Source organism: Mesoplodon mirus (assembly GCF_964341445.2).
Source record: "Mesoplodon mirus genome assembly, chromosome: 5".
NCBI lineage: Eukaryota > Metazoa > Chordata > Mammalia > Artiodactyla > Ziphiidae > Mesoplodon > Mesoplodon mirus.
The window spans coordinates 157,629,983-157,702,071 of record NC_138980.1 but is presented as its reverse complement, the minus strand read 5'-3'; the positions used below and the strand labels follow the sequence as shown (position 1 = coordinate 157,702,071).

At 43.0% G+C, this 72,089-nt stretch overlaps 1 protein-coding gene across 1 annotated transcript; it reads left to right on the top strand.

Moving 5' to 3' along the window:
• Positions 1-50,686: 50,686 nt before the first annotated feature.
• Positions 50,687-71,354, top strand: SUB1 (SUB1 regulator of transcription). Its single transcript, XM_082622621.1, has 5 exons — positions 50,687-50,773; positions 53,266-53,338; positions 55,473-55,595; positions 65,758-65,866; positions 68,299-71,354. The coding sequence occupies exons 2-5, from the start codon at positions 53,267-53,269 to the stop codon at positions 68,376-68,378; spliced, it is 384 nt and encodes a 127-aa protein (XP_082478747.1). The 5' UTR covers positions 50,687-50,773; position 53,266; the 3' UTR covers positions 68,379-71,354.
• The last annotated feature ends 735 nt before the right edge of the window (positions 71,355-72,089 follow it).

Below are 72,089 nucleotides of genomic sequence, written 5' to 3'. Positions count from 1 at the left end.
TCAGACTGGAACCTGGCAACATTAGAGGGTCATCATCATTATACCAAAGTGTTACGGTTTTTCTTTTCTATTGTGATCAAAGGTATTTTTTAAATTGTGTAAAATAAATATGTACCTGATATAAAAAATTAAACTGGGGCTTCCCTGGTGGCACAGTGGTTAAGAATCCAGCTGCCAATGCAGGGGACACGGGTTTGAGCCCTGGTCCGGGAAGATCTCACATGCGCAGAGCAACTAAGCCCATGTGCACCACAACTACTGAGCCTGCGCTCTAGAGCCTGTGAGCCACAACTACTGAGCCCACGAGCCGCAACTACTGAAGCCCGTGCACCTAGAGCCCGTGCTCTGCAACGAGAGAAACCACCACAATGAGAAGCCGGTGCACCGCAAGGAAGACCCAACACAGCCATAAATAAATAAATAAATAAATAAATAAATAAATAAAATTATTTTAAAAAACAAACAAAAAACATTGTTTTTTTAAAAAAAATCAAACTGTAAGAGCAGCAAAAAAGAACTATTTAATATTACAAGCATTTATTATCAGTGGTGAATTATCACCCTTAAAATATAGGGCAGGGTAATAGTAATTTATTTATCCTGTATTTCCTGTAATGTTTTTGCCATCTTCTTCCACATTCAGTTCAGCTTTTGAGTTGGAGCAGTCTAGTACTGAAGGAGCAGAAAGGACTAAGAAATAATCCGATATAAAAGCAATGCTACAGCTCTCTGGACTCGATAAAGATTCCTCCCCTGGAGTAGGTGGAGTAGATGCCTTGGGTGCACGGAGGTTGATGGATTCCCAAGTAAGAGGACCTTGGGCTCCGCAGGGTTGGGGGTGGGTGGCAGGAGACACAAACTCTGGGAGCAGAGGGAACTCTGCCTTTCTTCCCAGATTCAGCCCCAGGGATGTGGCAAGGCCCAGAGAGAAAGACATGTTACAAGGTGTGCTACGCAGATAGAGGTGTACCTGAGGCAGCTGTGTTAGTTAAGAACAGGTTGAGCTGTGAGTGCCCCAAAGTACAGAAACAGTGGTTTAAATGATTTAGAATTCCTTGCCCACCTAACATCTGCCCCTGCCTCTACCTTTCATGGCTCCCTACTCTTTTGTTTTTACTTCATGATACTTACCACAGTAAATATATGTGTATAATTAATTAATCAGGCTTTTCCTAATAAAGTGTAATCTCCTTGAAGGGACTCTATTAATCTGTGAAATTCACTGTAATATCCCCAGTGCCTGGCACATGTGATGCAGTCACAGAGTACATATTGAATGAATGAATGTATGAATGAACAAATATATACATAAACAAATAAGATGGAAATTCCTTAAAAGTGTTTGATACACTGAACATCCTTAAAATCAGTGCTGTGGAACTAGAAAGAAAATTGATGAGTCTTCCCAAAAATAAAAGAAGAAGAAAAGAAGCTTAAGAAACATCTTATTCATGGAACCACAGAGGAGGAGAGGGAAGACACATATGGCCCCACTTATAGTTCTTAATCTTTTTTTTAAGTTGTATCGGGAAAAAAATACCCACCAACCGGCCCTGTTGCAAATTCAGTTGTTGTTTTTAATTGAAGTACAGTCGATTTACACTGTTGTGTTAGTTTCAGATGTACAGCACAGTGAATCAGTTATAGTTCCCTGTGCTACATAGTAGGTCCTTGTTTGTTATCTACTTTATATTATATATACTAGTGTGTAGATGTTAATCCCAACCTCCTAATTTATCCCTCCCCTCTCTTTTCCCTTTGGTAACCATAAGTTTGTTTTCTATGTCTGTGGGTCTATTTCTGTTTTGTAAATAAGTTCATTTGTATCTTATTTTTTTTTTTTTTAGATTCCACATATAAGCGATATCATATGATATTTGTCTTTGGCTTATTTCACTTAGTATGATCATCTCTAGATCCATCCATGTTCCTGCAAATGGCATTATTTCATTCTTTTTTATGGCTGAGTAATATTACATTGTATATATATATGTACCACATCTTCTTTATCCAATCCTCTATTGGTGGACATTTAGGTTGCTTCCTATCTTGGCTATTGTAAATTGTGCTGCAATGAACATTGTGGTACATGACCTTTTCAAATTATGGTTTTCTCCAGGTGTATGCCCAGGAGTGGGATTGCAGGATCATATGGTAACTCTATTTTTAGTTTTTTAATGAACCTCCATACTGTTCTCCATATGGTTGCACCAATTTACATTCCCACCAAGAATATTCTCTGCTACCCAGAGGCAGCTACTTGGTTTCCATTGTAGGTAGCTACCTCCATGTGTCTAAGTACTATGCTTACAGTGCTATTTCTTGGTTTATCAACTTTAGACATTATCTCTTGCTGTTTTAACATTAAGTAAAGGACTTAAATCTCTCTTTCTTGTTCCAATGACTTTAAGCAATACCTTTTTTTTTCTTTAATTGGGGTATAGTTACTTTACAATGTTGTGTTAGTTTCTGCTATACAATGAAGTGAATCAGCTATATGTATACATATATCCCCTCCCTCTTGGACCTCCCTGCCACCCGTCCCATCCCACCCATCTAGGTCACCCCAGAGCACTGAACTGAGCTTCCTGCCCTATACAGCAGGTTCCCACTAGCTATCTGTTTTACACATAGTAGTGTATATATGTCAATCCCAACCTCCCAGTTTATCTCCCTCCTCCCCGCCCCGTGTACACACGTCCGTTCTCTACATCTGTGTCTCTATCTCTGCCCTGTAAATAGGTTCATCTGTACCATTTTTCTAGATTCCACATATATGTGTTAATATCCGACATTTGTTTTTCTCTTTCTGACTTAACTTCACTCTGTATGACAGACTCTAGGTCCATCCACCAAATCTCTACAAATAACCCAGTTTCGTTCCTTTTTATGGCTAATATTCCATTGTATATATGCGCCACATCTTCTTTATCCATTCATTTGTCGATGGACACTTAGGTTGCGTCCATGTCCTGGCTATTGTAAATAGTAAGCAATACCTTCTTGACTACTCCCTTTATTAAAACCCCCAAACACTTGCCTTTCCCTTAAACTCTTCTCTCCATACTCTACTTCCCAATTTCTGACATCGTAATTTTACTTTCCCGTTGTCAAGGCTGGTAAGGTTTACATTCTGTGTTGTAACCATAATTTGTTCTTACATACCCCATCTAGCTTGAATCTAAAAGGTGAAAATCTCAGCGTGGGGTGGGGTGGGGGGCGGGGGGAATGGAGAGGAGTGAGGAGAGAGGTTTGGTAGTTCCCTTCAAACGGGGTCTGACCTGAAGGGGCCACCTGCACAGGAATAAGGGGTTTTCATTAAAGGGTTTTATTGGAGGACCCAGGAAGTGAGTGGGAGCTGAGTCATTACCTGCCGGGCGGTGGTCATTACCAGCACAGGGGGCTGTGCTTTAAGAACTTCTCTTCCACAGTAGGCAGCACCTTACCTGCAACCTGATGACTCTGGTCCATCCCTAAACCTTTGTGCAGCCCCTATTTGACTTATCCTATATGGCTCACCCTCATTTCATAACATCCTGGGACATCAATAAGTCCCTCAAAGGAGACTTAAAACTCATCAGGGGAAACCCCCTGCATTGGCCCTGGAATTTGAGGGAGTGCCCAGGTACCAGCTTCAGAGTCCCCGCTCCCCACCTGCTTTAGCCATTGCCCCTCCTCCCCTGGCCTGCAGCTGACTCCTTTTCCTCCTCACTTCTCCAGCTCCCTCTGTCATTCCTACAAGACGCTGGGAGGCCAATCTCCATGGCACTCCTACACATTTCATGACCGCTTTTGTCCAGACAACCCTTTCAAGATTGTTTGCAAACATCCTTGGAAGCTACAGATAATGTCTCTGTCTGGGTTGGAGGACAGTTTTGTTTCCGACCAGTGTAATGAAGGTACTGGCTTCCCCTGGGGCAGAGGCGGGGCAGGTTCACTAGTGGTTTCCTTAAAGGATTGGGAGGTTTCCTCAGCTGTGACGTGGGCAGCATTGGCGGTTTCCTCAGCTCTGTGTGGGCAGCATTCACACAGGCCGGCTCTGCATCGCGCCCTGAGGTTTGGGGGACGGGCGGATCCGATGCAAACAGGGCTGCCACCGCGCCATGAGTCATAAACCATCTATAGTGCTTTGGGCTTGTTGTCTCCTTGCTGTCTGTGAAATGAGACAAGGCAGTAGGTTAGCAGCTGTGCCGTCATTGCTGTTTAGGCTTGTCCACCTGGATACAGACCCTCTATGGAGCTACGGGCTTCCTCCTGGGAGTCAGACCCTCCCCAGTTATTCAAGGGAGAATCTTCTTCTCTTCGCACACCTCCAAAACCTCTTCACAGTGGATGCCTCCGTTCCATTCTCTTGACTGTCATTCAGATGAGGTGTCAGGTTTGGGGGGTGGTAGATTATTTATGTGTGTGCTCAGATTACCTAATTGGAATAGAAACTCTATTTGCCTTTCTATATAGACTGAAGAAAGAATATGAAGAAAGCTTTTTGAGATGTCAGTAGCTTTGTAAATATCGTACAACATTCCTTTTTTTTTTTTTTTTTTTTTTCTGGTACGCGGGCCTCTCACTGTTGTGGCCTCTCCCGTTGCAGAGCACAGGATCCGGATGCGCAGGCTCAGCGGCCATGGCTCACGGGCCCAGCCACTCCGCGGCATGTGGGATCCTCCAGGACCGGGGCACGAACCCGTGTCCCCTGCATCGGCAGGCGGACTCTCAACCACTGCGCCACCAGGGAAGCCCATCGTACAATATTCAACTTGTAAATTGCAAAGCATAATGCACCATAAAGAGGGATGTTTTTGCTGATTCCAAATCTCTCCCTCCTGCTTGACTTCTCAGATTTTCACCATAGGGATCAGCAGAACCTTTTACAGATCAGAGCCTAAGTGGTGTTTTTCAGCCACAGCAAAGACAGGAAAGCAGGGAGTGATGTGCTCCACGGTGAACCTTGGAGGTGGCCTGGTGGATTGGTTCATAGAACACCATTCCACATGTTCTTGTACACAGGAGCAGGAGAAGCCTACAATTACTAAACTCCTGTGCAGCTAAGGTTCCTCAGACAACTCACCTGGGTGACATTTCACGGTGCAAGTGAGACCCTGGCTGAGGGCGAGAGGACTGCATCTTTCGGAAAGCACCACTGTGGACATTTTCGGTTCTTCTGGAACAGCTGTGATGGGGTTTCTGTTGTTGAATATCTGATGTCATGGGCATGGTTACTGCTCACCCATATAGCATCTTGGTATTAGAAAAGGATACCTATTGCTCCTAAAGCACTTTAATTCCTTCAGTAAAAAAATTGTCATTAGTATACTGAAAAAAATTCTGTAACTATGTGTGGTGATGGATGTTAACTAGACTTATTGTGATGACCAGTTGACAGTACATGCGAACATCGGATCATTATGTTATACACCTGGAACTAACATAACGTTATACGTCAATTATACCTCAATAAGAAATGCTTGGGCTTCCCTGGTGGCGCAGTGGTTGGGAGTCCGCCTGCCGATGCAGGGGACACGGGTTCATGCCCCGGTCCGGGAAGAGCCCACATGCCGCGGAGCGGCTGGACCCGTGAGCCATGGCCGCTGAACCTGCACGTCCGTAGCCTGTGCTCCACAACGGGAGAGGCCACAAGAGGGAGAGGCCCGCGTACTGCAAAAAAAAAAAAAAAAGAAATGCTTAAAAATTGTCATTAGTATACTAATATATTAGAATCAGACACCTGCTGATTTTACCATCTGCTGAAAATTGTAGTAAACAAATCTAAGATGTCTATAATGTGTGTAGTAAGCCCTGGGGATTATAAACAGAATCCTGGTTAGAGATGCTTAGTGGCCTGTGGTGGCAATAGTGAGGTTATTTACAGGGGTGGTTCCCTAGGCCAAGGTGGCTTTTCTCCCTAGAGAGTGCGTATACGTCTAGCTAATGCCCTTTAATGAATCTCTTTCTGCATAAACTAGCTAGAGAGGGTTCTTTTCGGCCACTAACACTGATCAAGGCATACACAAAAGACAGAGAAGGTACCAGCAGTGAGGAAGGGAGGAAGACAATCAAAGGAGTCTTTGGGGTCTGTAGGGATAAGAAGGGCCCCCTAGGAAGAAAACCAAAAATGGAGAAGTCGACTTCCACTTAACTGCTAGGAAGGCAGTGAATTCCTTGAAAAGAACTCATAATATACACATATAGGAAAGGGTTATCAGTTCAATACAGGAGAAGTGGTGTATTTCTTTGAGAAATGAATTCACTAGAGATTTTAAAATCAGCAAAATATCCCTTCTTCAGATGCATCATACTTTGCAACGTACTAGTTGAATGCTTTTGACATAAATGAACATGTGATCCCATCGGTTTACCCCTGTGTTGGAAAGGAAGTAGCTGTCTGATCCACGCCACAAATGGATATGTGCTGATGAAGCACAGATGCGGAGTCTGGAAGAATGTCCGTTAGAGGGCCCCCTGGGGGTGCGGGTTGGAGATCTGGGGGTGGCTCCTTTCCTCTCTTTACCAGCTTCCCTGCTGGTTTTCCTTCCTGTTGTGAAAAACCTCAGTTTAGAAATATTTGAGCCAGATTGCCTCATCTTCCTTTGCTAGCCCCCCTCTAAGTCATCTTGTTGGTTCTCACACTTCTGGTCAAAACTAGGTGGGGAGAGGGGCTAAGTCCTTGATTTTGTCATTGATTTAAAGACTGTATCTCCACATACAACAGCATCGGCTACTTGCAGGTGGAAAACTATAGGTCCCCTAGAAGATGATAAATAAATCTTTGCCTCCACTTTCTCCCCCCTTGGATTTCTTATCTCCTCTACCTCTGCACCATGGCTCTTCCTTGCCTTCCCACCTTTGTCCTCTCCCTCAGTTTGAATTCAGTCCCTCAGCTTCCTCTGGTTCTTTCCTGGATGGATCCAGGGCTTTGGGCCAGGAGAGTGCTGGGGAAAGGAATGGAGAGGCCTCTACAAGTCCTGCCCTTGGGACTGGAGGGAGGGATCCCAACCACTGACACTTCTGAGCTTAAGGGGTCTTTAGGTTATTACATTAAGAAGCACATCTGCCTTATTTTGTTATTCTGATCTATTTTGTATTCAACCCCAGGAGGAAGAAGGGAAAAGGAGAAAAGTCTTTCCTGCTGCATAAAAAATATTGCAGATGCTAAGTGATGATTACAAAAGACAACAAAGCAGGCCAAGAAATGTTTTGGGGGGCGGGGTGCAGGCTGAGTGCATGTTCAGGGCAGGTGCTCGGGAGATAAAATTACAGAGAAGGAGGTTGTTGGTGCCATCCCCCCAGCCCTGCTCAGTAAGGCTGCGAGTTATTTCAAGCCAGTGGGAAAGAGAAAGAGTCTGCACTCTTTGTCTTTAGGAGACACTTTATTTTCTTCCTTGCTTTGGAAAATGACACCCAGCTCTGCATGACTGTGGGCGCCTTTTTCATGAAGTGTTACTGGGAGACTCAAAGTAAGGAAAAGAGGTAGATGGGGCTGGTGTAGATTTTGTCTCTCCTGCAGCCATTCCCCCTCCTCTGGTAGCAGCCCTGTGATTGTGTGTGGGAGCATCCTTCCTCATTCCCAGTCCACGCAGTCAGTGAGACTGACCCTCCCTCGCCCCAGGGCCCCTACTGTAACCAAGTGGTCACCGTGATTGTAATGGAGTGTCCACGTGACTTGTTAGGATGATGAGAGTCAACCCCAGGACTTTCGCTGTCACTTTCGTGAAAGAGGGGCTTGCTCTCTGCTGCGGGAGCTAAGCGGCTGGGATATAATTCTGAAGTGGCTCCTGGCTTGTTTGGTGAGAGCTTGCCTGAGGAAGAGGTCAAGTAGAAGACATCCAGTTGTGTGATGAAGAGAGAAAGCTCTGAGGATGTTGTCTGAGCATCTGCAGCCAGCTGCAGGTGGAAACTGATGCTACCCCAAGACTTTGTAGTTATGTGCACCTGTAGTTTCCCCCTTACCCCTCTATTTTCACCATTTTGCATTTGGGTTTCTGTCACTTGCAGCCAAAAGGGTCCTACCTAATACAAGTGGCTTCAGAAAGCTCAGGAAAGCGGCTTGTCGAGGTTACTGTAGGGCAGAAGAAAATGAGTGTTATTGCTGTGCCATCGCCTCTTGTTATGCAGCTCTTGCAGAGGATGAAGCTTGCAGGCTTATTTCCAGGTCATATTTGACTCCGAGGACACAACTGCCTCTGAGAAAGATTGCCAGTCAGGAGTCGGCCGCCAGAACTCAGCTGAACAATCGACATGTTCAATTTTGTGCCGTTGTACAGCAGTGCTCTCTGAGGACACTCCTGAACAGAAATGAACGTCCTAAAGGTCCAACATGTGTTCGGAAAGCCAGAGGCTCCACTTACACCCATGTGCAAAGCAATAATTGTTCTTGGATCCTCTGGAAGAGACTGCTCTTGGCTCACTGACATGAGCTGATGTGCAAGTGTTCCTTGAGTGGAAGGCAGCAGGAAGCAGCTGTGAAGGGGATGGGCAATTAGAAAGGAGAGGCCACTTTAATATTTATTTGTTTGCCCTGCAAACATTGATTGAGTGCCTTCTATTGTGCTAGGGATAGAAACACTAATAAAAGACAAAGTTCATACTCTCAGGAAGGTTGCAGGTGGGTCAGGGAGTCAGGAAAAAAAAATCGATGGATTAGTAATGTAGTTCATGATACTTTAAATGGAAATAATAGAAGGGTGATGCCAACTCAGCAGCATCCATCTCTTCTTCCTTAGTTCACAGAATCCTGATTTTGTTCTAGGAAGCAAGATGCTCAGGCAGGTGAACGCTTCCCCAGGCTGAGGACGAACCATGTTTTGTCCTAAGCCAGTGATTCTCAAATTTTGGTATGCATCAGAGTCACACTGAGGGCATTCAAAACTCAGAATCCTGGACCGCATCCCCAAAGTTTCTGATTCAGTAGGTCTAGGTGAGACCCTAGAATTTATATTTCTAACAAGTTCCTGGGTGATGCAGATGCTCCTGGCATGAGGGCCACTTATCTAAATCAAACATGATTACTTGGTTCATCTGTTCTGGTGTTTGGTTTACAGTTGGGCACACCACCAAATTCTGGCCAACGAAGTAAAAGAGGAAGCCTATGGAGGACTTCCAGGAAGAATTTTTGCTTCCTCGGGAAAAGGACAATGGCAGGAGCCCTGCCCTTTGATCCCACTTCGAGTGGAGTTATGTGAGGAGACGCTGTGCAGAGCTGCTGTTATCACATTGTCACTGTGTGGACATGGCGGAAGGACTTACAAAAATCCTGACCCGGAGCTGTGACATTGTTGAGGAGTTAAGCCAACCCTGTAACCACTCACCTTCAGACTCTTTGTTGTGTGAAGGGACTAAATGTTGTTATTCCTATTTGACTTAGAGCTGGAAGTATCCCAACTGATTCAGAGGCCACCAGTCTGAGCCTGCGTGGGATGGAGTATCAGGAAAGGCTTCCAAGAGGAGGTGACTCCTTCTTGCTCCCCAGCTCTTCACGGAGAATGGTTCCCATTTGTGCTTTGGCAAAATGACAGATGATGACACTTTATGGACTCACTTTATAGAGTAGCTTTTGAACTAGCTAAACTAGGAATGTTAAATTTATGAATGCCAAGAATTTATTTCATGTATAAAATACTGCATGGGAACAGAGAATGAAGAAACCATTAAATCTACCTGGGTGAAGTTAAGGAAAAATTTGTGTAGGAAGTGATGTTTGGGCCAGGCCACTTGGAGCTGATACTGGGTGGGCGGAAAGTGTTGGGTTACAGCCCGGTGTGCAGTGTGTACCTATAGGTTTGTGGGGCTTAACTGATCTTAAGAACACATCATCCAGAGGAAATGGCACAGACGGTAGTCCAAGGACATGACAGAGTTTGGTGCCTCTGGGTAAGAGCACATACTTTGGTATGATGACCTAGAGGCAGTATGGGTTAGACTGTGCCATGATATAAAAAAAGTTGAACCTGCTGTATAAAAAAATAAATAAAATAAAATAAAATAAAAAGTTGTAAAGCAATGGATTAAATTAGAAAGAAAAAAATCAACAATTAGATCAACCAAAAAAAAGAAAAGGGGTGGGGAGGGTAATATCCCAAACCTCAAAGTCTTCGGAAACCCAATACTCTGAGCCTCCCCTGCCTCAAGAGGGGTACCTGAGGCAGTTCCTCCTTTGGAGTCGGAATTGTTTCATGCCTTACTTCTCACTTTACTAGTCCAGTAACTACAATCTAAATACAGCTTGGCCTGGAGTGGAGCACGGTGGGGCAGAGAGGGTGTGAAATGAGCCAGGAAATGATAATGGAAGATGATGAGATTTAAACAGATGAGATCACTTCTAGCTGGAGGTGACCAGTGTAAGGGCTCCATTCACCCAGTCCCCACCCAAACACCGCAGCAGGGAGGGGAAGAGTAGCTCTACACATTGGGTAATCCATTGCTTATTTACATTTAAAAAAGTCCCAGTGATGTTTCTGAGAATGAATTGGAGGATGGTTATACAAGGATGATGGAATGTAGTGTTAGTTTGAGCTGCTATGAAGACATGAAGTATTTGAGGCAAATGGGAGAAAAATGATTTAAAATGGTTTAAAGATGGACAAGATTTAACAGCAGATTAGACATGGGAAGTGACAAAAAAGGAAAAGTCAAAGATGACTTCTACTTCAGGGGATTAGGTGGATGATGGTGCCAATAACTGCAGTAAGGATCACAAAAGGAGGAGCAGATTTTGGTGGGAGAGAGGAAGATAAAGGGTTTTGTTTCCTTTTCTTTGCTGTTCATTGTGGCTTGTGGCATCTCAGTTCCCCAACCAGGGATTAAACCCAGGCTGTGGCAGTGAAAGTGCATAATCCTAACCACTTGGCCACAAGGGAACTCCCTAAGGGTTTTGTTTCTGATGTGTTGAGTTTGGGATGCATGTATCATGGAAAGGTCAGAGGCCAAGAGACAGTGGAAATATAGTCTGGAGATCAGGTGACAATTCAGATGGTATAGATTTTGGAGTTTTCAGGATATGGATAGCAGGGAGAAAGAGCATAGGGTGAGAATAGGGCCTGAGATAGAAGCAACATTTAATGGTGGAAGGTAACAAAGTAACTATAAAAGAACAGGTAGATCTAAAGGAAAAGTGAACGTGGTAACCACACAGTTAGTATAGGGAGACGAGGGAGGATGTCTGAGCCACACAATCACTCCTTTCAATAGGGAAAACAAATTAAATATTGGTGATGGCTGGCCTAATGGTAATAATGTGCTATTCTTCATAACACATTAGCTAATACTCTTGACAGTGATAAGGAATGTCATTGAGCAAATGATGCATTTGCAGCATTTTACCTAATCATTTGCCTGATGATTCCTTAAAATCAGTGACTTGAACTTGCAAGATAATTGGATAGGTTGGGTTTGGGACCAAGGTCCAGAATGAAGTCACCTGTTGACTTCTGGATCCTTCTCTCTAGCTTCAGTTGCATGAAACTTCCCCTTCTTTGCCTAAATGTCACAAAATCCCTCTTCCCCTGAGTATCACAGGAAAATTTGCCACCAGGTTCTTAAGTTGTATCTATGTTAAAAGAAATCGTGTCACCTCATCTCTGTTGTTTTCTTTTCCCAGACCCGTAACCTCAGTCTAATCCTGAGAAGACATCAGACAGACCCAAATTCAGAAACATTCTACCAAATACTTAGGACTCTTGACCACTGTCAAAATCAAGAGAAAAAAGAAAAGAAACAAAGAAAGACTGAGAAACTGTTACAGACTGGAGGAGACTAAGGGGACATAGATGATGCAAAATGGGATCCTGGATTGGATCCTGGAGCAGAAGAAATGATTTAGTAGGAAACCATGAACATCCAAATAAACAGTACTTGAGTTGATAGTACTGTCCCAATGTTAATTTCTTATTTTTGAGACCTGTACCACAGTGTGTAAGATGTTAACACGGAGAAAGTGAAAAGAAAACCCATAATTTGATATATTAAAATAACTAAGATATGGGGGTCACCCAGGTTCTGGTACTAGTCCTTTGATCTTATCTCGCACCATCTTTCCTTTGGTGCACTCTACCGCAGCCACCATGGCCTTCTTCCAGTTCTCAGGACATGCTGACCTGGCCCTACAGCAGGGTCCTTGTGCTTGTCATTTCCTTTGTCTTGGAACGCTTCCTCTGCTTCTTTGCACAGCTGGATCCTCTCCTCCAAGTCCCAGCTTAATGTCACCTTCAGCTTAATGTCCTCAAGGAAGGAGAGGTCTCCTTTGACCGCCTGTTCCATTAATCTCTGTCACAGCACCTTATGCATTTTTCTTCATTGCCCTAATCACAATCTATAAGGTATTGATTTGTTACTGGTTTACTCACCTCCAGAATGTTTGCTTCATGAGGGCAGAGACCTTGTCTGTCTTGCTGTCTGTTACATTCCCTGCCCCTAGCATGGTGCCTTTCCTGTAATAGTTGTTCAACAAATACTTGTTAAATGAATGCCGAAGGATAATTTTCCAAGAGTTAAAAACCTGACTCTCATTAAACATATACTGAGCTTGTGTCAAGTATTTATTTAACTCACTCAGTGAAGGAAGCAGCAAAATTACAAAACTGGTCCAAGGAATACTCTAAGAACAGAGGTTTTTATGGAGTCAGGAGGTGTGCTGAGATAAATTAGCTTGGTTAGAGGTAAATCTGGTTAATATCCTATGGGGCAATAAACTGTCATCTTTGGGGTTGTCTTTTCTACTGAATAGGAATCATTTGTATCTCTAACAGAAGAAAACCTATAAATTAACAGGTAACTTCACGGAATCTGGACCTTAATAATAATAATTAACAAGTCAAACAAAAGTACATTCTTTTTCTTTTTCTTTTACACTATTTTTTTTTTTTTTTTTTGGCCTCGTAGCAGGCGGGATCTTAATTCCTTGATCAGGGATGAAACCTGTGTCCCTGCAGAGGAAGCGCCGAGTCTTAACCATTGGACCTCCAGGAAAGTCCCAAAGGTACATTCTTTAGAGAAATACTGCTTAGGTAGGTCAGTTAGGCAACACTCCAGCATGACATTGAAAAAGATATGCAATTATCTTTTTTCCTTAATTCTAAGTTTTGGACAATGTAAAAAAGACCCCACCAGGGCTTCCCTGGTGGCACAGTGGTTGAGAGTACGCCTGCCGATGCAGGGGACACGGGTTCGTGCCCCGGACCGGGAAGATCCCACATGCCGCGGAGCGGCTGGGCCGGTGAGCCATGGCCGCTGAGCCTGCGCGTCCAGAGCCTGTGCTCCGCAACGGGAGAGGCCACAACAGTGAGAGGCCCACGTACCACAAAAAAAAAACCCCACCAAATGAATGAACAAATGTTGCAATTGAAAGGCTCAGTCAGTTGGGGAGCAAGGCACTAAACATTTGTTTCATCATATCCTCCTGAAAGCCATCATCATTTGATCTAGCATCCATTTTAAGAGTTAGCCAGGGTTTCACATTCTCTGTGAAGTCTGCCTAAAGTTTTCTCTCATCCCCTGTCAGGCAAACTAAGGTACTCAATCCTTGCTATTAAGATGGTGGTTGTTATCAAGGCCCTAGATTTTTTTCCTATGATGTGTTTAGCCCTGGTTTATGCCAAGACACCCTGCTCCCGTTGTAATCCTGGTTTCCCAGCTCGTATTTTTGTTTTGTGGATATACATGAGACACTCTCTGGGGAGTCCCAAAAATAATTGAGGTCGGGTAGGGAGGAGACTTTGAAGATGGGAGCCCCGTCCCTGCCATCAACAGGTGAGGGCTGGGCAGGGGTCAGGACAATGTAAGCAGACATGTAAAGATGACCTCATTCATATCTCACCCAATGCAACAAGCTGCACGCTGGTTAGACAAGTATCAGAGCTGTTTCCTCACAGCTCTCTCGGTCCCATGAGATGCTACTGTGTGAAACAGATCTAGAGGCTAGCCTCACACGTGTATCTTTCTCTGGTTTTAGAATTGACTTTATTGGGGGGGGGGTCTAACAATTTTAGGGACCAAGGTCCTGAGCATTGAACCAGGGATTATCCTGAGAAGAAATCAACTCCAAGGCAAATAAAGACTCAACCTAAGCTGAAAACAGTCCCCTTAGGACCTCAGAAGGGACCTTTTGGCAAGTGGCATCTTGCCAGGAAATTGACTCAAAACAAATCTCTAGCAGCCCAGAGGTGCTGGAGGAGAGTTTCAGAAACAGTCAGCGCGGAGAGGACTGTGCAACAGCTTACAGCAATTGCCTCACTCACGCTTTGATGTTCATCCTCTGCAGAGCTCTGCTCATCTCTGTGGCTTCAAAACAGCACACAGGAAGCAGAGCCAGTTACATCAGGAGGAGACCTTGGAGACCTGCTATTGCATCTCTTTCATTGTACAGGTAAGGAAACCAAGGCACAGAGAGAGTAAAGGATTTGCCCAAAGCTACACAGCAGAGAACTGTGAACAGAACCTGGATCTTTTGTTTCATAAAATATTTCCAATCCATGGTATCTTATATATTATTTAGGTAGAAGGTGTGGCGACCACATGCATTTGCTTTCTTGCTCATATATCTCTATTCCTGGTGCAGAGCTCAAGCATCAAGCAACAAACAGTGGGAAGAGATAGACGTGGCCCCCGTGTATGGGAACAGCAAGTGACAGTGTGTCAGCACAGACATAATTTAAAGCAGTGCTATGGCAACCAGCATTCACTCTGGCCCCAGACAGCACTGTGCGCTCCGGAGTGTAATTGAAAATGGCTTCTCACGTGCTGAGAGGAGTGCTCCAGGTTCTGTTTCCCCTGCAGTGAGTGACTCTAAAATAGACCAAGTGCTGAGTTCAGAAACAGGACCCGTCCAGCTTCTTTACCAAGGGTTGGGGGGTTTCTCACAGAAGAAATAAACTCAGCAGCCTTGGGAATCCCCAAGAATCACTGTGTCTGGCTGTATGGTTTTGTTTCCTTTTAGTGACAATTTCCAAGTGTGTTCCTGGAACAACAATGTTCCAAAGACATGCCCTAGATGATGAGGGACAGGTAAGGGGGAGGGACACCACCGCTGGTATCTTCCTTACACACTGAAAGTTCTGCTGCTCCACCCCCCCCCCCAAAAAAAAAAGAATCATAAACCAGAGCAGCAGACCAGGAGAGGTCTGGACTGAGTTAAACTTCACCAGTAGGATTGACTATATAGGCCATAGTACTGAGATGCTGACACTTCCTTCTTGATTTTAACTTGAATGCTCATGTAATCTGTCAGTGGAACTCCTGAAACAGGTCATTTGGCATCCCCCAATATATGATCTCCCTTCTTTTTCTGAGTTTCTAATTGGGCGCATTGGAATAAAGACTTCCAGCTTCCCTGACACGTAAGCTTGGCCCTGTGACCAGTTCTGACTATTGCTCTGCGAGTGGAAGTGTGGCTTTCCAGGTCCCTCATCTTGGGACCTGCCCCTCTTCTCTTTGGCTGGTTTTCCATTGCAGTGGTGACAAGCCACACGGGCCATGAGGATGAGGGCAACACCGCAAGAATGGCGGAGCAATCAGACATACTTTAATGATAATTCAAAAATATTGCTACTTATTTGATCACTACTAAAAAAAAAAAAAAATTAAGTGGGAGGCACCCAATGTGCTAGGTAAGTGAAGCTTGGTTCTGGGCAAAGCTCTTGAACCTGAACTGCCCTACCAGCCCTCTCTCTCTATATGTACTTAAATTCTTTCTGTGTTAGCAGCGGAACCAATATCCTATAACGCCCTTACCAAAACTGCCAGTGCTCATGCTAAAAGTATTATTTAGGATGCTTTGGGCTATAAGTATCGATAACATCCAGTCTTGCTGAAAAGTAGCTTAAGAACATAGGAATTTAAGAAATGATGTCATTTCACAAGAAATCCAGAGGTAGGGAGTTCCCAGGGTTGGTTCATTGTTAGGTTGCTGTTGACAAACTGCTGCTATGACAAATTATCACACACTTGGTGGCTTAAAACAACCAAATGTATTCTCTTACAGCTCTGGAGGCCAAAAGTCTGAAATCAGTTTCACTGGATTAAGGTCAGTTGGCAGGGCTGGTCTTTTTCTGGAGGCTTTAGGGGAGTATCTGTTTCCTTGCCTTCTTTAGCTCCTGGAGGCCTTCTGCTTTCCTCAGCTTATGGCCCCTTCCTTGAATCACTCCACCTCTTGCTTTCTATTTCTGTACTCAAATCTCCCTCTGCCTTCCTATTTTATGGACCCTTGTGATTGCCTTTAGGACCCGCCCAGATAATACAGGATAACCTCTTCATCTCAAGATCCGTAACTTAATCACACTTGCAAAGTCCTTTTCCTTACATAAGGTAAGATTTACAAGTTCTAGGGATCAGATCATGGATATCTTCAAGGTATCCTACTTGAACACTCAGTGTGCCACAGTTGTTAAGCAGCCAGGCTCTTTTCATTTTCCTGCTCTGCCATTCTCAGTGTTTTGGTGTTATCTCCCTTCATGGTTTTAAAATCACTTTGGGTTCCAAGCATCACATCCTCACCAGGCCTTGTCTCCAGCAGCAAGGCAGGGGTCTTCCCATCCTGCCTCTTCCGTTATTAAGGAGGACCTGCTTTCTCAGAGCTTCTCAGCAGAAGCCACAGCAGGTCCCAAGACTAGGTCACCTGCCTGTGATCTAGCTGCAAATGAGCCTGATAATTTGCTGGCCTGGCATGTTTAACATCTACAGCAGGACGTGGATGCTGCTTCCAAGAGGGAGAATAACAGCTAGGGAGGCAACTACTCACTCCTGAAGGTCCTGCACGAGATTCCACAAGCATGAGCATCACCAGAGGGCCCTTGTCTCTGGACAGCCATGAAAAGCACATGTGCTGAGAAGATAATCATGTTTACTGTATTTACAAAAGAATATTCTATTTAACCGTCAACCATGAATGGAAGAAAAGATGTTTAATTTTTTTTTTTTTTTTTTGCGGTACGTGGGCCTCTCACCGTTGTGGCCTCTCCCGTTGTGGAGCACAGGCTCCGGATGCACAGGCTCAGCGGCCATGGCTCACGGGCCCAGCCGCTCCGCGGCATGTGGGGCCTTCCCGGACTGGGGCACGAACCTGTGTCCTCTGCATCGGCAGACGGACTCTCAACCACTGCGCCACCAGGGAAGCCCAAGATGTTTAATATTCGTGTGTGTGTGTGTGTGTGTGTGTGCATATATGCAAAGCACAAACATAATGTCTAACAATTTTGGTCACTAAACACAAGGATAATGTGTGACAATCAAGTCCTTTTATTGATTCAAACAACATTTGAATCACCTTCTCTGTGCCAGACTTCTCCATCAAGGGCTGAAGTTACAAATATGAATAAGAAAAGATCCCTGGTGTCAAGGAGGCCGTGGATCATTGTGAGAGAGACAGACAATCTAAGTGAAAGGATAGCATAGCTCTGATGGAGACAGAAGGTGCTGGGGTGATGCACAATGGTGCTTTGTGGAACCCAAGTGTTGTCAGACTACAAGAAGTATGGAAGCAGGAAATGCAGTATCAGGACTGCCAGATCATTTCTCACTTTCCCATTTCATGGTTTCTTCCCTCCATGCCTTCTTTCCCTTTCTCTTTCTCTGTCCAGCCCCCTTACAACTAATGGGCCCCCCTACAGTGGGCTGTCCCACTATAGTGTGGTGAGGTCATACTATACTATAGATGCTACAGCCGGAGCAGGAGGCTTTGAAAGGCACCCACAGGTACCTCTCAGAGATGATGAAAGGGAAGAGGAAGTGGAGGGCAGGCAGACGCAGGGGTTGTAATCTGAGTCACTTAAGTTAGCTGTCTGTACCCAGTTTCAGGCAGCTCGCTCCACTTCTTTGAGCCTGGAAAAGAGTGAACAAAGACCTTGCTGGGTTTGGAGGAGGAAGGAGCCGCCCACTGCTCTCTCTAGGGGGCGCCAGCAGGGGCTGCCATGTAGAGGCTCAGGGCCAGTGTAGAGATGGGGGCTGGCACAAAGCCAGAGCCTGTGGTTGTTTTGGATCCAGTAGGAAAAGTTCCTGCCCAGAAATAACAGAGACTGGAGAGTGTGTGTGGGATTTTCTCTTACCCTCAGCATGTCTCTACCTCCATCCTGGCCTCACTTCAGGAAGGAGGAGGCTGGAGTACTCTTGCTGCTAGCAGGCCACTGTTATTTCTGGAGCTTGTGTACAAGTTTCACTTCCAGGACCAATTACAAGGCAAATGCTTTTAGTAGGAATTAGTCTTTTGTGGGTAGACATTTCAGGTTGCAAAGGCCCTGAATCTTTAGGAAAGCTGACCTTTGTCATTGGAGAAGGTGAGAGGGGTAGAAATGGGGACACCATCTTAGCTGTGATTAGCTGGCATTTCTCCCAAAAGCTAACATGTATTTCACCTCAACTTCATTAAAAATGATGTTGGTGGGCTTCCCTGGTGGCGCAGTGGTTGAGAGTCGGCCTGCCGATGCAGGGGACGCGGGTTCGTGCCCCGGTCCGGGAAGATCCCACATGCCGCGGAGCGGCTGGGCCCGTGAGCCATGGCCGCTGAGCCTGCGCGTCCGGAGCCTGTGCTCCGCAATGGGAGAGGCCACAACAGTGAGAGGCCCGCGTACCGCAAAAAAAAAAAAAAAAAAAAATGATGTTGGTAAGAATACTTGGGTAGGGTAGATGAGAAAACTTGTTTTGTTTTAACGCGGAAACATTGCCCCTTTCTCTGCCGTCAGGAGCACCTCAGGCCGCCTTACCTGGGAGGGAATTCACAGGGTCTCCTTTCCCTACAGGGAGGGAAGGTGAAGCCCTGTGTTTTTAAAAACTGGCTTCTCCCTGCCCTGGGGGGAGAAGCGCTGTTTCTTGCTGTTGTTTAGGATCTTTATTTGAAAGGGTTATGGAGGTCGTTCCTGCTGGGGTGTTAAAGGCAATTTTAAGGAGAATGAAAGAAAGTAAGAAGGAAAGAAAGAAAGAAGGAAGGAAGGAAAGAAAGAAAGGAAGAAAGGGAGAGAGAGAGGGAGGAAGGAAGGAAGGAAATATAAAGAAAGAATGTCTCTATGTGTATAACTGAGTCACTTTGCTGTACAGCAGCCCAACATCGTAAATCAACTATACTTCAATTTAAAAAAATTTTTTTTAAAAAAGAAGGAAAGAAAGGAAGAGAGAAAGAAAAAAGAAAATAAGATGTTCGGGGGCAGAGCTGGGGATTCTGAGGAGAAAATTTGGAGGTAGTGGTGAGAGGAGTGGCTGCCCAAGAGGTGCCACGTGAGGGGCCCCCAGAAAAGGGCCATTTGGAGGCTGTTCTTGAGTTCAAGTCTTGCCAGCCTTCCATGTAGCTCATACAGTTTTCACCGCACATTCTGGCTTCCTTTATTTTCTATAACAACTTAATTCTAAGTGCCTAATCCTCTGGGGCTTCACACTTAATACCCCGCCGCTTCTACTGGCGCCCGCCATTGATTTGATTATTTATTTAAATCTGCATCTACAGGACTTTATTATTATTATTTTCTTTTCCTGTACACGGGCCTCTCACCGTTGTGGCCTCTCCCGTTGCAGAGCACAGGCTCTGGACGCGCAGGCTCAGCGGCCATGGCTCACGGGCCCAGCCGCTCCGCGGCATGTGGGATCTTCCCGGACCGGGGCACGAACCCATGTACCCTGCATCGGCAGGTGGACTCTCAACCACTGCGCCACCAGGGAAGCCCCTGCAGGACTTTTGATGGTGGCAGCGAAGGCCTGTGTGATCTTCAAGGCCTCTGTCCGGTAGGTGTCTGCCAGGACTGTCCCTCCAACATGCAGGTTCATGCAGGTTGCTCCTGGGATGCTCCTCGTTTCTGTCCACTTGGTTCCTTCAAGTCCCAGGGCCTTTCCTATGCTATTCTGTGAAGGAATAGGAATCCCCCGACACAGGAGCTTCCTCTCTGCAGCAGTCAGGGCACAGAGCCTCAGTCTCTGGGCCTCAGGGACATCTGTCCAGTGACGTCTGCTTGTCCCTCCTTTCCCCCAGCATGAAGCAAATTTCTTCTGGTGTGGAGCGTCCCCTTCTCCCCCAGAGCCACTTCCAAGCATTCAGTGCCACCATGGGCTTTAGGCTTTCAGAAGCCACTGTCGGGAAGAAGTCTGTCTGTCTGCGTCTCATTCTCTATAGCTTTCCATCCTCTCATATCCCTGCCATGGCCATGGGCATGAAATAGATTATCTGCTGGAAATGGGGAATGGGCAAAAGAGAAAAATATGTGGAAAAATTAGTTAAGGCTTCAAAGTATTATTCTGTACACACGGCAGTGGGAACCTCATGTCCTCATCCCAGGACTAAACCAGCTGGAACCTCTGGAATCCGAATCACCTTATCCTGAGTTGTACTTGTTCTCAAGCTGGTTCTGAGCACCATTTAATATGTGTTCAAATCACGCGGGCGTCTTGTTCAGTTGGGGGGTGGGACCTGAGATTCTGCATTTTTAACAAATACTGCCGGTGGTCGGAGGACCACACACTGAGTGGCAAAGTGCTGGAGTGGAATGCTAGTGTGTGAGTCTGTGTGGATCCTCTGTGACACTCCTCAAGTCCCGGGCGGCGGTAGTTTGCTTGCACTGGGATTGGACATTGCTACACCCTCATGGATACTGTGCTCTGTGGACTGGGCTTTACTGACTGGTCATCTAGACCCACTCTGCCTCCTTGCTTCACCCTCCCCTCCCCTCACCCACGCCCTACTCCCACCCTCACTGCTACCCCTGCGCTGCCTTTAAGGCCAACTCTACTGCTACGCCCTGGTCTTCCTCACTCTGTGGGCTTCCTCTGACTGTACCTAAATAACTGAACAGCTCCAGAGAATCTTTAAATGTGCTAACACGATAAAGTCCTTCTTCCTTCTGGGAGAAAAGGGGAAGTGAAACTTGAGCAAGCAAGTAAAAGTGAGTCAGGAGTTCTTTTTTCCTCTCTAGGTCCACTGTCAGTGGAAAAAAAATTACAACTTTCTACACTAGCCTTGGCTTTGAAAGAAGCACTGAGCCTGTGGGAACTCCTGCCCCTTTCTGATAGGTGGAGGGAAAAGAGAACTGACCCCATACATGTTTTTTTTTTTTTTTTTAATAAATTTATTTATTTTATTTATTTATTTTTGGCTGTGTTTGGTGTTCGTTGCTGCGCGCGGGCTTTCTCTAGTTGTGGAGAGCGGGGGTTACTCTTCGTTGCAGTGTGCGGGCTTCTCATTGCAGTGGCTTCTCTCGTTGTGGAGCACGGGCTCTAGGCATGTGGGCTTCCGTAGGTGCGGCACATGGGCTCAGTAGTTGTGTCTCACGGGCTCTAGAGCACAGGCTCAGTAGTTGTGGCGCATGGGCTTAGTTGCTCCGTGGCATGTGGGCTCTTCCCAGACCAGGGCTCGAACCCGTGTCCCCTGCATTGGCAGGCGGATTCTCAACCACTGCGCCACTAGGGAAGCCCCCTATACATGCTTGCATGACCTGTGTTTGTCCCTCATGTCTTTGGGGAGTGGTTGGGAGAGTTATAGAATATAAGTTGTGAGATTCTTTTCTGCAGCCATGGGGAACTTCTGGTGTTCAAACTAGCATGGCTTTAATCTCTGTTACTTAATAATAAGAAAGCAGGTCTAAAGTAGAGGGATAGGAAAAGACCGACTTGTGCGGCTCTCCAGACGCAGAGAACCATCAAATGCATTGAAAGATCTAATGATTGGAGTGAAGCCAGCAGTGGCAGTGGACTGTAATGCCAGTGGATCCAGAAAGACACCCCTGACGATATGGTTGCTGAACTGTGGTGCTGGACCAGAGTGAGACCCCCTAAGGCCTGAGGGGCGGGGTAACCATTAAAGTTACCAGCTCTGTGGCCAGACAAACAGAGCATTTCTCAGAGCCGCGGCACCCAGACTAGGGTCTTCAGAAAGCTCCATCAGCATCACCAGGGGAAATTTGATAACAGTGACCTCAGTGCCTACCTTAGAGAGGCTGATTCAGCAGGGCCCAGTAAAGAATATTTTTAAAAATACTGTTTGGGCAGGCTTCCCTGGTGGCGCAGTGGTTGAGAGTCCGCCTGCCGATGCAGGGGACACGGGTTCGTGCCCCGGTCCGGGAAGTTCCCACATGCTGCGGAGCGGCTGGGCCCGTGAAGCATGGCCGCTGAGCCTGCGCGTCCGGAGCCTGTGCTCCGCAACGGGAGAGGCCACAACAGTGAGAGGCCCGCGTACCGCAAAAAAAAGAAAAAAAAAATACTGTTTGGGCAATTTTTGACACGCAGTCAGTCAATGCCTTAGCACACGATTTGCCAAATTCTTAGCAGAAAAATTCATTTACTAGATAAGTACTTATTGAACAACTACCATAAGTCATGTATTGTTCTAAGTCCTGGGCAAGCTGTGGATAAGACAGATTCCTGGAGCTTCGAAATATGAAACAAATAAAAATGAGGAGTGGATTTTTCAGGAATTTGAAATATTCATTGTTTGGCAGAAAATGCTGTTTTTTTGCTGAGCCTCTGAAGCACCACCAGATTCTGTGGCACATAGTCTGAGTAACGTTGCCACGGAGGCCCGGGAAGCAGATTGGAGCAATAAAACTAGCCCAGGTGTCAGTTTCTTGGCCGATTAGGTGGGGACACTTTATGGTCTTATTCTGTGCACATAAAGCGTGGGATACAGTACACAGCCTCCAGAGGGCCCTCGTGGCGTTTTTGTTCTCTTTCCCTTCTATTTGCATGGGGGCAGTTTAGCTGATCTACAGGGAAACTAGGAGGAGGAAACAAGAGCATAGGACCTGGAAGTGTGTTGCAAGAGAGATCTGCAGATCAAGTGGGATGATGAGGGGCACAAAATGCAGAGGCCAAGAAAGGGCCCAAGTGCTGCCATAGCAAGGAGCACCCAGAGAGCCAAAGGGCGCAGCTGCTGTGGGGAACAGTCTGGGAGCTCCTCAGAAAAGTGAAACATAGTGTCACCAAATGATGCATCAAATCCATTCCTAGTTATATATCCAAGAGAAAGGAAGACACACATCCACACAAAAACCCGTACATCAAAGTTCACAGCAGCAGTATTCACAATAGCCCCAAAGTAGAAACAACCTAAATGTCTATCAAGTGATGAATGGATGAGAAATATAATATATCCTATAGTGGAATATTATTCAGCCATAAAAGGAATGAAATACTCATATATGCAACAGCATGAATGAACCTTGAAAACATTACAGGAAGTGAAAGAAGCTGGTCACTAAAGACCACATGTTGTATGATTCCATTTATATGAAATGTTCAGAATAAGAAAATCGAAAGAAACAGAAAGTAGATGAGTGGAGTCCAGGGACTGGGGGATGGAAGGGATGTGGAATGACTGCTGTTGGGCATGGGGTTTCTTTTGGGTGATGAAAATATTCTGAAATTAGTAGTGGTGATGGCTGCACTCTCTTGTGCATATACTCAACCCCCCTGAACTGTACACTTTAAAAGGGTGAATTTTATGGTGTGTAAATTATATCTCAATTTAAAAACAGAGAAGAGCAACTAGAGAGAATAAAGACAGCCCGTGTTCTGTGTCTAAGAACTAAGAAGATGCTCAGAGCCTTTTGCACCGCTGGCAGAACCCACAAGAGGCTGTAGAAAGGGACCCAGGGTTCAGATGACAAAACTGGTGATTGCCTTTTTTTGCTGGAGCTTGAAGAATTTATCAGTCTCTCAGAAAAGAGGGATCAGTGATTCACAAAACTATGCCTGTTATAATAATCATTTTTTTCTGGGCCTACATTGTTTCCATATGTTTACATTCCAGTCTTTGGAATGGTTTGTTAATTTTCAAGCACTCGATTTTTCAAAGACCCAGTTCTAGAAGCCCATTCCGTTTGTTAGAGGAGTTGAATGCTGGGTCTGGTGCAGTACAGGTTGGTGGTCTTGGGGCCTAGACCTAACCTTTAATGCTGGCCCACCAGACACCAGGATACAGGCCTTGATGGTAGAGAGCGCTCCTAGAACAAGTCTCATAGGCTCCTGTTGGGTGGATGAGGAAAGTATCTTCGGGAGAAGCAACTTCAAATTTACATGCTGTATGAAAATGCGTTAGGGGGACAGAAGTTGTTTTTAAGCATGAAACGTTTGGCTCATCGATGGGAATAAAGGCCTGCCGGTGTGTCGTAATTCCACTTTCTGGCTCCTGATTGCCTTGGGGTTTTCTCCCGTGGATGGTTCTGACAATGTGCCATTTTACTGAATGTGTCACTGTCACTTCCAAGCTGCTACATGTGCTCTGCTACACATCTGGGATTAGTGCACAGGTTTGCAAAACCGATTAAACAAAAAAATCTTTTGAAGTTTGCCTTTGGCGTTTTGCAAGGAGGCTGCTCACCATCTGCTTGTTATACTCTCTAGTGATTGTTTTGCACATTATCAATGAGTAGCATGCAATTACATCATTATAATGACAAGTAGTAAACTGAATACCCAGCAGGGTGTTTGTGGGGGAAGAGATGTACTGAGGAGACTCAGTGCCCTGAAGAGACTCAGTGCCCTGAGGAGACTCCACAGTTAGACAAGCCAGTGGCTTCAGGGAGATGAGGGCTCTGTGGTCAATTGCTAAAGCCTGGGGATTCTAGAAACCCTCACCAGGCCAGTAGGCAGCAAATCTCAAAGGTTGATGGGACTGCCAGACTGAGGTTTTCCAAGAGGACCCATCTGAATGTCTTGCTACCCATATTTCTGACCCAAATTATTCAAGATAAACCTCCTTTCTGGAATTGACACTGAATTAAAATGATCCCAATGATCTGGATATAATTAGAATCTGATTTGTTCATTCATTTTTTAAAAACAGCTTTTTTAAGATATAATTCATATACCATAAAAGTCACCCTTTTAAAGAGTACAATTCAGTAGTTTTTAGTAGTTGTATTTTTTAGTTTTAGTCGTTTTCCTAACCCCTGGAAACCACAAATCTACTTTTTGTCTCTATGGATTTGCCTCTCTGGACGTTTTAGAAACAGAATCATACAGTAAGTAGTCTTTTGTTACTGGCTTCTTTCACTTGGTCTAATGTTTTCAGGTTCATTCATGCTGAAGCATGTATCAATACATTTATTCATTAAACATTTAAAAAAATTGTGGTAAAATACATTTAACATAAAATTTACTATCTTAACCATTTTAAAAAAATGATTGCATGTTTTTTTAGATTTATTTATTATTTATATATTTTATTTATTCTTGGCTGTGTTGGGTCTTTGTTGAGATGTATAGGATCTTCGCTGAGGCATGCGGGATCATTCGTTGCAGTGTGCAGGCTCTTTGTTGTGGTGCACGGGCTTCCCTCTAGTTGTGGCGTGCGGGCTCCAGAGCGCGTGGGCTCTGTAGTTTGCGGCACGTGGGCTCTCTAGTTGAGGCACGCGAGCTCAGTAGTTGTGGCACACGGGCTTAGTTGCCCCACGCCATGTGGGATCTCAGTTGCCTGACCAGGGATTGAACTTGCGTCCCCTGCATTGGAAGGTGGATTCTTTACCACTGGACCTCCAGGGAAGCCCCCTATCTTAACCATTTTTAAGTGTGTTGTTCAGTGCTGTTAAGTACATTCACATTGTTGTGCAACCAACCTCCAGAGCCCTTTTCATCTTGCAAAATTGAAAATCTACACCCATTAAAAAGCAGCTCTTCATTCTTCCCTCCTCCCAGGTCCTGGCAACCACCAGAAGAAACCGACTACCAGAAACCATTCTGCTTTCTGTCTCTATGAAAATGACTACTCTAGGTACCTCATATGAGTGGAATCATCCAGTATGTATCTTATTGTGACTAGCTTATTTCACTTAGCATAGGGTCCTCCAGGTTCATCCATGTTGTAGCATGTGTCAGAATTTCATTCCTTTTTAGGGCTGGATAATATACCATTGTATGCACATACCACATTTTGTTTATACATTCATCCATGTTGATGGACACTAGGGTTGCTTCCATCTTTTGGCTATTGTGAATAATGTTGCTATGAATATGGGTGTACAAATATCTGTTTGAGCTCCTGCTTTCAATTAATTTGAGTATATACTCAGAAATGGAATTGCTGAATCAGATTTTTAATTTTCTGAGGAGCCACCATACTGTTTTCTATATTGGCTGCACCATTTTACTTTTCTGCTCATAGTGCACAAGGGTTCCAGTTTCTCTTTATATGTCTCCAGCACTTATTATTTTTTTGGTAGTAGCCATCCTAATGGGTGTCAGGTGGCATTCATTCACTCTTAATGAACATCTGACATATCATGCAAGGTGGGTGGGAAGGGGGCTGTCAGTAAAGAAAACATGTGAACAAGATAGTAAACATAGTCCTTGCTTCAATCTTAGAATCCATTTAGGGAAGGAAGATCATAATTTTAACTTCAACAATTTTCAATTAATTGCTATGTGCCAGACACTGTGCTAAGTTCTTAATGTATTTTCTCTCATTTAGTCCTTTCAACAGCCCTGTGAGGTAGATAATGATTGCTGCCGTCTAAGAGGGCAGGAAACTGGGACACCCCAGTGATTTGACAGATGTTTCCAGGCCAGAGTTCAAAGCCTAGGTGAGCTACCTCTCACTCTCGAGCCTCTTTGTTAACCAGAGGATGAGGTTAGCCTGATCTTGCAGGGCTGGAGGGACTGGCCTGGCCTTCAGAGGTGAAGGACAGACAGTGCCAGGGCCCACATCTGACACATTAATTATCTGCTCTAATACACTTTTATCCCACTATCTAGAACTAGAGCAGAATTTATTTGTAAGTAGGTAGGGATGGAGAATTCACCTAGATGCCCTCCATTCTCTCCATTGTTATTTTTGCAGAGGAGGGAGAAGGACCCCAGGCCTCTAGCTTGTGTCTTAACCAATGTCATATAGATACACACAAGGAGAGGTGGGGGACCAGGACCCAAACTTTGGCCTATTGACAAGGCTGATTCTTGCTTAATCTAGGATTGTATTGTTGATTCACGCTTCTACTGATATATATGTATTTACCCTGTGAGCCATTTCCTTCCTTCTTTGGTCAGCTATCACAGAGGTACCCAGAGGTGAATCATGATGGAACCCATTTCCCTTTCTCAGGATTAGACTAGGGTTGGGAATGTGACCCAATTCCAGCTGAGAAGATAAAGAGGAAGTCCGTTGATGGGCACCTGGCAAAAATAGTTTTTCCTTTAAGAAAAAAATTGGAGCCTATCTTGCAAAACTCTTTTTTTCCCTTATGCCTCTACCTTCCTTCTCAGAGCACTAGTGTGAAGATGTAGAGCTTGGAGTTGTAGCAGCCACTACATGACAATGAGGTCACAAACCTAAGGACAAGAAGCCGAAAGGATGTTAGAAAGAGGATGTGTCTTGATGACAGCAGATATCACTGAGCCCCAAAACCAGCTCCAGGACTGCGGACTTCCAGACTTCTTGTTATTGCAGATAAACCAAGGTCTACAAGGCTTAAGCCATCGTTGCTCAGGAATTCTGCTACTTGCAGCCAAATATATCCTAACTGAATTATTCCCCAGCTGGGTTTTAAGTTCCTTGAAGCAGGGATACTGTTTTAAATTTCTTTGTATCTGTCATAATACTATGGAAGGTTTTCATCCATAGGGTAGGCACAAATGTATTGAATTAATACATGAATAGACAGAAGAATAAATAGCAGCTATCCAAAATGCTTCCTCCTAAAATATGGGTCAGGTTGGGCGTGGATTGGGTGGGGCATCCTGCAGTCAGAGGCCATGTGCCAACACGCTAATGGAATCAAAGAATCTTAGAGCTACAGATCACTGGGCCTACCCCTATCATTTTACAAACAAGGAAACTGAGGTCTAAAGATGTAAAATGCTTAACTGACATTTGTCAGTGACAAATATGGGGCTAGGTTGCCCTTCTCCCAGAATAGCAGTCTTTCTGTTACATTGCATTTCTTTTTTTTTTTTGCGGTACGCGGGCCTCTCACTGTTGTGGCCTCTCCCACTGTGTAGCACAGACTCCGGACGCGCAGGCTCAGCGGCCACGGCTCACGGGCCCAGCCGCTCCACGGCATGTGGGATCTTCCTGGACCGGGGCACGAACCCGTGTCCCCTGCATCGTCAGGTGGACTCTCAACCACTGCGCCACCAGGGAAGCCCACGCTGTATTTCTTATCTTGGCTGGTGAGCCCAACCCAGGCCCCTTCACCCCAGAATAACTCCAGGCTCCTCACAGTGGCACTGCAGTAATTTTTGGCCTAGAATCACTCGAAGGCTGTAGCTGACCCTCCTGACTTTGAACAAGTGACAAAGGCTAGCAAGCCCACATGCAGGAGGGGTTTGTGCAGGCTTTGTGAGCACTTGGGAAGGAAATGGGAGCTCCAGTAGGACTTGTAGTTGTAGAACAGGCTTGAACAAAATGGCAGTGGAGGGACTTCCCTGGTGGCACAGTGGTTAAGAATCCGCCTGCCAATGTAGGGGACACGGGTTCAAGCCCTGGTCTGGGAAGATCCCACATGCCGTGCAGCAACTAAGCCCATGTGCCACAACTACTGAGCCTGTGCTCTAGAGCCTGCGAGCCACAACTACTGAGCCCACGTGTTGCAACTACGGAAGCCCGCATGCCTAGAGCCTGTGCTCCACAACAAGAGAAGCCACCGCAATGAGAAGCTCGCGCACTGCAACGAAGAGTAGACCTGCTCGGGGCAACTAGAGAAAACCCATGTGCAGCAACAAAAACCCAACGCAGTCCAAAATAAACAAATAAATAAATAAATTTATAAAAAGAAATTAAAAAGATAGCAGTGGAGAAGGCATGTGGAAGGCAGAGCCTCCCATTTACCCATGGGTTCCCCAAACCCAGACCATTACAGAGAGGCTCCCTAGAGGCAGTTGCCTGTACCTCAGCTCTGATTCAAGTCCTATTGAATCTAGTCCCATTCCATTAGGTAGGATTGTAGGACTGCCGTGATGGTCAGTTTTATGTGTCAACCTGACTAGGCCATGTCCAGGTCAAACACCAGTCTAGATGTTACTGTAAAGGCTTTTTTAAAATGAATGAATGAATGAATTAATTTATTTTGGGCTGCATTGGGTCTTCGTTGTTGGGTCTTCATTGATGCACACAGGCTTTCTCTAGTTGTGGCGAGCCGGGTCTACTCCTCGTTGTGGTGCGCAGGCTTCTCATTGCGGTGGCTTCTCTTGTTGCAGAGCTCAGGCTCTAGGTGCGCAGGCTTCAGTAGTTGTGGCACTCAGGCTCAGTAGTTGTGGCTCATGGGCTCTAGAGCGCAGGCTCAGTAGTTGTGGCCCACGGGCTTAGTTGCTCCGCGGCATGTGGGATCTTCCTGGACCAGGGCTTGAACCCGTGTCCCCTGCATTAGCAGGTGGATTCTCAACCACTGCGCCACCAGGGAAGTCCCAAGACTTTTTTAAGATGAGATTAACATTTAAATCAGTAGACTTTGAGTACAGCAGATTACCCTCCATAATGTGGGTGGGCCTCACCCAATCAACTGAAGGCCTTAAGGGTAAAGACAGAAATTCCCCAAGGAAGAGGAGATTCTGCCTGCAATCTGCCTTTGTACTCAAGACTGCAGCATCGGCTCTTCCCTGGGTCTCCAGCCTGCCTTGCATTTCAGACTTGCCAGCCCCCAGAATCACATTCACCAACTCCTTAAAATAAATCAATCTCTCTCTGTCTCTCTCTCACTACTCTTTCCCTCCCACCCTCTCTATCTCTCTCTCTACACACACACACACACACACACACACACACTATTGATTCTGTTTCCTTTGGAGAACACTGACTAACACAACTACCCTAAAGTCCAAGGATATATGGCTTTTGTGCTCCCTATAGCACGGTGTTAGGGAGGATATTTACAGCTGGTGGGAGTGGCTTAGCTCTCAGGCCTGGTCTCACTGGGGACAAGCCTGCAGGAAAAACCAACAGGAGGCATGGAAAGAAATACAATGCACATTGACAGCCCAATTTAAACAGTACCAGGAATCTTTACAGCAGCCTGCTTTGAAAGAACCTTTTTTTAAAAAATCATGTTCTTTTTCCCCATTATAGCTTTCTGTCTATTCATCCTTCTGATGCTGTTTTTCCCACTCTTGTGGGGAATCTGCCATAAAACAGCCCCCCTCCCAGGCTTATTCATGGGGTAAAGTGTCAAGGCAACAACGGTCCATCTCTGTTCTATACTAGAGCTCATCACCAGGCCAGCTGTATAGGAGGCAACAGGGGAAGTGCTTTAAGGATGCTCGGATGCCTGGCTTAAAGCAATTTAAATGGATGTTCCTGAGAGAGAGAGCTGCAGAGTGGCAGCTGCAGGCGGAATCAGGGAGGGAGGAGGCTGGGCTGGCACAGGGGGCGGGAGGGAGAAGGTGGGCCTGGCAGGCCTGGGCCTCTTTTTGAGCGATGTGATTACCTTGAAAGCCGCGAGACAGGACACAGGGGCTGCAGAGGGCGCAAGTCTGACAGGCAATCTCTCCCCCTGCACATCCCTTCTGGTGATAGAGGCGGTTAAGGATCCATTATCCCTGTACCATCAGGGATGCCAGATGCACAAGAAGTGACATTAATCACTTTCCTGCCTTACTGTGAGCATCTAGTGAAATGACTGTGTCGAAGCACCCGAAGCTATACCAACGCCATCCATTTTACTATTACCTTTGGTACCCCGAGGAAAACTAACTCCAGTGGCCGGATTGCTCTAGCAACATGCAAACAATACTATCTATCTATCTAATACTATAAATATAGATAGGTACTAATGTATCTATAAATTACCAGCTAGCTGATGATTTCCACTGAAATTCTCGGATTTATAAATTTTGGAAGATGATTAGTTGTAGCTGTTGACATCATTTTTCAGACGAGAAGTGTAGGACGAGGGAACGTTTGTGGTGCGTTTTTGTGCGTGGAGCAGTACGTGGTGTTTGGAGGTCTCTCTGAGGGGATAACAGGACCCCTTCCTCCTTCCTCCTCCACTCAGTCAAAGATCCCATATAATACGTAAAATAAACACTTGTAATATTCTTTTGGATATCATTTTAGGATGACTAGAATGATGAGTTACTGTTCAGTGATATGTCATCATAAAGAATGCTATCTCCTTGGGCTTCCCTGGTGGCGCAGTGGTTAAGAATCTGCCTGCCAATGAAGGGGACACAGGTTTGAGCCCTGGTCTGGGAAGATCCCACATGCCACGGAGCAACTAAGCCTGTGAGCCACAACTACTGAGGCTGCACGTCTAGAGCCCGCAAGCCACAACAAGAGAAACCACGACAATGAGAAGCCCGAGCACCGCGATGAAGAGTAGCCCCTGCTCGCCGCAACTAGAGAAAGCCTGCGCACAGAAACGAAGACCCAACGCAGCCAAAAATAAATAAATAAATTTATTTAAAACAAAAAAAATTAAAAAAAGAAAAAGAATGCTATCTCCTTTCTTCGCATTCAGAATTCACAGGAACGTCCTATAATGGGAAAGTCACTTTGGTTAAGTCAGCTGAAGCCCTGACAACCCCCTAAAACTGGAATTCTCAAGCAGGGACTATTTTGCCCTACCACTCCTAGCGGAGGGATACTTGGCAATGTTTGGAGACTTTGGTTGTCGTGACTGGGAAGGGAAGCCGTCAGCATCCAGTGAGCAGAGACCCGGGATGTTGCTGAACATGCTGCAGTGCACAGGACAGCCTCCATAGCAAAGATTCATCCAGCTCCAAATGCAGCACTGCCGGGGCTGAGAAAAGCTTCCCAAGAACAAATCATCAGTCCTTCACAGTGGCCCCTCTTCCCAGTCCTTGTGGGAAACATGAACTTAAAGTGTAATTACAAACTTCCCTGACTTCTCTCTTTCTCCTGCATTTTTGGCGTCTCTTCTGCTTTCTCCAGGACAGCCTCCTCAGCAGAAACTGCCAGTTTTTAAAAGGAATAAAAACAAATACTCCTATTTAGACTTTGATACCTTTAACCCTTATGTCTTTTTCAACTTGCTTTGTTTTGCCACTGAATCAACAAATGAGCCGCGCACAGGCAGTCCGCGAGATCAAGGTCACGTGGGGGTGTGAGCAGCCAGGCTTCCTACGTGCCTCTCTGGGTCCTCAAAGAGAAGTGTGCAAGGGTCCTGCAGGCCCCAGTGCAGGGAGGAATCCATCAGGCTGGGGCTTCCTTTTACGTTTTTTTGGGCTGCGTTGGGTCTTCGTTGCTGCACGCGGGCTTTCTCAAGTTGCGGTGAGTGGGGGCTACTCTTCGTTGCGGTGTTCGGGCTTCTCATCGCGGTGGTTTCTCTTGTTGCGGAGCAGGGGCTCTAGGTGCATGGACTTCAGTAGTTGCAGCACGCGGGCTCGGTAGTTGTGGCTCGTGGTATCTAGAGCGCAGGCTCAGTAGCTGTGGTCCATGGGCTCTGTTGCTCCGCGGTATGTGGGATCTTCCCGGACCAGGGCTCGAACCCATGTACCCTGCATTGGCAGGCGGATTCTCAACCACTGCGCCACTAGGGAAGTCCCCCTTTTAGGTTTTATGAAGGCATTTGAACTTTGAGGAAAGTTAACTTAAAGCAAATGGCAGGAGACATCCAGCTTTTGTTTGAGGGCTCCCCTGGGTGAGGGGATGCCTTGCCTCATCAAATTGTCTAGACTCAGAAATAAAGGTGTCTGTCAGGAGTCATGATGGGGGGGGGCGTTGATAAAGTATACAGCTTAAAATATCTTTCTTGACATTGCTCAGGCCTGGGTATACTCCTCAAAGCCCAAGCAAGCCTTGCTTATCTAGAAGTTCCCAGGGCTGGGACCAGGGTAAGAGAAAGTGAGGTGTCTAGGGCACAAAATTAATGGAGACACTCAGTCTCAGGGTCCTGCAAGTTCAGGTTCAGGGCAGCACCAATCTGATAGTGCCCCAGGCACCTCTCTTGTTTCATTCTAGTCCTGACCCTGAGGTTCCTCAACCTTCACAAGGAGCTGGAGCTACCTTATGCCATTGGCAGAACATCAGAGGATGCTTATGAGCAGACTTCCCCAGGACTGTGAGTGATCTCAAAACTCCTTTTGTCCAGCTTTGGAGATAAACCCTAACAAGGCTCTCAAATTCTTCCTTCCAGCTCTGACACATCCTATTCTTTGTCCAGGATTATTTTACTTGGTTCCCTAAGATGTCTGTATTATCTTTCCATTTCCAAATTGTTTATACTCCTCTTTCTGACTATCCAAGCAGTATTTCTCTTTTGATCTTCTGAATCCCTGTGGTTCTCAGTTTGTTCCTTATTCAAGGCATTTGCCAATGTTGTCATCCTTTTTTTCTTGCACTTATTAATTTCTAACTTACTATTTTTAGTAGGCTAAATAATGGCCACCAAAAAAATCTGTGTCCTAATCCCTTGAACCTGCACATTTTACCTTACGTAGCAAAGGAAGGGACTTTGTGGGTGTGATTTATGGATCTTGAGATGGGAGGTTATCCTGGATTATCCGGATGGGCTCTAAATATAATCACAGGTGTCCATATAAAAGGAAGGCACAGGGAGATTTGACTACAGAAGTAGGAGATGTGATGGTAGAAGCCAGAGGTTGGAGTGACTTGAAGAAGGGGTTTGAGCCAAGGAATGTGGGCAGCCTCCAGAAGATAGAAGTGAGGAAAACAAGGAAACAGATTCTCTCCTCAGAGCCTCCAGAAGGAAACTGCCCTGCCAACACCTTGACTTTAGCTCAGTGAGAATGATTTCAGACTTCTGGACTGCAGAGCTCGAAGACAATAAATCTGCATTGTTTTAAGCCACCAAGTTTACGGTAATTTGTTATAGCAGCAACAGGAAACTAATACACTATCCTTGTATTTTAGTAAATAGTTTACTAGACCATGCATTCCGTGAAGGAATCAGCATAGTCCAGGGTTAAAAGTACTGGTTTGGAGGCAATCAAACCTGGGTTTTAATTCTGGCTGATCCCTGTAGTAGACTTTTGCTAATGTTTGGTCTACCAGGCTTTTGAACTTTCTTCCTAAATAAGACAGACAGTGTTAGTTGTTCATTTTCCTTCCGCTTTTCATTACAAACAGAGCTCTAATTTTGTATATGGTGGTAAATGTGACTCTCTTAAAAATAATCACGTTTCACAGTCTCCCCTGAGGCTACAAGTAGCCTCTTGCCAACGGTCTTCTCTGGGAGGGATTTCAGAGAAAGCTCTTTAAAAAGGGGTTGGGGGTTGATTTATCTGGCATGCTCCTTTGTCCTTGGACTTATCCTTCTTAGAATGTCACATGCTAAAGATGGTGGAGTGGAAAGGTAGATATATCTTGGGTCCCGAATGGAATCATGGAGACAGTGTTCCAGTCCTGGTCTTCTTACCTCCAGGCGTCTTGGTTCGTGAGAAGAATAAGCTCCTTCTTTGGTTAAGCCCCTGTTTCCGTGTTCTCTGTTTCATTAACTCTATGATTCATTATTTCTTCCACTCTTGTGGAACTTATTCATTTCTATCTCTGACTCTAGTATTCTAGTACATTGTGCATGGGTCTCTCACCAGGTTCTAAACAACTTGAAGGAGGCAAATTACCAGTGGGTAGGAGCACAGGCTCTGGGGTCCTGTAGACCTGTTGTATCGGTTAGGATGAGTGGTGCTAGGTGCCACAACAGATGAAACTCAAAGTCTTTGTGGCCTCAACAATAGAAGCTTACTTCTTGGTCCTATGAAGCCCTTTGTGGTACACACTGTCACTCAGGAAACTAGGCCCTTACTGTTTACAAATGACTAATCTTGTTAGAGTGGTTTTCTGATGTGTGTGATTAAGAACTTGGATAGATAGAGCTACTTATTAGATTGAGTTGTAAGAAACTGACATTTGAACACAAAAGTAGCCTACAAATGGCAGTTTCATATGATTCTACCTAATTTTATATGTATGATTTTAAGCAAAAGACTCTCTACATCCATTTCTTTAGCTGTAAAATGAGGCACTAATACTCCCTTCCTCTAGGGAGGTTATAAAGATTAAATAAGAGGGTGAATGCAAAGGACACACAGTAGGAGGCTCAAAGGATTAATTATTTGTTACCCAGGGCCTAGCACAGGATCTCTGGCACATACTAGCTACTCCTTAATTACCTTTTTAAAAATTGAGATATAACTCACATACCATAAAATTCACCCTTTCAAAGTATACAGTTCCGTGGTTTTTAATATATTCATAAAGTTATACAGAAATCATCACTAACTCCAGGACATTTTCATCATCCCCCAAAGAAACATTTTACCCAGTTAGCAGTCACTTTAATTATCTCTTGAACGAATAATGCTTGTCTCAAAATGGCTGAGAATATCTGGCTCATAAGACTCACTCAATATTTATTGATTTTATTGGCACCTACTATAGAGTTGAAGAACAATCCTTGTTTATTCAACAATTCGATAACCTAATTTAGTGTGTGTGTGTGTGTCTGTGTGTGTGTGTGTAGTCACAAGCATCCCACATTTAAGCTCAGGAAATCAGATTCTCCCACACCAGAATAATAAAAAGACAAAATAGTAACAGCAGCCATAATATTATCGATAGTAATCCTGGCTGTGTATTGAAGACTACATGAGGAAGCTGTTGTGATGCTGTGAGGCTTCGGGGCTCTCCTCCTCCACGTCGGGGAGACAATTCCCCAGGGAGGCTGGAAGGAAGAGCTCCAGTTTCTAGATTCTTCTCACCTGCGCTGACCTCCTTCTTATTCTCCCGCTGGCAGTCACTGAAGCTCTTGTGGCTGCAAGAGAAGAAACGGAACCAGTATTCAGGAGGGTACCTCGAAAGCTCCTCAACTGTATTAATCTTTCACTTCAGAACATTTTATAAATAGCTCTGTTTTGGGCACACACAAAGAAGGGCAAGTCAAAGTGAAAATAGCCTACTTCTTCTTAGCTAAGAATGCTTACTTTCCACACCTGTCCGACTGGACAGGATGTGTCCCTGGGGGAGTTTGCCTGATTCTGTTCAGAGTGACAGCTGCAGAAGCAGATACATTTTTGCCTACTTTACATTCTTAAAGAAAGGTCATCCTGGAAAACAGCCCGATTTAGTATTTATGTTACTCTGCTCTGGTGATGGTTCCAAAAGATTAATCGCTGTACTATACTTATTTTGGAGACGGTTCATTGCTCTTATTTCGAAACAGCCCAGTTCTCTTTTGCACCTGCTGTGGCTACCAGGGCATCGTTCCGGCTTGGGTCCTTCCTTAAAAGTGTGAGCTGCTATCGCCTTAGAAGGAGCAAGAAATACTGTGCACTGCATGAAAATTGAAATATAAGCATACCTCAGAGAGATTTCGGGTTCAGTTCCAGACCATAGCAATAAAGCGAGTCATGTGAATATTTTGGTTTCCCAGTGCATATAAAAGTTATGTTTACACTATACTGTAGTCTATTAAGTGTGCAGTAGCATTATGTCTAAAAAAACTATGTACATACCTTAATTAAAATACTTTATTGCTAAAAAATGCTAACCATCTGAACCGTCAACAAGTTGTAATTTTTTTGCTGCTGGAGGGTTTGAAATATGGTGAGAATTACCAAAATGTGACACAGAGACATAAAGTGAGCAAATGTTGCTAGAAAATGGCACCAATAGACTTGCTCAGTGCAGGGTTACCACAAACCTTCAATTTGTAAGAAATGCAATATATGCAAAGCACAGTAAAGCAAAGTACAATTAAACTGGTTACGCCCGTAGTTCCATTATCTTAACACCTGATGCCTGAGAATGAACAGATACAACAAAGAAAATTTTAATTGTGGATGTGACCAATCTAATGGAAAAACATTAAAAAAAAGGTACAATCAAAATAAAACTTACACACCAAACAAAGAAGCAAAAGTGAAAATAAAAACAGCCCATGGTGGATACAGCCAACTGGTTACACAGTTGTCTGGAATCACACGTAATATTTCGTCTGACCGTTGACAGAGCAGGAAATTGAGGCTCAAAGGGGTGAAATGACTTGCCCTATCCCTTTTCTGGTCAATATCGCATTTGGCCTCTGGACTCGGCTCTTTAGCATTTTTCTATCACTCTATACAGCTCCCCATGTATCAATTCTAAGTGACAATAACACAGAGTTTGGGTACCTGTAACCCTTCTTACCTTGAATTCAGCTAGCTTAGTACTTATATTCAGCTGATGAAGTCTGGAGCAGCCCTGAGTAGGTTTGGGAATCAGGTGGCAATAAAAACCCGCCTTGGTATCATGGACTATGGGTTATGCTTCATATTTGGGTAGAAGAAATTGAGATCTAACTCCAGCACCTTTGTTCACCAGCTGCGTGATGCTGATGTTTACGTGTCCCGGAGTTGCCAAAAACAAATTACACAGACTGCATGTCTTAAAATAACAAGTATTTATTCTCTCACAGTTCTGGAGGCTAGAAGGCTGAAAGCCAAAATCAAGGTGTCGGTAGAGCCATGCTACCTCTGAAGCCTTCAGGGAAGAATCATTCCTTGCCTCTTCCAGCTTCTGGTTACTTCTAGCAATCCTTGGTGTTCCTTGACTTGTAGATGTTTTATTCCAATCTCTGCCTCGGTTGTCACAAGGCTTTCTTCTCCATGTCTCTATATACAAATTTCCTTCTCCTTTTTCTTATAAAGGCCCCAGTCATTGGACTTACCTAATTTAGGATGATTTAATCTTAACTTGGTTACATGTGCACAGACCCTATTTCCAGATGAGGGCACATTAACAGGTACTGGGAGTTAGGACTTGAACATGTGCTTTTTGGGGACACAGCTCAACCCACAAACTTGGGTAACTCCTTTTGCCAACCTGGCTGCCTTTTCTTTCTTTGTATAAGGGGATAAAATACCATCCTTCCCGGGGCTGATGTGAACACTCAATGAGATAACATGTGTAATGTGCCTGGCACATAGTAGGTGCTTTATCAATGACACCAACTTCCCATCAGGCCTCTTTGTTCCTAGAGTCAAGCTCCATGACTAACACAGAGAAGGTACTCAGTAAATTTACTAGTGTTTGGTTTTTCAGATCAGAGCGGTTAATTCCTGGTAGACTTGGCACCAGAGGGCCTGAAGAAAGACCAGCCATTCATTCTCTAAGTGTCTCTTCACAAAGCATGACTCTCCGAGTCCCTCTTGGAGAATTGCTGTTGAGACACATTTTCTGGTTCTATATTCTTTCTACATCAGATCACAATGGAATATGATCCTTTTTGCAAATCTAAGGTTCTGCTTGGATTTGGCAGCAACACTTTGATATTATACTATGAGGAAGAAATCTCCACTTTCTGTGTAGAGTTGACACAAAGACATTTGCACTATTGAGTTAGGGCTCCTAATTTGGCTTTATAGGTGAGTCTAGGTTCAGAATACTAAAGAATTAATTCAAATTGCATAAATTTTAAAATTGCATAAATGACCTAAAGAAATGTGAATTAGTGTAGTGTTTAAAACGGGCAAATTTTATTAGAGGACTGTCCCGGAGAAGAACTGTTCAAATTCATAGATGAAATATCTCATTAAAAAAAATGATCTAGATCTTCAGAGCAAAGAAATTAGTAGTCTGAGTAATGAGTAATCTGCTAATATTTTAGCAGAATCTAATATGGTAAGATGTCTCTAGAATTTCGTTTGGAGGCAAATTTTAAGCAGCAACTAAAAACAAGGAAAAGCAGAAAGGTAAACAGTGGAGCAATAGAAAGGAGAATTGTTGAGGAATTTGTTTCATAATTATGACAGTTGATTTTCTTTTAGAGAATACATTAAAAAAATTATCTGGGGAGAAATTATTTACCAATTTTTTTTTTTTTTTTTTTTGCCGTATGCGGGCCTCTCACTGTTGTGGCCTCTCCCGTTGCGGAACACAGGCTCCAAACGCGCATGCTCAGCTACCATGGCGCAGGCTCAGTGGCCATGGCTCTCAGGCCCAGCCGCTCTGCAGCATGTGGGATCCTCCCGGACCGGGGCACGAACCCGTGTGCCCTGCATTGGCAGGCAGACTCTCAACCACTGCACCACCAGGGAAGCCCTACCAATGTTTTTTAAACCAGTTAAAATAGCTTTTTATTTATTATTATTTATCTAAAATTTTAAAAAATTTAAAATTTATTTTATTGAAGTATGGTTGAATTAGTGTTGTGTTCATTTCTACTGCACAGTAAACTGATTCAGTTATACATATGTACATTCTTTTTCATATCATTTTCCATTATGGTTCATCCGAGGATATCGAATATAGTTCCTTGTGCTATACAGTAGGACCTTGTTGTTTATCCATCCTATATATAATAGTTTGCACCTGCTAACCCCAAACCCCCAATACATCCCTCCCCCACCCCTCCTCCCCCTTGGCAACCACAAAAGTCTGTTCTCTATGCCTGTGAGTCTGTTTCTGTTTTGTAGATAAGTTCATTTGTGTCATATTTTAGATTCCACATATAAGTGATATCTTATGGTCTTTGTCTTTCTCTTTCTGACTTACTTCACTTAGTATGATAATCTCTAGGTCCATCCGTGTTGCTGCAAATGGCATTATTTCTAAAATAGCCTTTTAAATAGGGTGAGAAAAATCATTCATGTCTTTCATCAAAAATAATTAAAACAGAGATGATGGTGTTGATTTCTTCACCTTGCTATGTCCCTCTGTGTGTAGGTCCATGTTTTCCTAATTGGTTCTATATCCCAGTCTGACTTAGACATACTTATACTTGACTTTCCAAATTCAGCATCATTGGGGATATAAAGCCTAGATCCTACTGTGGAAGAACAAAACTATTTAGGTCTTGCAGTCTAGGCCTGGTAATCTAGCAGAAGTCTCTGAGGATTAAGGATGTCCCTGTAAGGTGTCACTAAAAAGTAGGCCTTTTAAAAAACAGAGACACAAGAAGTTATACACTTGTCTTGCTTGATTAAACATAGCTAAATTTTTGAAACTGAAAGTAATAAGCTGATGTTTTTGAACAACACATGTTTACTAAAGAGACAGTGATGTGAAAAGACCACAGTTCTGAATGAGATAAAGTGGCATTGTCATCTTGACCCTGGGTTTCTGTGATGGTCCAGAGTCAGATATCCTATGTAGCTATCCTGAACTCCAGTATTCTGAGGTGTGGTCAGATTGGGTTTTTTTGTTTTCTCAGCACAGGCATCATTCAGCCCTGAGGTCTCGGGTTACGTGGCTTTGCAGGGCTGTTGGTGGATTGAGCTCTTGTTTCAGCAGAGACCACGACAGTATTTGATTGTCTTTTTAATCACTATGCCTAACTTGTTGGCTGATATAGTTCATGCTGTGCTTCTGGACAGTCTCCCTAGGGATGTGATGGTTACCCAGCCAGGTAAATCCTAGCATTGGGCCCCAGCTAAAGAGGAGAATGCTTGGATTAGATTTTCATATTGGTTTCATTGACTGTCACAGGCATAGCAACATAGGATGTATGTTAAGTTTTGAGCACTCCAAAAAGTTTACCTAAGCAAGATGACATCTAAATGGACTGTCCTCCACGGTAAACTCTTGGGAGCTTGTTGAAACACTGATAACACATTTACAATCACCTTTTTTTTTTTTTTTTTGAATTGCCAGCAGGGCCATTAATGATCCATATAAAAATATCATTTTATGAATGTCTTAATTACTTGTATTACTGATCATGGATCTGAGAATTTTTTTTCCTTTTTACAAATATAAATTGACCTCAAAAGCTAAAGAATTCCTGTCACAAGTGACATATAAAAAACCATGTGGGGGGCTTCCCTGGTGGCACAGTGGTTGAGAGTCCACCTGCCGATGCAAGGGACACAGGTTCGTGCCCCGGTCTGGGAAGACCCCACATGCTGCGGAGCGGCTGGGCCTGTGAGCCATGGCCGCTGAGCCTGCGCATCCGGAGCCTGTGCTCTGCAGCGGGAGAGACCACAACAGTGAGAGGCCTGAGTACGGCAACAAAACAAAACAAAACAAAACAAACCATATGGGAACATATGTACATGTATAACTGATTCACTTTGTTATAAAGCAGAAACTAACACACCATTGTAAAGCAATTATACTCCAATAAAGATGTTACAAAAAACAATAAAACAAACAAACAAACAAAAAACAAAACCATGCCTCAAGCTCGGACAGCTATTCTTAAAACAGAGTTCTAAAAATAACTTTGACCAATGTCGGAGTCATTGCGATGATAATATAGCTTCCAAGAAGATGACTTTTGAAGGGGAAAACACTCAGTTGGATGTAAGTTATGGCATATTTTCTAGAAACTAATTATATTGTTTTATTGAACATTAAAGAAGTCAGGTATAGATAGTAAGATGAGTTATGCTATTCACCTAGTAAAACTGGTATGTTTATTTTTGCCAGTATACAATGCATTCTTCTATAAAAGGTGACAATGAAAGTTGGATCTAAGGATAGCTCTACTACCAAGTTCAGAAAAGTCACCCTAGGGGAAAAATGCTTAGCAGTTTGTATTTAAATAGCTTTTTAAAACATATTCCTGTTACTCATTGCATATGACCTTACATATAATTCATGTTTATTTATAATTACTTGAGTGAGAAGGAGTATTAAACTTTTGGAATTACAAATTATTAACTTTAATAGTGTATTATGAAAGTTAATTTCAGCAGATACATAGAAGGCCTGCAGCAGCTTGTTTGATAAGAAGGGAATTTTAGTGAGTAGGTCTTAGCCCTGCCCATTCAGGAGCAAATACAGCCCTTCCTTCTCCTGCCTCATTCATATCATCTTGTTCATTTTGGTCTTCAGATGACCAGCATTACCTATAGCTGCTGACAGAGGAATTTTGCTCTCTTTGCTTTTTTTTTTTTTTTTTTTTTCGATATGCAGGCCTCTCACTGTTGTGGCCTCTCCCGTTGCAGAGCACAGGCTCCGGACGCGCAGGCTCAGCGGCCATGGCTCACAGGCCCAGCCGCTCCACGGCATGTGGGATCTTCCCGGACCAGGGCACAAACCCGTGTCCCCTGCATCGGCAGGCGGACTCTCAACCACTGCGCCACCAGGGAAGCCCTCTCTTTGCTTTTGATTGCTATGGCCCATTGAGTTGCATTGTTATGTCCCATTGAAGCCAAGCCCACATAACACCAGGTAAATATTGTTGCTGGTTCCTCCTTCCCATTCTGTCTCTAGGCCTAACTCTCCAGACTTTTAGCAGGATAGGAAAGGGAGATCTCCCATCTCCTTTAAAGCCTGTGAAACATGACTTTTTCCCCTTAGCTTTTGCTCACTTCACTGTGTCTGAGCAATGTAAATCATACCCTACAAAGATAGATGCTTCCTTTTTACCACCCTCTTTACCTTGTACCTCTCCCTCCCCAACTCTTGAGAATCACTGCACTGGAGGGATGCCCAGGGCTCCCTGTCATTTGTTTTCCCATTTGCATGTAAGATCCAGTTGGCCCCATCCTAGGTGTTCCCAAGACCTCTAGACTTCCAGAGCCACCAATCCTTTAATATTCAAATGGAATGATTGTTGTTTCCACCTCATGTGCCATGGGACCTCCAGCATTCGCCCTTAGTTTTCCAAAAATTTTTTGGAGAGAGTTAAGATCTGGTCATTTGGTGCTGTGGTCTGCTTCCCTCTTTTAGCCTAAGTGAGGGGCTACTGGCCTCCCCCTGTGCCCACACCATCCCTCGCACACCACACTGCCCCTCTTCCTTTATTTCTTGTTCTCTCCTCTTTGTATGTTTCAGATGTGGCTCTCATGTTACAAACTCAGGCTGAAGAGAAAGGTGACTTTCTTAATTTTTCTACGATTGTATCTCGTGATCACCATTCTATCTAGTCAGAAGCTTCATCTTAGCCCATTTCAGGTTAAACTCATGATTTATCCCCTTCTGTCTTTCTCCCCTTTAAATTCTGGGCAGGGGTGGGTGGGCTTAGATGGTGTCAGAGCTTCGAGGGTGGTGGTGGGGTGTGGCCTTTCTTCCCTCATCTGTTCACATTGGTCTTCACTTGAGTTTATCTTGTCTGGTTTTGTCCTTCTTACTTCTTCACCCTGGCATTTGTTGAGATGTTCTTTGTTCTGTTCACTCTCTGCAGATCAAGGCTGGTGAGATCTCCTTGCCCTGACTGCAAAGCCTCCAGGTCTGCTGCTTGTCGGGGCCACATTTTGCTACTCTTGGCCAGTGAGGAAGATATTTTGCTGAGTCCTGCAGTGAGGAGTCCCAGGATTCAGTGAGGCTGCCTTAGGCTTGCCATCCTTGACGTGTCACATAGACATCTCTACCCACACCCTGGGGATGCAGAGGACCTCTAACAGGGTGCCCATCTGGAAAGCAAGGCACTGGTTCGCTTTGCGGGGATCTTCCCCAGGGCTGGTCTGGAGACAGGGAGCAGAGATGTTTTTCTTTTCTTTCCTTTTTTTAAATATTTATTTATTTTTGGCTGCATCATGTCTTCATTGCTGCACGTGGGCTTTCTCTAGTTGCGGCAAGCGGGGGGCTACTCTTCGTTGTGGTGCGCGGGCTTCTCATTGCGGTGGCTTCTCTTGTTGCGGAGCACGGGCTCTAGGCACGAGGGCTCAGTAGTTGTGGCTCACGGGCCTAGTTGCTCAGTAGTTGTGGCTCACGGGCCTAGTTGCTCCGTGGCATATGGGATCCTCCCGGACCAGGGCTCGAACCCGTGTCCCCTGCATTAGCAGGCAGATTCTCAACCACTGCGCCACCAGGGAAGCCCCTGGCAGGAGGATTCTTAACCACTGCATCACCAGGGAAGTCCAGAGGTGCTTTTCAAAGGCACTAATGAAAAGTTTCATTTCTCTTCTCTCTGACTTTCCCTTTCCCTAGTCCAGAGAATAGGGAAAATCTCGAAGTGGGAGTAGGGGGAGAAGGAATAGAATTTGACTAATTACATGTTATTTCAAATCTATAATTTATGCCTGGAATCCTAAGATTTTAAACGCCAAAAAGCCAAGAATCTGACCCCTTTGCTCCGCTCCGACATCCTGCTCTTTGTGTAATGCTGGAGCTGAGAATGTGGGGATGTGGGAGGAGGAAGGTCAGAAAGGAGGAAGTGCTGGAAATGGAGCCACAATGGGTAAGGTTTCAAAACAATATCCTGCTGCTTGTACAAATCGTTTTCTGAACTTTTGGGAGAAATGAGTAATGGAGGGTGTGAGCGGTGCAGTGAAGGGCGGGGAACCACTTAAAAGTCCCCCCAACCTCTCCAGGTGTCCAGGAATTTCTCGCTAGCTGTCTCTTCCTCAAGATCTGCTCTTTCACAGTTGCTGAGCTGTTTCCCTCACTCTTTTTCTTCTCCTCCCATCTCCCCAAGCCGCCTCCCTTTCTGGTCTACCTACAGATACTCCAAGTTCAATTCATTTACTTAGCCTCCTTTTTGGAGCCTCCATTGCTTCCAGACCCAGGCCTGGACAGGGTGGGGATGGAGGGGAGTCCTTTCACTTCCAAAGATTCCCTCTCGGAATTTTCTGTAAAAGGAGCAACTCCCCACCCTCATCCTCTGCAAATGCACGTGAATTACACCTCGCTCTAATTTGAAAGCAACTGCAGTCCTATTTTGCTGTAAATAAAATTTCCCTTTTCTCTTTCACTCAAATGTAAACATTTATTTTTGTTTATTTTTTGAATGATATTTACTTAAAAGTAATGCAAATCACTTCTGAGCAAAGATTTGCTAATAGTTTCACCAGGAACCACAACGCAGGAAAACGGAGCCAACTAAATTTGCATGCAAAGCATCACATCTCCCTGCTTCTAAAAATTCATACTTCCTTAACCGTTCTCCACCTCCTGGGGCTCAGAGAATTGAAACCCAAACCTACCACAGGCACTCCGCCCAGTTCCCTCAGTGACACAGAAACTGAATGAAAACGGCTGTTAAAGGGGCAAGAGATGGAGGTGCCAAGGGCGCTATATTCATTTACGTGTTCTTGGTTTACCTCGAATGTTCAGCATGATTTTGAAGTGGGCCAGATATGTCACCCTAAAATATGCCTTAAAATTGATATCAACGTTATTTTGAGCTAAGGGCACTTTAAAAACCAGCAGGTACAAGAAGGATACTCGGATCCTCCCTCCCCTTTTTCTTTCTAAAAGCAGGGAATAAAACCCTCATATGGAAGATGTCTTTCCCATACCAGAAGGAAAGTAGCCTACCTGTCATCAAGCCTGGAAATTGAGACTGAGAAAATTCGTACAAATAGACCTTGTTCAAAGAATTCTTACCTTCCTTTTAGCCTCTCCGCGTAATTTAGTTATTTTGCCACAATTACCCCTAATTCAACCTAGTAAAAAAGCATCTAGATTTTGCCACTTCCTTGGGTCTTCATTTCCTTTTGAGGGTTTCTGTGTCATGTAAATCGTATGCTAAATAAATGTGTATGCTTCCCTCCAGTTTATTTATCTTTATTTAATTCTCAGGCCCAGTGAAGACCCTAAGAGGGTGGAGGTAAACTTTTGCCTCTCCTACAATTTCTTTAGGTAGGTGAGAGGGGTGAAGGTGTGCAGGGGCCCGAGCCAGTAGACCAGCTCAATGTTTATTTTCATGGCCTTTTTCTTCCTTCTTTCTTTCCTTCATTTTTTTAATTGCAGTATAGTTGATTTACGATGTTGGGCCAGTCTCTGCTCTACAGCAGCAAATGACTCAGTTATACACATATAGACATTCTTTTTTTTCATATGCTTTTCCATTATGGTTTATCACAGGATATTGAATATAGTTCCCTGTGCTATACAGTAGGACCTCGCTGTTTATCCATCCTATATATAATAGTTTACATCTGCTTATGGTTACTTTATTTCATTATGATTCAGAGTTTCACAAAATATGTTTTTTAAGGAATTAATTTGTATTTTTGTCTGCATTTATTCTTTTAAAAGTCAAAGAGCACTAGAAGAGGAAAGAGTCTGGGGAGGAATGTTTTCACATTAATGTTCAGACTTGGACTCAGTCTCCTGCAAGTCTATTTGCCTCTCTGTCTCTTCACACATACCATCCCCTCTCCGACTTTTCCAGAAAAGATACAACTCTCTTTCTCTTACGAGGATGGGGTGGATGGGCACCATGGATTTAATTGCTCCATATGTAGACTCAGTTGTTCACCTCTCTATTCACCCACATCCCCTGCACCTCCCAGACTTCCATGGCATCTCGTGTTTGTATTCTGAGCTTCTCAGGATTCTGCTTCTACTTTGCCAAATCCCTAACCATCTCTCTACCTGCTGTTTCTCTTCATACTTTGGGCTTCTGCACCACGTACATTTACTGCTATAGTGGCCACGAGAAGGCTTTTCTTGTATCTCCCGCTGCTGGGAGTGAGATTGATCCAGGGCGTGGTGGTCACCACTGAACACTGTTTTTACCAAGTGTTGTCCTGCTGGGGTCCACGGCCTCCTCTCTCTCCTGGGTACGGAGTCCTCTCTTGTTGCACACTGGGGCCTAGGAATTTATTTTTGGTGGCCGCCTTGAGCCCACACAATTCCACAGCTGTGCAATAATCAGTGGCAAAGAAGGAAGGTTGCCTCGCTCCTCTCTGCATTCAGGCCAATGGGTTTCAAAGCAGAGTTACTTGGACCTAGTGGTTTAAGTTTAGAAGAACAGATCTTTCTTTGCCTTATTACTCCCAGTGCTCCCTCTGTTGGACCCACACATGTGCACAGACATCTCAGCCGGGGCCAAGTCCAAATGAAAGTCACTTTGATATTGTAGGAATTCATCACGTCTTACAGGGCAGTTAGAGCAAGCTCCTCTACAGTGTTCTAGCTTCCAGCGCTTCCTTCTTTTTTTTTTTTTTTTTGCGGTACGCGGCCCTCTCACTGTTGTGGCCTCTCCCGTTGCGGAGCACAGGCTCCGGACGCACAGGCTCAGCGGCCATGGCTTACAGGGCCCAGCCGCTCCACAGCATGTGGGATCTTCCCAGACCAGGGCACGAACCCGTGTCCCCTGCATCGGGAGGCGGACTCAACCACTGCGCCATCAGGGAAGCCCCAGCGCTTCCTTCTTTTTTCAACCTGTCAGGGAGGGGAAATGTTCCCCCTGCCCCTCTTCGTTCTTCTGGCTGGTCTAATAATTAAATTGACACAAGACGGATTAATAGGAGAAAAATTTAATTTGTATATATGGGAGCTCATGGAACATGAGACTCAAATAAGTGACAAAAGCAGGAAAATTTTTATACTTTTTAGACAAAGGAAAAATAAATTTGTGAAGAATTGACAAGACAAAAAAGTTTGTGCTTGGGGTAGTAAATTAGTAAAGAAGAAACAAGGTTTGTTTATACAGCCTTCTTGGCCTTGAAGTCCCTGTCTCTGGTGATAAGGATGTTTCTCTATTTCCTGGTACAGGGAGGGTACCTTTCACATGGGAGGTTTACTTCCTGATTTCAAAGGGACAAAGAGGGTCAGAATGTCCTTCTTTTTTTTTTTTTATAGATTTATTTATTCATTTATTTTTTGGCTGTGCGGGGTCTTCGTTGCTACGCGTGGGCTTTCTCTAGTTGTGGCGAGCGGGGGCTACTCTTCTTTGCGGTGCGCGGGCTTCTCATTGCGGTGGCTTCTCTTGTTGCGGAGCACGGGCTCTAGGCGCACGGGCTTCAGTAGTTGTGGCACACGGGCTCAGTAGTTGTGGCATGCGGGTTCAGTGGTTATGGTTCGTGGGCTCTAGAGTACAGGCTCAGTAGTTGTGGTGCACGGGCTTAGTTGCTCTGCGGCATGTGGGAGCTTCCCGGACCGGGGCTCGAACCCGTGTCCCCTGCATTGTCAGGTGGATTCCTAACCACTGTGCCACCAGGGAAGTCCCTGAATGTCCTTCTTATATCTGCTGTTTCTTAAGTAATTTTAATTCAAAATAATCGATGGGCCAAAGTGGCATATTTGGGGGCTGCCTGCAATCTTTAGATCACCCAAGACATTCCACACTCACTCTCTTCTTTTTCACATGGGATAAAATCCAAACTCCTTGGACTTCATTTAGGGCCCTTCGCCATCTGGCTTCACCCCACTTTTCCAGATGAATCTCCTAGTCTTCCTCTATGCGAACTCTACACTGACAGAATTGACTGCTCATAGCCTCTCAATGTGCCTTACTCATTTTGTGGTCATACCTAGCTCAGAGTTTTCCTCTTTTCCCACTCCAAATGTTCTCTCTCATCTCCCTAGGTCAAGCTTAAGGCTGTTCTCTTCAAAGCATCCTCAGTCTATTCCAATTCAGAGGTCCAGCTCTCTGTGAAGCATTTGATAGTGTTTACGGTTGTAGCTTTCAGTTGACAATTATATGGAGTCTTGCACTATTTCATGTATAGTGATACCTCAAAAAACAAATTCTTGGCTGACATAGATCTATTCTTCTGAGCACAGACCCAGCTGGAGGGAAGCTGTGGGATTCCTTGGTGCTAATTAGTAGTAGTAATAGGTGAGGAGGAAGAGGTAGTGATAGGTGAGGAGGTGCTGTCTTGGATCTTGGAGAAAGGCCAGAACTGGGCTCCTGTAACTCTGCAGAGCCAGCGCTTCCTGGGGCCTGGGCAGCCCTGGCACTGAGCCTAGGGAGCTGCTGTGTGGGCTCCACCTCTGTACAGCCCATGGTCTCCAGTGGAGTTCTACATCAAGATAATGTTCCGTTCTTTATACTCACCTTAACCCTAGGATCTTTGCACAGCTGCGTTCTCTGTTTGGAACCCCCAGCACCTAAATTTTACCCTGGCTGCTCTTTTCATTAGGGTTCCTGCCCGAACACTCCCACTTCATCCCTCTCAGATCTCAATTAACCTCATCCCAACACTCTTTACTGCATCATCCTGTTTTTCTTTTATTTCTTATAGCACTTATCTGAAGTTACCAACTCTATTTGATTCTTTACTTGCTTATTGTCTGTTCCATGAGTTTACAGTGACCCTGTCAGCCTTGTTCATTCCTGAATTCCCAGCACTTAGAGCAGCACTGGCGTATAGTAGGTGCTGAATACACTGTTTGTGAAATGAGTGAAGAAACTGGGGAAGGACCTTTGGGGCAGTTTCCTACACTTGAGTGAAGAGAGTTGTAGCTCTTTCTTGGAAGGTAGGGAGAGGAGGTTGTGAGTCACATGACTCCAAGCAGCGCCCTGAACTCTGTCTTTTCTCATCCAGCATCCAGATTTCGAGAGAGAACCATATCCATGGCTACCAGGGCCCAGGCCACCTGCTGATCTTCTAGTTACCCCACTGTATGAACTCATCCAATCCGACACCCCCTACAAAGTCCAAGGGAACTTACGTCAGCTGGCCATAGTCATTGAAGGTGCTTCCTTAACTGCATTTGGGTGTGTAAACTCCAGGCTGGCAAGCTACCATGCTGGAACAGTGGTTCCTGAGTGAGTTTCATCTTTTTACAGTCTAATTTTCATATTTTTATTTTTGACTTTTTCATCTTTCTCATTGAAGTGTATCTTTTTTTTTTTTTTTTTTTTTTTTTGCGGTACGCGGGCCTCTCACTGTTGTGGCCTCTCCTGTTGCGGAGCACAGGCTCTGGACGCGCAGGCTCAGTGGCCATGGCTCACGGGCCCAGCCGCTCTGCAGCATGTGGGATCTTCCCTGACCGGGGCACGAACCCGCGTCCCCTGCATCGGCAGGCGGACTCTCAACCACTGCGCCACCAGGGAAGCCCTGAAGTGTATCTTGTATAATGTAAAACGCATGAATATTAAGTGAAATTTTTACATCCGTACATGCCTGTCTAACCACCACCCAGACCAAGATGTATTCAGCATCCCCACAGGTTCTGTCATCTCACTCCAAGTGATATCCCCCAAGGGTAACCTGACCTAGATCCCCATGGATTATTTTTGCCTTTTTTTGGAATGTTGTAAAAAGGAATTATACAGCAAGTGTTTCATTTTTAAAAAGTGGTCATCTAACCTGACACTGAATGAATAGAAGTGGCCTAGAGCATTTGCAATCTGCCTCAGTCTGCAGCACTGTGACTCAGGCAGTGCAGGGTTTGAATCATGATTCACTCCCTGTATAACCTAGAGCAGAGCTTATTTAAACTTTTTGACCCTGGGTTTCTTCATCTAGAAAATGGAGAGAATCACCATTCCGACTTTGGAAAGTGCTTGTTAGGATGATAATGATATGTAAAGTGCCTCACTGCAGTACCTGGAACATAGTGAGTGTCTGATAAATGTGTGTTGAATATATATTCTTGGCTATAGTCGGCATTCATTAAATATAGATTCAAAGACTCATATTAGCCATATTCCTGCTTGTAGTATGGAGTTCTCTTGCCTTCTGTGAACTACCTTACACCTCCAGGACTTCAGTTTAGGTACTTTTTTTTTTTTTTTGCCCAGCGGCTTTCCGGATCTTTGTTCCCTGACCAGGGATTGAACCCAGCCCTGGCAGAGAAAGTGCCGAGTCTTAACCACTGGACCGCCAGGGAATTTCCCAGGACTTCAGTTTAGGAATGCGTGTGGGTGTGTGGCCAAGGACTTCTGCAAAGACTTTTCTTCGCACTTTCTGGCATTAAACGTTATGACTTTGGCTTCCTTCCTTCGGATTTTACTAGCCAGGGTCAAATACCAGAGTAGGGGGTGGCGGGCAAGGATCATTTCTCGGAAAATGGGCCAGAAGTGTTGATCTTTTTCAGACATTTCACTTTAGTACAAGAAACATTTATGGAACAAGTGCAAAGCTCGGTGTTTGTCATTCATGTTTTATTCGCTCCCTCACTCACTCACAAGTCAAATCCAATCTTCGCTGCATCCCACTTTCGTGAAATCGGTTCAGGATGAGGGGCGGTCCCTTTAAGGCCCTGGAAAGGGTCTCGGTGTTGGTTTCGGCGGGGAGGCCACGCCCCATCACGCGCGCGTGGTCTCAGAGGGGCGGGGCGGGCGTCTCTTTGCTGCCGTCACTTCCGTTTCTCTGTCAGTAGCGAGCGGGCGAGCTGGAGGCAGTTCGGCTACCGGAGCGGAGCGTGAGTGCTCGGACCCCGCCCCCACCCCCTCGTAACCGCCCTCGTTCGGCCCTCACCTTGCCAGCCCGGCCGCTGCGCGCTCGCAGACCCGGTCCCTCTCGTCGACGACGGCCGCGGGAAATGGCGGCGCTGCCTGATTTCCCCCATGCTTCCTCGGCCTTCCCGGACCCCTCCTCGTCCCTGACTCCGCGCCCCACGCGCTTCAGGCCTCTCGGCCCGCGAAACTGGCCCCCGGGAGCTGCCCAGGGGCGGCGGGGGAGGAGGTGCCCGGCGGGGGCGAGGAGCCGCGGGAAGGGGGCCGGGGCGCCCCCGGGACAATGCAGTGGCGGCCCGGGCGGGGGCGCGTGCGGGGCCTGCATCTACCCAAGGTCTCTCCGGGGTCCTCATCCCTGCCCCCAGGAGGGGGGACCCGGTCGGAGGAAGGCAGGCGGTGCGGCGGGGGAGACTGGCGCTGGGGGAGTGAACGGCTGGTTTGCTGGGGGGTGGTGAGCTCTTCGAGGCAAGAAAATGGCGCTTGGTGCAAGTCCCTCCTCTCCCACGCCGTCTCCTCCGCATTTCGCCGCCTCCCACGCCCCCTCCGACCGACCTGTCTCCCACCGCCCAAGGCGTTGTCAGCCCCGGGGTTCTGGCGGCTGCCTGGCGTCGCGCGGCCCCCTTCCTCCGTTTTGGTGCTTATCACCCTCGTGTTGAACCGAATTCGCGTGCCTTTTAGTCCTAGTTTATTTTCACCTCTTGTTTTCTAATCCCTCCTTCCCCATGCCTTCATCAGAGATCGGAGATTTCATTTTTTAAGTTGTGTTTTGTATATATTCCACACCAGCGCTGTTAGTAGCGCCTCGCCAGAATTGCGAGCCTGCCGCCCTCCCCCGCCCCCCGCATTTTTCCCCTTGAACGGTAAAGGCTCATTAAGTAAAAGTGAAAATGTATTTTGATAGAAGTTCAAACAGGCTGGCTTTAGTTACCGTTACCTTGTTTTCGTGTCGGATGGACTTATTTGTGTTAAACACGAGTTGGTTCTTTGAAATGATCTTAGGCCCCCAGGAACCTTTCATGAACAGATGGTATAGTTATGCCTGACCGTTTCAAAGTGAAAAACAGGGTACGTTCAGTTGGATTACTTTAAAAAAAAAAAGCTTCTTGGCATTATTAGCTAGCATGAAAAACAACTAAATTGATTTTGGAGATTAGGTTGGAAAGCGGAACAGTAACAGGATTAATGTATAAAACGTGGCTATAAAATGTTGCTTGCTCCCCTCTGAATTTACTACTCTTGGCATCAAGAAATTGCCAGATAAAACAACATGGCTGGCTTGGGCATGGTTTGAGCTTTTTGAATTTAGTGGCTAGGCTAGGGATGGCCCATTTCTTTTACCTTGACTTCCTGTTTTGGGATACATTAAGTGCCCTTGCTAGTGGCAAGTTTAGTCGAGATCTGGATTATTTATGGTTTTTTTTGAAGTCTTTTCCACTTTTTTCAGCAAACATTATAGTGTATGTTGTGTATATTGGACCCTTTAGGGCATATAGAAGTTAATAGGACTCAAGTCTCTTCTGAGATGGAGGTGGAGAGAGCAAAAGATACTTGTTTTGAAAATAAGCATTTTACCATTTGGTATTATAAGTGCTTTGAAAAGAGGTACAGCGTGAAATTCCTTGAATTTTGGGAAACATAGAAGCACAAGACTCTGCCCTCAGGCACTCTGTAAACATCCACAGGGAAAGCAAGGTACTGGCCTATGTACCGTCTGGGGGGACCTGGGGAACTAGGGTCATAGTAGGAATTGGAGGAAAGGTTTTGCCCCTCCCATAAGCAGATTCTTCAAATTTTAGTTGTATTCCAGAGTAGAAAATCAGTGTAAAATGTAAATGAACTGTGAATTATGTATAACTTTGATTCCGTACTTGCTCCTTTGATTGGCATGGTCAAAAAGCCAAAAAAATTAAGAACATATACAAAATATGAAAAATAGGATTTTAATGGTAAAATTAATTAAATATCGACATCTGTATAGTACAGTTGTTCACCACGCTGTGTGTAAGTTGATATCAGTTCCGGCAGTGAATAATTGTACATAAGTCTCCTCAGTGGCAAGTATAAAGCAGTACTGAGAATTACTCATATTTCTTATTGGTTTTCACAGTGATTGCTGTCAGCTGCCTTTTTGCAGTTTACCCTAAACATAAACATCTAACCCTGCTAAAATGAAGTATAAAAAGCCCCACTGACTTTGAGAGAGAGAGAGGTGTAAGAGTATGAGATGCGTATGACATTTAGTTCTTCTTGCTGGGTTCAGAACTCTTCACTTTGCATGTTATTTTCAACTTGGAAGAGCATAGATTAAGAGCATAACTTGTGTGCTCAGTGTAACAGCTCCAGTACCAAAAATGGTAGAAAGAACTGTGGAACTTCTTGAATCTGTGATTGGGGGAGAGTTAAGTTGAAGGTAATAGAGCGAATTATGAATTATTGACATAATGTATTTTTCTTTCAGAATGCCGAAGTCAAAGGAACTTGTTTCTTCAAGCTCTTCTGGCAGTGATTCTGACAGTGAAGTAGACAAAAAGGTGACTATACACCATGTGATTTTTGTGATACTTAATTCAGCAGTATTGCCCACATCCAGTTGTGAAGGACTGCACAGCATATCAGAATCTTAAAATGAGAGGCTGGATGGATGTTTCTGAAAGTGCAGATGGCCCCTGAACCACTTGACTAAAGTGCCTAGGGTGCTTGTTGTACACGCACACGCCAAGCCCCGACGTCAGACTTGAGCAAGTCTTCTGACATTAACAAGCTTCCTGTTGTGGCTTTTTAGGACTCGTAAGGCTCCCTAGGGGAATAGCACTAGATTTAGGCCAAAGCCACTATTTGCCATTATTTAGTAATCTTCCTAATCTGTAGGTATTCTTTGTAGTTGTTGAGCCAAATTATCTGAACTCCTTGAAAGCAGATGTTAGTTTGACACTCTTCTCAGCCTTGATGTTTATCCAGCCTTCAAGGATTACATAAAATTTGGCTTGGTACATTTTAAATTAGAATGTTACTTACTCTGGTCCCCTCCTTTTAATTAAATCAGCACCCAGCAAAGCTAACATGAAATTACCCATTTTGATAGAAGAGGCTTTTTCTGCATTAGGTGATAATTGTGCTGTAAGCTTAACTGTGCATTCTGCTTAACTGAGCATCTCACACTGTAGTCAGGGCTTCTTCCACACAGTATTGTCCTTTATCTCCTAGAACCTTACATAGTTGTGTCTCTGAGCTCAGTTAGCAGTGTTAAAAGAAAAGAGAGCTTATATGAGAATCTTGGAGGAGATGGACTTTTATAGGGAAGTACATAGTATAATATCACCTGGAAGGTTGAAAAAAAACTTCAAAGAGCATGCATGGCTGTATCGAGAAGGGAATGTCTCTTAGTCTTTTAACTTGCACACAGTATAGCATTTGAATACATTGATTTAACAAGTTGTTTATTGAGCTTTTATGTGCCAGGTATGTGCCATTCCACAGGGACTGTATAGACCCTGATAAAAAGAATAATTGCTTTCTGCTTATTGAGCTGAGGTAATTTTTGCTATTTATCCCAAATAATACTGTTAATCCTGTGAGGACTTACATTAAATGGATCCAGTCTTTCAGTTTGTGTACATAAATACATAGATTATATCAGTATTTTACCTAGCATCACATAATTTGGTAAAACATTGTTTATATACCTTCCACTAAGGAACATGACTGCCCTCTACTGTTTGGATTGGGAACTCTACTGGATTTCATGGACTGTTGGCTAATTTTTAAATAAATAAATAAATAAAATAAATAAATTAATTAATTTGGTTGCACCGGGTCTTAGTTGTGGCAGGTGGGCTCCTTAGTTGTGGTTCCAGGGTTTCTTAGTTGCAGCATGCATGCGGGATCTCGTTCCCTGACCAGGGATGAAACCCAGGTCCCCTGCATTGGGAGCGCGGAGTCTTATCCACTGTGCCACCAGAGAAGTCCCTGTTAGCTCATTTTGAGAATGAAGCTATATGAAAAACTTTTAGAGTAATGCTGCTTTTAAAACATTGTTTTGATTTTGAATGCTAGTGTAACACATTACTGTTTATCTTAAGTTGTTTTTTTGTGATGAGGAAGTTTTGTGATGAGTTGTTGACCGCTGGTGCCCAGTACGAAATACCTTTCTTAGCTTTGCCTACTCATAAACTTGCTAAGCCAATTTAAGTCCTTTCTGGAATAGGCAGGCATAAATAATCATAAGTTGGTTGTATTCTTCCTAATTAGTACATTTTCTTTGTAAAAATAAGTAACTGACTAGTTGACTAGAGTGGTTTCCGAAAGTTTAAGTTTATTCAGAAGCAGCAGCCCCCATACCTCCATCTTTTTTCTCTCCCAAAGAAATTTCATGAGGGATCCCAGTCTATAAAATAACTGTTTCTCTGGTGAATACCACTCTAATGCCTGAAATATCTTCTGGGTTTCTGAGAGCAGTTTGAAAACACTGTACTAGATAGCAGTGCTAGGCTAGTTTCATAGTTCTGTTGTCAAGTGAAACTTGCTTGTGTATATATTTATGATTTTTTTTATTAATAAATGGAGTGTTCTGATCCTTTAAGCCTTGAAAAGTAATGGAATCTTTTGAACCTGAGATGTGTTTTGTTCTCATGCAGATTTTAACCATATTCTTGTTTTTCTTTCAAGTTAAAGAGGAAAAAGCAAGTTGCTCCAGAAAAACCTGTAAAAAAACAAAAGACTGGTGAAACTTCAAGAGCCCTGTCATCTTCTAAGCAGAGCAGCAGCAGCAGAGACGATAACATGTTTCAGGTAAAGTGGGTTATTTCCTTAGTTCCAGAGGAATTATTACCTGGCTTGATCTAAAGAATGTTAAAAGTACCTTAATCTGATAATGCATAATAATCTTTTATGTATGTTACAATTCTCTTGACTAAGGATATTCCTTGAAATATAAGAACAAGTTAGTAGAAATGAAAGCAATTTATATGATGCTAGATGATTGTTAAAATCTAGAATTCTGTAGTTTTGCTGTATTTAAAACAATGGGAATTTAAAAGTTAGAGAAATGCAAAAAAAAGATTGAGAACTGCACGTTTAGAGAGCAGCTTGGAGGAGGTAGGTCTAGTATTGGGCTGTGAAGTATGGATAGGATGTTACTGGAGGGGAAACAGCAATAAGACCTGCCTAGTTTTGGCTTGCTAACAGAAAGGGTGAATGGGTTTACTAAAGTGGGCCCTCAGTTTATCTGTTGTGGGGATTAAGGTTGAGTAGTGAGGTAAAGTGAGGGAAGTTCATTAGAGGGCTTTGATGAAATTACTCAGGACTGGCATAGCTTCTTTCCTTGGGTTTCTTACCTTGTTTTAGGGAGACTTGTTATTGGCATCATGGTACAAGAAGGATTTATGGGAGAGGCAGTGGGGATAAATTATGTGAGGTGATAAGGGCTTAGATGGTTTTTCCAGAAGATGAAATAGTGATGATTAAGATCGCTGGTGAGGAAGAATGCAATAGGTGAGGAATGAAGCAATCAGTGAAGACTGGTTTTAAATTTGAGAGACAATAGAGATGAAGGTTTCATTGATAGATATGAGGAAAATAAATTAGTTTTAATGGCAGAGGTGGTTAAGTTTGGCCTTTTGGATCTGATTGTAAGTGTGATAAAGTGTCTCTGCTCTAGAACCTAGAAGGCTTAGTTGGGAACTGTTCATGTGGGTCCTTAGTATGGTTGACGGAAACCTTCCACTGCAGTAAGCATAAACCAGAGGGAGAAGAGGAGGTGACTGAGGACATGTCTTGTGATATTCAGGGTGGAAGGAAAAGGACATGGGTTAGAGAAGGTGGAGGAGAACAGGAAGAGATCAGTAATGGGAGCAAGGAAAAAATAAGTGCTTTGTGGGAGCATAAACAAGATAAGCGTCTCAAGGAGACATTAGTATTAGTCGAAGTCAGAAGGTTGGACAAAATGAGACTGCAAACATTTACTTGACTAGAAAGTAAGGCTTGTGTGTGTGTGCACTTACTCTTTTTTTTTTTTTTTTTTTTAACTTACTGATGTCCTTGAAAGACAGTACCAGGATTAATGTGAGAATGGGAAAATAGAAGTTGGCTATTTTTACTCAGTTTTGTCTTGTTATAACTCTAGATAAAGAAATAGACACGTGCTAGCTATGCATAATACTGTATTGAACATTGGAGACATACTAAGTAGATTTTCAGGCGCACTGATCGTACAAAAAATGGTAAGTATAAGGAGATGATATGTTAGCTTGAGTGTAGTAGTCTTTCACTCGGAATATGTACATTGAATCATGTTATAAATCTTAAATACATACATTTTTAAATTAAAAATTATGTAAAAAAAAGTGACAAAATGCAGATCGATTTTTATGGGTTTTAGTCTTCTGACTTTTGTATATTTTAGAGGAACTAGGAGCAGATTAGATTAATTTGACAGAGAATGTGCAGATGCCTTGAAGTGGGAAAGAGCTTGGATTGTGCGGGAATTATGAAGCCCTTGTGTCTGGAGCCTGGAAAGTTGGCTGAGAGTGTAGGTAGGAGGTCTAGTTGATAAGGAAGGTGAAGGCCAGATCTTCCAGGACTTTCCTGTTGGGAGACCAGTTTTAGGAGTTCTAGTTTCATTCTAAGTGCAGTGGGAGGCTATTTTAAGGGGCAGAATGAAATGTAAAATCTGCAAGAAAGTATCCCTTCCTTTCATAGACTTTCCTCCTATATAGAATGAAGGACTGCTTTGGAATAGTTCAACTTAATGTTTGTACTAAAGGTAAAAACTTTCAAGTATTTGCCTGGCAGTTATCTTGGGCTTTTCTCTGATCAATTCTGTTCACCGTATGCCTGCTTGTACTTGGATAATAGAGCATCTGTGGCCTATTAATGGATTTCATCTTGTCTCCCTTACTCCTGATTGTACAGATAAAGAAACTAGGGCCCACATTTAGAGATTTTATTCTATTAGAGCAGTTTTGGGAAACCAGTTCTTTTTTTATAGGGAGGTTATCTCACCAAAAGAAGTGAGTTCAGTTCTTAAGCCCTCATTTGGAAGGTTCCCAAGCCTCAAAGGCTGTTAGGCTCCTCACCCTTTTGAAAGTGCCTTTAGGAGGATCATGTAGGCCTGATTTTCAGAGTGACTTTTCACAGACCTAGTGACTACATTGGTTATGTAATTTAAAATGAGGACTTTTTTTTTTTTTTTTTTTTTTTTTGTGCTGTACGCGGGCCTCTCACTGTTGTGGCCTCTCCCGTTGCGAAGCACAGGCTCCGGACGCGCAGGCTCAGCGGCCACGGCTCACGGGCCCAGCCGCTCCGCGGCATGTGGGATCTTCCCGGACCGGGGCACGAACCCGTGTCCCCTGCATCGGCAGGCGGACTCTCAACCACTCGCCACCAGGGAAGCCCGAGGACTTCATTTTTATTAGTAATAATGGTTTGATAAATTTATTAGGAAAGACGGGTGAAGGATGGGGTTTTTGGAAGGAAAATCAGTTATGCTCATTGTGTTTTGTAAAGTTTAAAAAAATTCTATTTATTTAATTAAAAAATAGAGATATATATTTCCTGTATTTTTCATTTACCAAGAAAATGCCTTGAAGACAGCTCCCAGAGTGGAACTTTTTTAGACATTGCTAGTATCTTTAAGGACCTGGGTTATCAGGTATACTTTACCAAAGACAAATCTAAAATCTAAATTAAAGTTGTTTGAGTATTGCTTAGTAACCATAAGACAGGGTGTTTCTTTTTTTTCCTTAAACCTAAATACCCATCTCTTGAGAATAGAACTGGAGGAAATGATCTTAAATTTTGGTAAAGCAATGTGCATCAAACATAAGCAGCTCTCTAAATGTAATATTTGAAGAGAATTGTGCCCAAGGAAAGTCACTCTGCTGATCTTTTAAGCTGTGGAATGATTTGGGCAGATTCCTGAGTAGAGAGGAGATACTACTAGGTGCTTGCTTTTGTCTGGTTTCTTCAGCTCTGAATTTTGAGAATTTGATGCCGAAGGGATATAATTTACCTGAGATGACGTATGTGATGTGGATTGCAGAACTATCTTGTAATTATTTAGTACCTGTGTCTTAAAAGGTCAGAATGATTGAGGCAGGGGACATTGATCCCTATTCTTCTTCAGAGGGATCCCTATTCGTCTTCAAAGTTCAGCACAAAGGGTCAGTAATACTGCTTTAGTTGATTTGATGATTTTAAGGATAAACCTGTTACTTTTAAATTATGTCATTACAGAGTCAGGTGTTCTTAACCTGGGGGTTTATTTTGGGAGTTCATGAAATTAATATTTTTTTTTGGATTTTTTTGTATTGAAGGGATTATTTATAACCATCAGTACCCCAAAGGGGACAGGAAATCAAAAAAATTTAAGAATCACTGTTCGGTATGACGTACATATTATTTTTTTCTTGTTAACCTCCAGATTATGTGTGTGTGAAAATACGTGCGTTCTGTTGTGTGCCTGTTTTCTCCTATGACATGTGAGTGCAGTGATCTTTATTCTACTTTTAATTATATCTAGACTACTACCCCCTCATTTTTCTGTGGTTAGTTTTTTTTTTTTTTGGTAAGAATTTGTCAGCTTTATTTCTCCTCAAGGAAGAGGTGACTATTGGGCAAGTTCTTTTCTTTTTTTAAAAAACTTTATTGAGATATAATCCATAGACAATAAAATGCACACATTTAAAGCATAATTTGGTGAGCTGTAAAAAACGTACATGCTTTTTAAAATTTTATTTTATTTTTGTTTTAATTTTTATTGGAATATGGTTGATTTACAATGTTGTGTTAGTTTCTGCTGTACAGCAAAGTGGATTAGTTGTACATATACGTATATCCCCTCTTTTTATTGGGTTGGCCAAAAAGTTCTTTCGGGGTTTTCCTAACATCTTACAGAAAGACCCAAATGAACTTTTTGGCCAGCCCAAGTAGATTCTGTTCCCCTATAGGTCATTACAGAGTACTGAGTAGAGTTCCCTGTGCTATACAGTAGGGTCTTATTAGTTATCTATTTTATATATAGTAGTGTGTATATGTCAATCCCAATCTCCCAATTTATCCCTTCCCTCCCTCCCCCCACTTGGTAACCATAAGTTTGGTTTCTACATCTGTGACTATTTCTGTTTTGTAAATAGGTTCATTCGTATCATTTTTTTAGATTTCCACATATAAGCAGTATCATATGATATTTGTCTTTCTCTAAACGTACGTGCTTTTGTAGCCAGGCCGTTTCCATCACCCTGGAAAGTTCCCTCTAGACCTCCCTTTATAGTCCATTCCCTTTCCCCAGGTAAGCACTGATGTAATTTCTGTCCCTAGAGATTTATTTTGCCTGTTCTAGAGCCTCATATAAATGGAATCATACAGTCTGTGTTGTTTTGTGTCTGGCATCCTTTGCTCACCATAGTGTTTTGAGATCATTCCTTGTTTGAAGTATCAGTGGTTGGTTCTTTTTTATTGCTGGTTGGTATTCCATTGTATGATTGTACTACAGTTCGTTTATCTGTTCATTTTGGGTGGACATTTGGGTTGTTTCTCGTTTGGGGATATTAGGAATAAAGCTGCTGTGAATATTCTTGTACAAGTCTTTTTGTGGACATTTTCGCCTTTTAGGTAAACACCAGATGTATTTGCTGGGTCATAGGCTAAGTGTATCTTTAACTTTAAGAAACTGTCAAGCTGTTTTCCAAAGTAGCTGTACCATTTTACAGACCCACCAGCAGTGTCTGAGATTCCAGTTGCTGCACATCTTCACTGGGTATTACCAGTCTTAAACATGTTATTCACTTTAATTAATGGATGTGTAGTTTTACTTTGTATTTCCTTAATGTCTTATATTTTTGTTTGAAGATTCTGTTCAGATCTTTTGCCTATTAAAAGGTCATTTGATTTATTGAATTTGAGGGATTTTTAAAAAATATTTTAAATACAAAGCCTTTGTCAGATACAAGTATTGGGAATATTTTCTGAGTCTGTGGTTTACTTTTTTAATTTAAGTATCTTTAAATTTGAAAATGTCCATTTTCATCGATTTTTCGCTTTTTTGGTTAATGCTTTTTGTTTCCTGTTTAAGATATAGTTCTTTCCCCCAATGCCACAAAAATTTTGCCAGTGTTTTTTTTTGCTACACTTCTTATAGTTTTAACTTTCATGTTTAGGTCTCTAATCCATGTAGAATTAGTTTCTTCTGTGTATAGTGTGAGATAGGGGTTGAGACTCATTTTTCACCCCTGTACACATAATCGAGTTGTTCCAGTACCATTTGTTCAAAAGACTATTCTTTTCCTGTTGAATCACCTTGGATCTTTAAAGAAAACCAGTAAATATACAAAATGTTTATCTATTTCTAAACTCGGCTGTAGTCCATTGATCTCTGTGTCTGTCTTTAGTACCACACTGTCTTAATTACTATACTTTTATGGTGAGTCTTGAAATCAGGTAGTGTAAGCCCTTTAACACTGTTCTTCACTTTCAGAATTATTTTTGCTATTCTATGTATTTTGTATTTTCATACACATTTTATAATCAGCTTGTCAATTTTTATCAAAAAGTCTACTGGGATTTTGATTGGGATTAGGTAGATCTGAAGATAATTTGGGGAGAGTCAGAACTTGACAATATTGAAGTTCCTGTTCATGAATATGGTATCTCTGTCCATTTATTTAGATCTTTTTTGATTTCTCTGTTTTGTGATTTTTCTAGTATGTGTTTTGCTAAATTTATTCCTAAGTATTTTGTGTTTTGATTCTATCGCAAATGTATTGTTTCTTTTGTTTTTGATTTATTTAAAAAAATTTTTTTAACATCTTTATTGGAGTATAGTTGCTTTACAATGGTGTGTGAGTTTCTGCTGTATAATTAAGTCAGCCAGCTATACATATACGTATATCCCCATATCTCCTCCCCCTTGCGTCTCCCTCCCAATCCCACCCCTCTAGGTGGTTACAGAGCACCGAGCTGCTTCCCACTAGCTATCTGTTTTACATTTGGTAGTATATAGAAGTCCATGCCACTCTCTCACTTCGTCCCAGCTTACCCTTCCCCCGCCCCGTGTCCTCAAGTCCATTCTCTATGTCTGCGTCTTTATTCCTGTCCTGCCCCTAGGTTCTTCAGAAGCACTTTTTAAAAATGTGTTGTTTCTTAAGTTCATTTTCCAGTTGTTCATTGCTAAACAATATGTACGATATTACATAATATAGGTAAGTATACATATAATATTCTATATTTTATAAATTTATATGTTACATATGTATTTTTTAGGACTTCTTAGATTTCTCTGTTGATGATGATTTTTGTTTTTACATCATCCTTTTCGTTCTTTTTCTTGCTTTATTGCTAGTATTTCCAGTATAATATTGAAAAGAAGTGGTGAGAGCAGACATCCTTGCTTTTTTCCTGATGTTAGGGGCAAAGTATCCTTCTGACTCTTCTTTTTCTCCTAATGCCTCTATTGCTTAAACTCTGGAATGAATGTGCATACTGTGGATTTGGTGCTTTGGGCTGGGAGAATGCAAAGTCATGGGATAAACGTGGTGCAGTTTTCTATAGGGCCCATCTTTATTTGAAAATTCACATTAAAGCTTTTTATGCTAAAATGAACACTGGAGAAAAAAATTAAAAAAAAAATAAAGTGAACACTGAATATATTAAAGGGCAGTATACAAAGGAAAACGCATAGTAAGTTTTTGGTTACAATAAGGGGTTCAGATGTTGGTAGGGCAGCGTCTGTCTGCGTCCCCAGGCTTCCCCTCCTTTCACCCCCACAGTTCTTTGGTGCTGGTGTTCCCTGAATCATTATTGCCAGATTTTAAGAGAGTCAGTTTATTGACCTCTACCTTTTCCCTACTTTGTATAATTTCTTATTTAGAATAGTCAAACACAAGTTATTTGAAGGGTGATTAGGGACTTCAAATTGTAAATTCACAAAGTTTTAAGTACGTGGATGGTCAGTCACATTTGAGAGAAAGAAAATGCCTCTTTTTAAGTTCATCTGTAGCAAACAAACATTTATACACACCTCATTGAAACTGTGGGTGACGAAGCTTGTTAGAAGTTTCTAGGGATCGAGGGTAGAAGTGAAGCTAGCTAACAATGTGTTGTGTTAACTGTATTGTCCCATGCTTTTTACATAAAATAACTGAGTACTTGTTATTACTAATTTAAGACTGGTAAAATGCCATTCATGTACTGTTTTTTAAAAAAAGGTTGCTTTCAGTCTTGATCTTTAACTTTTTTTCTAGTGAAATTTTAAAGTTGTAACCCTGTTTTTCTGCTTCTGCTTTTCTTTTTTTCTTTCTTTTTTGTCCTTAGTTCAGGGACCTATAAAGGCTTCGGAATTCTCTTCCTGGCTTTTCGGGTCCTTTTCAGTATGGCTCCATCCATTCAGCCTTTTGAATCTCATCAGTATCGTATCTTTCTGCTTTCCTTGGTCTCTGTCCTCATCACTTTTTTCTCCCTTTTGCTTAATTGACGGCCTGTCATTTTTCACGGTCAAATTCCACCCCTTGCAGTCTCTTGCACTACTCGAGCCCACACTGAATGCTTCCTTGACCTACCTAATCAATATGACTCTGGTAGGTTCTCAGTGTACTTTAATTTTATCTAGTCATCTGTCACATGGGCTCACCTGAAAAACCGACATGAAACAGTGTTCAGTGCGGTAGGTGCCTAAGATACTGAAAACTTCGTTAGGTAGTGAATCAGTGTTATAAATCACTGTTAGGAGTTCCACTGTGATACTTATTGTGGTCTTATTTAGTTAGTTCATCCATTACAACAGTTTGCTGGGAACCCGATACGACAGGCACTAGGGGACCCAAAGAGGACTGTAAAAAATAAGCCGTTGAAAATGACAGTAAGATCACTGGTGACTTTAGCATAGGCATTGGGAGTTTAATCAATGGAAACAGCAATTCTTGCCTTTCAAAGATTAGCAATAAAGGGAGGAAGGAAACATGAGGAAAGTTATACAATGCAGATTAGGGAAAATGCCTTATAGAAAGAGGAGAATGAGCATGTTTGGAAATGGTAGATAAGAAACCAACGGAAAGGGAAAGAATGTACAGTTGACCCTCAAATAATGCAGGTTTGAACTGCCTGGGTCCACTTATACACAGATATTTTTCAATACTAAATACTGCATGGTTTGTGGTTGGTTTAATCCTCGGATGTGGAGGGCCGAGGTATAAATTATACTTGAATTAACCTCTGAGTGGTTCAGGGGTCAGCTGTATATGCAAGAAATGGGATACAGAAGGTAAAGAACTTAAGAATTGATGAAGATGTGGGTAGGTACTGAGAAGAGAGATTTGAAGGCACTTAACCATACCTCATGGACTGTATTTCCTCCATAAAGCATGAGGCATACCCTGCAAATAGGGGGCACACCAGTGGGATGAGAAATTTGAGAACGAAAATGAACAAGCCCTGAGACAAGAAAAAGCAGCCTGAGGAGACATAGGCAGGATGGAAGCCAAAAATGTGTACTTGAATCAGCACAGCTGTGCTTCTACTTTAGCAATACTGGATATCCCAATAAACGGCATTATTTAATCATTAAGGGACCCAGGTTTATAGAGAAAGCAACTTTTACATGATGATGTGTTGCAAGCACAAGACCATAGCTAGTATTTAAGTCAGGAAGACTGAAGAGTAGGTTTAAAGTGAGTCAGATAGGTAGAGGTAGTAGAGGTTTTGATCAGATATCCTGAAAAGTGCCTATAGACACTTGGTTGAGTAAGCCTTTTCCTTCCCTGTGCAATCTGTAGTTTGTGTTAAGCAGCAGTAGAAGGTTTTTGAGAAATAGTTTTCTGTGGACAGTTTTAAGTTCTCAGTTTGAGACTATAAGTGGAGTGTGTTAAAGATGTTATTTGAAATGAATGTCTAAAAGGAAAAGCTATCTCATGTTACTGTTGACTGGAACTTTGGATTCTTACATGCAGAATGGTTGCTAAACCAGTGTAGCTAGCTGAGTCTGTGGATTCCTACGGTTGTGGTTTGTGCAAGATTTTGCTTTGTAATGATCTTTATGGTAAAAAAAAAACACAACATAAAACTTACCATCTTAACCATTTTTAAGCATACAGTAATGTTAAGTATGTTCACTTTATTGTGAAATAGAGCTCCAGAATATTTTCCTCTTGTCAAACTGTTAAATAACAACTCCCCTTTTCTCCCGATCTCCCCCCAGCCCCTGGTAGTCACCATTCTACTTTCTATCTTAATCTGACTATTCTAGGTACCTCGTATTTTTTTTTTTAAAGCATATGAAATTTAAAAAAATTTATCTATTTTTTGGCTGCGTTGGGTCTTTGTTGCTGAGCGGGGGCTTTCTCTAGTTGTGGTGAGTGGGGGCTACTCTTTGTTGCAGTGTGTGGGCTTCTCACTGCGTTGGCTTCTCTTGTTGCAGAGCACGGGCTCTAGGCACACGGGCTTCAGTAGTTGCAGCACGTGGGCTCAGTAGTTGTGGCGCAAGGGCTTAGTTGCTCCGTGGCATGTGGGATCTTCCTGGACCAGGGATCGAACTCATGTCCCCTGAATTGGCAGGTGGATTCTTGACCACTGGGCTACCAAGGAAGTCCCTAGGTACCTCATATTAAGTACTGGAGTCATCCAGTATGTATCTTTTTGCGATGAGCTTATTTCACGTAGCGTAATGTCCTCAGGGTTCATCCTTGTTGTAAATAGCACGTGACAGAATTTCCTTCTTTTTTAAAGCTGAATAATGCTCTGTTATGTATGTCCCAATTTAATGTAAAAGTGATTGGAAATGTGAGATGTGCTTTGTTTCATCTTTTTAGAAAGATTTTAACAGTGATAGTTCCTTTGGTGTAGTTTTGATATTGAGAATAGTAATTATTTTTGTGATTAAAAGTAGAGTGAGTGTGCAGCAAGTGTGAATATAAATGTGGATGCCATTGTTGAACACCTTTTTATGTTTTTGTTTCTTTTGCAGATTGGGAAAATGAGGTATGTCAGTGTTCGGGACTTTAAAGGGAAAGTCTTAATTGATATTAGAGAATACTGGATGGATCCGGAAGGTGAAATGAAACCGGGAAGGAAAGGTAAGATTTAATTTCCTGAATTTGGTCCTAATGTTGGGATTAAATTTAAAATTATCTAAGCTTGAAATTGTTTGGACTTCATTTGAAATTGAAATAATGTTGATGGTGCATAGGGTATGGGAGATCCTCCTTGAGTTGATTCTCTTTATCTTCTGTAGCCTTTTTGGTTTTTTTTGGCTACACCGTGCGGCATGCAGGATCTTAGTTCCCTGACCAGGGATGGAACCTGTGCCCCCTACAGTGGAAGTGCAGAGTCTTAACCACTGGACCACCAGGGAAGTCCCTGTAGCCTTTTTGGACATGACACTTAACTTATTTTAATGAAATGTCTTAAATAAAGCTTGTTGAAATATCTCCCTCCCTCCTGCCAATAATACCCCTAATATCACTTCAGTTGGCTGCTAATTTACTTGAATATACCTTTAAAAAGATTACATCAATTCTGAAGTAGAATGGGGGCACTGGGAAGGTGTAAAATCAGGAATGGAAAATCCTGGTTTACAGTGTTTCCTTTTTTTTTTTTTTTTTTTTTTTTTTTTTGCGGTACGCGGGCCTCTCACTGTTGTGGCCTCTCCCGTTGCGGAGCACAGGCTCTGGATGCGCAGGCTCAGCGGCCATGGCTCACGGGCCCAGCCGCTCCGTGCCATGTGGGATCTTCCCGGACCGGGGCACAAACCCGTGTCCCCTGCATCGGCAGGCGGACTCTCAACCACTGCGCCACCAGGGAAGCCCTACAGTGTTTCCTTTTGGTTCATCTCCAAACAGATATTCTTTAGGGTGGTATCCTTTAAGTGGGTCTTTGTCCTCCTTCCATTTTTGCTTCATCCAGTCCCAAACATGTCATCATCACAGAAGCATGCTTTATTCATTCACCAAATAGCTACAGAACATTTGTGTACCAACAGAAATTCGTATGTTTGGCTGGTTATTAGCTGCTTTAGGTTGATCCTTAGCTAATGAAAAGAATGCCTCCTTATTTTCTTCTACTCTGCCTGCATGTCATTTTGAAAAGTACCACTTGTTTGCTTCATGTAATTTTTGACTGTATTAAACTTAACCTTTATATGTTTTCGTACCCTTTTCTTCTTCAGGCTACTTCTGGATTGATCATTCAAGTTGTCCCACTGTAGCCAATGCCAGATTTCTTTTCTTGTTCCTGCAAACATTTACTAAAATGATTTGATTAGCCCTTCCTAAGTATTGCCCTAATATATTCTCCTCTTTGCTCTCAACTTCATGGCCTCCCAGCAGTTTTCTGAGAAATTCATTAATCTTCCAATTCTAGTTTATTTCTGTGCTTATAAGGGTCAGGCATTAGAACATTGTAAGTTTAAAGCACAAAGTACTTTCTGTTCATACTTTTATGTCTTAAATAGGAACATGTCATTAGCTAATGTTTTAAATGTTTATGTGTCTGGTGATAGGCTGAGATTTTATTCACATTAGCTAATTTAATTATTCACAACAGCCCTTTGAGTTATAAGCAGCATTTTACTGATGAGGAAACTGAGGTTTAGAGGTAATTAATTTTTTAAAGGCCATAGAGTTAGTGAGGCTGGGATTTGAACTCTGGCAGCCTGACTCCAGAGTGAACTGTTTTTTTTTTTTTTTAAGCAGAGGTCTTCTTAGAAGCCCATATGATTAAAATTTATTTATTTATTTATTTATGGCTGTGTTGGGTCTTCGTTTCTGTGCGAGGGCTTTCTCTAGTTGTGGCAAGCGGGGGCCACTCCTCATCACGGTGCGCGGGCCTCTCACTATCGCGGCCTCTCTTGTTGCGGAGCACAGGCTCCAGATGCACAGGCTCAGTAATTCTTGCTCACAGGCCCAGTTGCTCTGCGGCATGTGGGATCTTCTCAGACCAGGGCTTGAACCCACGTCCCCTGCATTAGCAGGCAGACTCTCAACCACTGCGCCACCAGGGAAGCCCCGGAGTGCACTGTTAACCAGTATGCACGGTCTAAGAAGTCCTGTTTGGATTGTGTCTCGGGGATTTTTCCAAAGTGAAGTGAGTGCTTCTGGAAGAACTCAGCACAAAGTCATTCATGCTGAGTTCCTGAAATTTTGAGCAAATGTTGGAAACAACTGCTTGTAGAAATGGGGTGTCAAATACCGAATCTGGGTCTGGCCACATAGCCTGCTAGTTTGCAAGCACTTGTGAGATAAATCTTCAAATCATAATTTGTGCTCACTGGGTATAATAGGCATTACGCAGGATGCAGTGTTGAAAGTAAAACTGGGCATAAGATTGACCTGCTAAGGTAATTGTGATGAATGTGTAATTAACAAACGTAAGGGATTTGATTCTTAATGTACTATTGTGCCATTCAAAATGGCAGTTTAGATAAAACAATATTTTAGTTGGAAGTATGAAAACCCTCAAGAGAGCTTAAGTAGATATTCAATTTTTGATTTTTAAACTTTTTTTTTAGGTATTTCTTTAAATCCTGAGCAGTGGAGCCAGCTGAAGGAACAGATTTCTGACATTGATGATGCAGTAAGAAAACTGTAAAATCAGAGCAATGTAAAACCTGTACTGTTCTAGTTGTTTTAATCTGTCTTTTTACATTGGCTTTTGTTTTCTAAACATTGTTTTCCAAGCTATTGTATATTTGGATTGCAGAACAATTTGTAAGATGAATACTTCTTTTTAAATGCACATTATTAAAAATGTTCTGAGTGAAGCTAGTTGTCAGTTTTATTAAGGAGGATTGCTTTTGTGTCCACCACCTAGTGCAAAATAAAATCAAGTAATACAATCTTAACTGTTGTGGCCTTCTTTGATCAGAAAAGTTGGTACTACTTAAGGCCAAAAGTAACAGTTTATCAACCTTTTAGTTTCAACTCAGCTTTTACCTTCAAAAGGATTAGCATCGCATTGAATTTAGAAAATTTTGGTTTGTGAAATTCATGGTTAATCTGTTTCCTTCTAGTCAAATATCTGGACTTGTTTGATTTTTTTTCTTTTCCCCCCACCCCAATGATATTTCACTTTTCCTTTTTTTTCTTCACTTCCTTGTCCTTTTAATAACTTGTTATGTTCAGTTTTCGTTTTGCTTTTTGCTCTTTTTCTTGAGTATATTATGCTAATTTGGAAAGTCTGAAACTGTCAAAATGTTACTTATCTCAATAAGGTACTTGTAAGTAAAATATTATATGAGAACTACAATCACTAATTCTACTGTATTAAATATTAGGAGATATAGTTTGATAAACAACATGGCTTGTATGAAAACTCCGAGCAAGTAAATGTATGTATGTCATTACCTGTAGTGTTCTGTGTAGTTGTTATTGCTTAGTCTGCAGAAAATAATGACTTAGATATCTGATTTGCTTTCACTTATTAAACATATTCACCATGGGATGATGTCTGTAAAATCAGATATTGTTAAATTAGACTAGGATTTAATAAAAATTGTGAAAGCTTACTGGCCTAACATTTTATTTTATGACATTGAGTATGGATTATATATAGCCAGAGATACCACTGAGCTTAACTGTCATAGTAGATAATGTGGTCAATTTTTAGGGGAAAGAGCACGAAGAGCACATGCTTGTGTTTTTTAGCCTTTGCTTCAGTAGACTTGGTTCTTTTGCAGTTCATTTATGGGACAGTGGCATTCTAGACTTAATGTTACTAAGTTTTAGCAGGCACTCTGAAGTGATTTTCATTGAGCCATAATGATGAAGCAGATGTAGGCTGAGGCACAGATTTCAGGGGCTTTGCAGCAATAAATAGGGCATGGTGTGCCTTAGGAGAAGAATGTAAAGAAACTATAACTGAAGTTAAAAAAGGTGGCAGTGAAGAGGAAGGAATTCCCTTCACACTAAATGATAACACATGATATTTTGATCACATTGGTAGGACACAGTTCTAGATAGAACAGTAAACGGAAAGGTTTCGGGACATGTAAAACATTCTTGGTGACACTTGATAGCTGATCTCAAATGGCTGCTCTACCATATCAGAGACTTGCACTATTATAGCAAGCATGATTACTATGTCGAAGGCACTGTATAGCAGCGTCGTCAAGGACTTGATTTCAGAACCATCTGCCAGGCCACATAGAGTTATCAGTTGTTTCTCTGGCAGCTGCTCTAAGTGTTTCGTTTACATTTTTAAGATTTTTAAAAAGTGTTTTTTAGCAGTAACCCTAATATGTGCATAATTGGAGAAATAAGTCCTCTTTTCTGGTATTTTAGCCTTCATCACATAATAGGGACTAAAGTGTTCAGAATACGTATTTTAGACAAATCATACTTGTTTGAAAACTCTCCCCTTATTTGGGAACATATTAACTGAATTGGGTAGATTTGTAAAGTATTCCTTATTGTATATACAGAAAGGGTAGTTAGAACGCAGAACTCTGATTTTGGTGTAGATGAAGAGGGAGTAATGGGTAAATTTCCTAGGTTTATGTGAAATGACAAGGTATATGCATTTTGAAACAATCTGCTAATACAGAGATGTGCTGAAATCTGTTACCTAGGCATTTTCTAGCTGTTTAGTATTATGTCATTAAAACTTTCAAGTAAGGAGTGTTTCTCTGGCAGATTCTGGTAATGTTCTTGGTAAATTCAGTACATTACTGGATATGTAATATACAGAAATTATTAATCTAGTGTGTGTGTAGAAAAGGATGAGAACTGCGTTAAAAGAAGAGACTTTTTAAAATAACTTGTGCTGGAAAGAAAAGATAAGGTATATTGTTCTCTATTTAAACTTTACCTTCTTGGTCAGATTTCTTCCAGGAAGAAAGTGTGACATTTTCAGGCACTGGTTTCTTAGCCTGGTAATGCCAAAATGAGTTTAATTCACGCCAGCCCACGAATCTGTGCAGTAGCAGGGCCTTTCTAGTGGATTTTTGTCTTTGTCTTTTTAAAGTACAAGCAGCATTTGACCAATTTCTAATGCTCTTGGCGTTTAAAGAACAACCACTAAAGAAAAACTCTTATAATTTTATTCTTTTTTATTTTGCTTCATAAATGCTTAAGAACTTCTTTTGAAAGAAGAATACTCCTACCTCATTAGCTAGTCAAGATGCTGTGATGGTCAGCCTATTCTTCATAATGTGTTTAGGAAAACAGACAGGAAAAGTAAGTACGTTCTGGCTTGGCTATTGAGGGGAAAAGAGAAAGAATTGAGTATTAATTATTTAAATGTTCTTGATGGGGGTATGTTAGAAGAGAACTATAAAAGTTTGAAATTTTAAAAAAGTGCTAATGTTTAGGTATCTCTCCTTAAGTTCTTTGCAACTCACTTTTTATGGAAAATCCAGTGAAACACTCAAAAGTTTTTGCTCTTTTTCTTTAAAGTGGTGTTTTTTCCAGATAAGCTCAAGGGGTAAACATTCACATAGTAACAAATATGTAATTCTGTAATTGTGGAATACCTGTCTGCTTTGTTTGGTACATCTTCCATGGAGATGTCAATGAATATACTGCATCTGTGAATATTTTAAATGTTGAAATAAAAACAAGAAATGTGCCCTGTGTGTCATCCCAGTTTCACAAACCCAAAGATGAATCGCTAAGTTATCTGTTGAATGGGTTTTATTAACAAATAGGATACCTTTCTTTGTGAATGCTTTGGAATGTGAATTAGCCTTTGAGTGTTAAATCTTCTGAGGACTTCTGGGACTGGGTGCTGTGGCCTCATTTTTTTCATCTACCTGATCCAGATGAAAAAATGCAAATATTAAGCTGTACATGGCCTCTTTTACTTTACCTGTATGAGTGCTTTGTGGTCTGATTATTCCTTGTTATAATTATGTATGAAGTCTCTATTTTTCCCTTCTTGATTAGTAATTTTGCTTATTAGTTAATAGTGAGATCTCTCATTGTTTAAATTTCTATTTAGGGAAATTTACACAGGGATAGAGAGATCCATGGAAAGTTTCTTATAACTCTTGTTCCACTTTAAATTTTAGTGAAACATATTGACTTAAAAATCTAGTCAAGAAGAAAATAGTACTGGAATTCATACAGTTAATCACTGACTTTCCAATTTTGTTGTATGGTTCAAAGGAGGTACGGGATAGAAAAGGAGTTTGAGAAGCGTGAAACATTTAAAAAAATATGTGAAATTACTTACTATATAACATTTTATTCAAGACTTATGGCCATCTGTGTCAAAGATCTTGCTACACAGGCATTCCCCTTTCCCCCACTCACTTCGCGTAAATTCATCACAGAGTTCAGACCTTCCCAGACCTCCTTTTAC

Coding starts and splice junctions, on each gene's coding strand:
- SUB1 (XM_082622621.1), top strand. CDS start 53,267: ATGCCGAAGTCAAAGGAACTTGTTTCTTCAAGCTCTTCTGGCAGTGAT. Junction 53,339..55,472: donor ACAGTGAAGTAGACAAAAAG/GTGACTATACAC, acceptor TTTTCTTTCAAG/TTAAAGAGGAAAAAGCAAGT. Junction 65,867..68,298: donor AATGAAACCGGGAAGGAAAG/GTAAGATTTAAT, acceptor CTTTTTTTTTAG/GTATTTCTTTAAATCCTGAG.